Source organism: Hydra vulgaris, chromosome 13 (genome assembly GCF_038396675.1).
Source record: "Hydra vulgaris chromosome 13, alternate assembly HydraT2T_AEP".
Lineage (NCBI taxonomy): Eukaryota > Metazoa > Cnidaria > Hydrozoa > Anthoathecata > Hydridae > Hydra > Hydra vulgaris.
This window is the reverse complement of record NC_088932.1, coordinates 44,443,516-44,512,500: the sequence shown is the minus strand read 5'-3', so window position 1 is coordinate 44,512,500 and position 68,985 is coordinate 44,443,516. Positions and strand designations below refer to the sequence as shown.

General features: G+C 26.7%; 4 protein-coding genes and 2 long non-coding RNA genes across 6 annotated transcripts; 3 read left to right on the top strand and 3 right to left on the bottom strand.

The window, feature by feature from the left end:
- Positions 1–1,184: 1,184 nt before the first annotated feature.
- LOC136090275 (uncharacterized) lies at positions 1,185–2,207 on the top strand. Its single transcript, XR_010643305.1, has 3 exons — positions 1,185–1,544; positions 1,817–1,914; positions 2,163–2,207. It is a non-coding gene; the product is annotated as an uncharacterized LOC136090275 (long non-coding RNA).
- Positions 2,208–5,327: 3,120 nt separating this feature from the next.
- On the bottom strand, positions 5,328–12,240 carry LOC136090260 (uncharacterized). The gene is made up of 3 exons (XR_010643297.1): positions 11,979–12,240; positions 11,612–11,708; positions 5,328–5,521 (listed from the first exon to the last, which is right to left on the bottom strand). It is a non-coding gene; the product is annotated as an uncharacterized LOC136090260 (long non-coding RNA).
- A 26,860-nt stretch (positions 12,241–39,100) lies between these two features.
- On the top strand, positions 39,101–39,839 carry LOC136089922 (uncharacterized). The gene is made up of 2 exons (XM_065816022.1): positions 39,101–39,449; positions 39,550–39,839. Exons 1-2 carry the CDS (start codon positions 39,101–39,103, stop codon positions 39,837–39,839), a joined length of 639 nt encoding a protein of 212 aa, XP_065672094.1.
- Positions 39,840–39,923: 84 nt separating this feature from the next.
- On the bottom strand, positions 39,924–40,532 carry LOC136089921 (uncharacterized). Its single transcript, XM_065816020.1, has one exon. The coding sequence runs from the start codon at positions 40,530–40,532 to the stop codon at positions 39,924–39,926; it is 609 nt and encodes a 202-aa protein (XP_065672092.1).
- Positions 40,533–53,943: 13,411 nt separating this feature from the next.
- LOC136089920 (putative nuclease HARBI1) lies at positions 53,944–54,588 on the top strand. Its single transcript, XM_065816019.1, has one exon. The coding sequence runs from the start codon at positions 53,944–53,946 to the stop codon at positions 54,586–54,588; it is 645 nt and encodes a 214-aa protein (XP_065672091.1).
- Positions 54,589–55,051: 463 nt separating this feature from the next.
- Positions 55,052–56,463, bottom strand: LOC136089919 (uncharacterized). Its single transcript, XM_065816018.1, has 2 exons — positions 56,146–56,463; positions 55,052–55,829 (listed from the first exon to the last, which is right to left on the bottom strand). Exons 1-2 carry the CDS (start codon positions 56,283–56,285, stop codon positions 55,052–55,054), a joined length of 918 nt encoding a protein of 305 aa, XP_065672090.1. The 5' UTR covers positions 56,286–56,463.
- Between the last annotated feature and the right edge of the window lie 12,522 nt (positions 56,464–68,985).

Below are 68,985 nucleotides of genomic sequence, written 5' to 3'. Positions count from 1 at the left end.
TTAATTTTTTTAGATAATATATCAAGTTGTTAATGTGTTTTTATTGTTATTAATGATTTAATAACTCATAACCCGTATTACGGGTTGCTTACTGCTAGTCATTATCATTTTGTTATGAATTCATATAAGTTAATAAAATTGTGTTGAATATTCTCTGGTTATCGTGTTTTATACGTGTTTAAATGCGAGTTTGATACTCAGTTGGCGTCGTATTGTATACATGTCTTTATACGCATCTGATGTCTATTTTTAATGCGCGTTTGACACGATAAAATGGCTAACAAATATTCGTAAATAATGCGTATTCTGGAAAGTTTTAAATGCGCATGTAATACCAGGAAAATATCGTATTGAATATTCTCTGGTTATCGTGTTTTATACGTGTTTACAAGAGTTTCAAATGCGAGTTTGATACTCACTAGGCGTCGTATTGTATACGTGCCTTTATACGCATCCAATGCGTATTTTTAATGCGTATTCGACACGATAAAATGGCTAACATACATACCACATCGATACGTATTTAAACGAGTTTCTAATGCGCATTTACAACTAAATTTGCCGACTGGGATCGTACTGATAAAGCAGTATCGCATATCTCCAATACAGTTACATTACTTTTTTGTACTAAAACTTTATCATAAAAATATTTATTACTACTTTTAAATTTATTTAGTTTTATCAAGTCCTAAATTAATATAATTCAAATATATTATAAATCCTATCATTTCATACCTTGCTTATTTTATTATGTTGATTATTATTTTATTAACATTTCTGTTATGATATTACCTTTTTTTTGTACTGTTTTATAAAATTTAGAAAAATAAATTAAAATTTCGAGTTAACACTGACATTTTATTGTTGCTAAACATTAAATTTTGTTATTAAGATTGCAGTTCTTCTATCTGTTTTTTGCTCTTTATTCAATAAGTATTTGATTTAAATTAAATATGATTATAATTTGATATTTTATTACGAGATATATGTTTTTATATATGAATATATATATGAATCTTTTTAGATTTTTTTATGTTATTTTTAAATTTTTTGTTCGCGTAATTCAAGTTATATATGTTTATAGTTTGCATATATGTTTATATTATGTTCAAAGTTAAAAAGCTTTTTGATAAATATATGTATGTGGTAATATGTGTTATGTAATTGTTTTATAAATGTGTCATTAAAATAGTATAAAATGTATTTATTGTGTATATAAATATTATATGAGGTGTTTATATATGTTATATAAAGTTAAATAAATGTATTGTGTTTTATAGTTATTATATATGTTTATATAATGTTGTTTCCATGTTTTCAAAGTGTGTGACTTGGCAAACATGTTGAGCAAGATTTTGCATAAAGTTTTTATTTGTTACAAATGTTGTTACATTTGGCTTACCTTTATGTTGGTGTCTATTGTTATATCAGATATATTGATTTTCGATTCATATTTGATGTTTTTCTTTGTATTTACTTATCCATTACACTTTTTCATTTCAGATTTATCATATGATAGATTTATGCAATATAAAAGAACAAATGTATGTAAATTTTTATGAATTTTTTCTAGGCTTTTCTAAATGTGTTTCTTATTCACATTTTATTTTACAAGCAAAGTCTGCAAGCAAATTTGAGCTGAAATATTTTTTTAGCTTTTAATGAGAATTGGCGTTATTCTTTGTTTAATTTAATTTGTTAAAATATAGTAGTTCTAACAAATAAATGTTTGTTTGTTCTTGGTTTTTTACTTATCTGTTTTCAGATTCTTATAAACTAGGCAACTCAGCTAAGCAAGTTTTGTTTTATTTTTTAGTGCTATTGGAAAGAGCTGAAAGTTATTTTTTAGAGTGATTGAAAAGAACTGAAATGTTTTTTTAGTTACTTCACACGGTGTAACTGATACTGGTTTGAGTAAGTTTACTATTTTGTTTTATTTTATATTGGATTTATTTTATATTTGATATATATTATATTAAATATATATTTTGTGTATTTAACATGGAAAACTGACTGTAATTTGTTGACACGAAAGTTTATAAACTTAAATCTGCCTATATTTCAGTATATATATATATATATATATATATATATATATATATATATATATATATATATATATATATATATATTATATATATATATATATACAATTACTTTAGAGTAAAATATACTGACTGATATTGCTTCAATTTTTTATACAAGATGGTGCATTTATTATTTTTGTTCATTAAGGTAAGAATAATTTTGTGCATTGTAGATTCTTTGTTAAATTAAAAATTATTGATGTAAATAAATATTGTTTAATATTTTTGATAAACAACTTATGTATATAAACATATAAAAAGATAATGGATTTTAATAAATCTTAAGTTTAAATAAAGTCTTTGATTAGAAAAGGTCACAATTTGTAAGATTCTTTTACGATCATTTATTCAATTGTAACAATAGTAAGATTACTGGTAATATGTTTAATGATAACAGTGAAATTGAAATAGATAGTATTAGGCTCAACAAAGTTATTAATGTAAAATGCTAATAGGCAAGTTGAAAATAGTTGTCAAATGAAAAAAATAGATCTAGGCAGGATGAGATTAATCGTTGTTGAAATGTAAGAAATGCAACTCGGCGTGCAGAAAACTTACTTGACAGAATTCAGTGTCAAGAAGTGTTCATGTCTGTTAATTTGATTTTACTTTAGACACTTCAGAACAAAGCAAAGTATAAGTTTAACTATTTATAGTAACAATTAACACTTTTAAATCTAAATAATTTGATTTTTTTTTTATAATTTCTATCATAATTACAAATTCTACAAAATTCTTTTTTTCATTTTTTTTTTTCTTAGTTTGTCTTCCCTTTGTCATCTTTTGATTAGTTAGCTAACTGTTGAAACATGGTTTTAATATTGTAAATTTAGTATGATGTGAAATTTACTCTATTAATCATTAGTCAACAGTTAGAGAGAAGCTGGAGCTTAATTAAGAAATGCTGGAAATTAGCTTTTAATCAAGGTAAAAATAATTTTGTTTACTGGTAACATAATAAAATCAGTTACTACTATTTATTCCGTGCTTTTTTACATTTGTTAACATGCTGCTTTGGAAACACTTTCTTTTTCTCTCTCTCTCTCTCTCTCTCTCTCTCTTAGATGAGAGGGAGATTTAATAAAACTTATGTAATTACTGAGCTCTTATGTATTTCTTAATACCGAAAATGATAATGAGCATTTATAGGAAATATTTTACGAGTTGCTTACTATTTTATGATATTGTTGCTCAAATTGTTAAACTATAATTATCCCTTGATTGTTCAAATATTGTAATAAATAAAATCTTTTTAGTCGAAGTATTTAAGTTAATAAAATATCTTATTAAGTTCACACTAAAAAATAAAGGTAGAAATTTTTAGTTAAGGTAGAATATGTGATATACCCTTAGTAAGGTATAATTTTCTACCTTATAAGGTAGAAAATTATACCTTTAAGTTAGAAAATTGTATGACAAATAATTGTTTTCAATATAATTTTCTACCTTAAAAGGTAGAAAATTATGCCTTACTAAGGGTATATCACATATCCTACCCTAAGGTAGAAATTTCTACCTTTTTTTTTTAGTGTGTTGTGGTGTTATTTTCCAGGGTTACTATAGTAACAATGTATACATTGTGTTGTCTAGCCTTTTTATAATCTTTTTTAATTACTCTGTAGACAGAATATATGAACTTGTCATTTCGAAAAGGACATAAGTCCAAAACTTTTAGCAGTTAGTTTATAAGTTTGAATTAAAAATTTCTGTATGATTTATGTTTTTTTTAAAAAAAATAAAAAATACATAAGTTATATGCGTTCTTTATTTATCTACTTCTATGTTTAATTTCTTTAGCAACCTAGACATTATTTTAATAAAAATCATATTTTTGTTGATTTTGAAAAGTTTTAGTAAATGGACTTGTGCCCTTTTCGAAATGACAGGTTCATATATTTTCTGTTATTATTATCCTAATTCTACTAACAATAAATTGCAAATCGTACTTTTGTAATTAAAAATTTTAATTTTTTTTTTAATTTCATTTTTTAGGTATTTGCAGGCTTTACTTGACTTTCCTTTTCTTGTACTTGTGTTGTGACAGATTTTAAAAAGAACTCAACTGATGTTATTGCGGTCTTTATGTCGTTACCTATAAGCAATGACGTTGCTGATACGGAGTCAAAGTTAAAATATTTATAGATAAATTTGTATTTAATATTTTAGATAATATATCAAGTTATTAATGTGTTTTTATTGTTATTAATGATTTATTATATTCTCTGGCTATCGTGTTTTATACGTGTTTAAATGCAAGTTTGATACTCAGTAGGCGTCGTATTGTATCTTTATACGCATCTGATGTCTATTTTTAATGCGCGTTTGATACGATAAAATGGCTAACATATATTCGTAAATAATGCGTATTCTGGAAAGTTTTAAATGCGCATGTAATACCAGGAAAATATTGTATAGAATATTCTCTGGTTATCGTGTTTTATACGTGTTTACAAGAGTTTTAAATGCGAGTCTGATAATCAGTAGGCGTCGTATTGTATACCTGTCTTTATACGCATTTAATGCGTATTGCTAATGCGTGTTCGATACGATAAAATGGCTAACATACATACCACATCGATACCTATTTAAACGAGTTTCTAATGCGCATTTACAACTAAATTTGCCGACTGGGCAGTATGTTTATTATTAGAATTGTATGTTTTTAATGATTTTTTTAATTATTATTTACAAAGCTATATATATATATATATATATATATATATATATATATATATATATATATATATATATATATATATATATATATATATATATATATATATATATATATATACCCAGTCGGCAAATTTAGTTGTAAATGCGCATTAGAAACTCGTTTAAATACGTATCGATGTGGTATGTATGTTAGCCATTTTATCGTGTCGAACACGCATTAGAAATACGCATTAGATGCGTATAAAGACAGGTATACAATACGACGCCTACTGAGTATCAGACTCGCATTTGAAACTCTTGTAAACACGTATAAAACACGATAACCAGAGAATATTCAATACGATATTTTCCTGGTATTACATGCGCATTTAAAACTTTCCAGAATACGCATTATTTACGAATATATGTTAGCCATTTTATCGTGTCAAACGCGCATTAAAAATAGACATCAGATGCGTATAAAGATACCATACGACGCCTACTGAGTATCAAACTCGCATTTAAACACGTATAAAACACGATAATCAGAGAATATAATAAATCATTAATAACAATAAAAACACATTAATAACTTGATATATTATCTAAAATATTAAATACAAATTTATCTATAAATATTTTAACTTTGACTCCGTATCAGCAACGTCATTGCTTATAAGTAACGACATAAAGACCGCATTAACATCAGTTGAATTCTTTTTAAAATCTGTCACAACACAAGTACCAGAAAAGGAAAGTCAAGTAAAGCCTGCAAATACCTAAAATAAGACATGAAAAAAAAATTACAATTTTTAATTTCAAAAGTACTATTTGCATTTTATTGTTAGTAGAATTAGGATAATAATAACAGAAAATATATGAACCTGTCATTTCGAAAAGGGCACAAGTCCATTTACTAAAACTTTTCAAAATCAACAAAAATATGATTTTTATTAAAATAATGTCTAGGTTGCTAAAGAAATTAAACATAGAAGTAGATAAATAAAGAACGTATATAACTTATGTATTTTTTATTTTTTATAAAAAAAACATAAATCATTCAAACTTATAAACTAACTGCTAAAAGTTTTGGACTTATGTCCTTTTCGAAATGACAGGTTCATATATTCTGTCTACAGAATAATTAAAAATGATTATAAAAAGGCTAGACAACACAATGTATACATTGTTACTATAGTAACGCTGGCAAATAACACCACAACTTAATAAGATATTTTATTAACTTAAATACTTGGACTAAAAAGATTTTATTTATTACAATATTTGAACAACCAAGGGACAATTATAGTTAAACAATTTGAGCAACTATATCATAAAATAGTAAGCAACTCGTAAAATATTTCCTATAAATGCTCATTATCATTTGTGGTATTAAGAAATACGTAAGAGCTCAGTAATTACATAAGTTTTATTAAATCTCCTTCTCATCTAAGAGAGAGAGAGAGAGAGAGAGAGAGAGAGAGAGAGAGAGAGAGAGAGAGAGAGAGAGAGAAAGAAAGTGTTTCCAAAGCAGCATGTTAACAAATGTAAAAAAGCACGGAATAAATAGTAGTAACTGGTTTTATTATGTTACCAGTAAACAAAATTTTTTTTACCTTGAATAAAAGCTAGTTTCCAGCATTTCTTAATTAAGCTCCAGCTTAATTAAGCTCCAGCTTAATTAAGCTCCAGCTTAATTAAGCTCCAGCTTAATTAAGCTCCAGCTTAATTAAGCTCCAGCTTAATTAAGCTCCAGCTTAATTAAGCTCCAGCTTAATTAAGCTCCAGCTTAATTAAGCTCCAGCTTAATTAAGCTCCAGCTTAATTAAGCTCCAGCTTAATTAAGCTCCAGCTTAATTAAGCTCCAGCTTAATTAAGCTCCAGCTTAATTAAGCTCCAGCTTAATTAAGCTCCAGCTTACTTAAGCTCCAGCTTAATTAAGCTCTAGCTTAATTAAGCTCCAGCTTAATTAAGCTCCAGCTTAATTAAGCTTCAGCTTAATTAAGCTCCAGCTTAATTAAGCTCCAGCTTAATTAAGCTCCAGCTTAATTAAGCTCCAGCTTAATTAAGCTCCAGCTAAATTAAGCTTCAGCTTAATTAAGCTCCAGCTTAATTAAGCTCCAGCTTAATTAAGCTCCAGCTTAATTAAGCTCCAGCTTAATTAAGCTCCAGCTTAATTAAGCTCCAGCTTAATTAAGCTCCAGCTTAATTAAGCTCCAGCCTAATTAAGCTCCAGCTTAATTAAGCTCCAGCTTAATTAAGCTCCAGCTTAATTAAGCTCCAGCTTAGAGATGGTGTCTCGATAAAAATACTCATCTTGGGCAGATGTTAAATGCACCCAGCTACTGTCTTGTATAAGGCCTCCTAGGCAAAGACTTAAGGGGTAAACAGATTCTATCTGTTGACCAGCCTCGCACCCCTTCTTCATCTATTAGGCTGGCGCAGATGTATTTTTAATACATTGTTTCCAGTTTAGGATGTTGAATGCTGGATCTTCTTGACTCAATGCATGGGTTTGCTTGTGTCACTGTTTTTATGACTAGGCAACTCATTCTATTATCTCCTTATGAGGGTACAGCTCTAAAACTCAGTTTTATGGTTCTGAGGCCGGCTGGTAGTCAGGTTTCCCGAACTCTGTGGTAGCTCTCAGAGAGGCTAATTCCATCAACAGCTGAAAAATATCAAAGTATTAACAGTGCCATGTTGCGCATGGATGGTGTCCCTGTTTGTTCTTTTGGTGTGCATTGCGGAGGCCACATTTGGAGCCCTTTGTTACGGCTTAGGGTTTATTAGTAGTAATGAGGCAATTGCTTGGGCTATTAAACGGTGTTTTGAGTACTATCTATGCTTTGAGTCAAGTTCTTCAATCTAATTTAAAAATGAATAAAGTACCAAAAACTATAAAACACAAAAAACCATCATCATCACCAAGTTCTCTAAACCTATCATTCACTAATATTCGTGGTCTTCGAAGTAACTTTTCTTCTGTTGAGTCTTATCTCTTGCAAAGTTCACCAGACCTACTTGCTCTTTGTGAGACTAATTTGAGTTCGGCTGTCTCATCTTGTGATCTTAGTGTTGATGGTTATCTTCCTCTGATTCGTAAAGACTCCAATAGTCACATGCTTGGCCTGGGCATTTACATTCGTAAGAATTCACCTGTTTGTCGTGAAACTAGGTTTGAATCCACAGACTATTCTTTCATGTGCTTTCGTTTAGCACCACTTCACTTTATTACCTTTCTCTTTGTTCTATATTGATCTCCTTCATCTCAAGACTGTACACTTTTTGATGTTATTTCTGATCATATTGACCAAGCCCTCTCTCTTTATCCATCAGCTAATATAGTTGTTGTCGGTGACTTTAATGCTCACCACTCTGAATGGCTTGGCTCTAGTGTCAGTGACTCTGCAGGCATTAAAGCCCACAACTTTTGCCTTTCTTAATCCCTAACTCAAATAGTCAACTTTCCAACTCGCTTTCCTGACAACCCGAATCATTTACCTTCTCTACTGGACTTATGTCTTGTTTCTGATCCTAGTCAGTGCTCAGTTTCTCCACATTCACCCTTAGGTGCTTCTGATCACAGTTTGATCTCCTTAAAACTAATATCTCATTCTTCTTCATCACCTGAATACCCCTACTGTCGAACCTCTTACAACTACAGTAAAGCTGACTGGGATTCTTTCCGTGATTTTCTTCGTGATGGCCCTTGGGTAGAAATCTTTCAACTTCCTGTCGACAAATGTGCTTCTTATATAACTTCGTGGATTCAGGCTGGCATGAAATCTTTTATTCCCTCTCGACAATTCCAGGTCAAGCCTCACTCTCCTCCATGGTTTTCCTCACACTGTGCTGCTGCGATTGCCAATCGAAACCGTTACTTCCATATTTATCAGCAAAACAATTCTCCAGAAAACAGACGTCTGTTCATTACTGCTAGAAACAACTGTAAAAAGGTTTTGTCTAACGCAAAAACCCGCTATTCTCAGGTCATGAAATCTCGTATCTCATCTCAAAAATTAGGCTCTCGTGACTTCTGGGGAATCTTTAATAATATCAATAATAAGGGCAAATCTATAATTCCACCTCTCTTGTATGGTTCAGACTTTGTCACCTCACCTAAAGACAAAGCCGAACTGTTTGCTAAAAACTTTTCATCAATATCATCTCTTGATTCCACTAATTGCGTTCTACCTGATATTGCCAACAAACAGGTTGATTCATTGCTTGACATTCATATCACTTCAGCATCTGTATCTAAAGTGATTTCCTGTCTAGACTCTTCTACAGCTTGTGGCCCAGACAACATACCTGTTATTGTCTTGCAGAAGTGTTCTCCAGAGCTGTCATCTATACTCTCAAAACTATTCAACAAGTGCTTATCAGAGTCTTGTTTTCCAGCCTGCTGGAAAGCCGCATCTGTTATCCCTATCTTCAAAAATTCTGGGGAGCGATCTGATTTGTCTAACTACCGTCCCATAAGTCTTCTTCCTATCATAAGCAAGGTTTTTGAATCTTTAATTAACAAACACTTAATTTCTCATCTTGAATCTAATAACTTACTTTCTGACCATCAATATGGATTTCGATCTTCTCGTTCTACAGCTGATTTGCTAACAGTAATAACTGACGGGTTTTATCGTGCGTTAGATGAAGGTGGAGAGGTTAAGGCCATCGCTCTTGACATTTCAAAAGCGTTTGATAAAGTTTGGCATGCTGGTCTTCTCCATAAGCTTTCTTCTTATGGTGTATCCGGCAACATCTTTAAGATCATTGAATCCTTCCTTTCCAATCGTAGCATAAAAGTTGTCCTCGATGGACAACACTCTTCTTCTTATTCTGTAACTTCAGGGGTTCCTCAAGGTTCTATCCTTGGCCCTATACTCTTTTTAATTTACATTAACGATCTTCCAGATATTCTCACATCTAAGGTGGCATTGTTTGCTGATGATACTACCATTTATTCTTGTCGTGATAAGAAACCAACACCCTCTGATTGCCTGGAGGGGGCATTTGAGCTTGAAAAGGATCTCACTTATGCTACAGCATGGGGCTCACAGTGGCTGGTGAACTTTAATTCAGATAAAACCCAATTTTTTTCAGCCAATCGTTATCGCAATGGTTTAGATCTTCCTATATTTATGAACGGTGATGTACTCGATGAGTCACCTACTCTTCATCTTCTAGGATTAACTCTTACTTCCAATCTTTCTTGGAAACCATATATCAAATCGGTTGCAAAATTAGCATCTGCTAAGGTTGCATCTCTTTATCGAGCTCGCCACTTTCTTACTCTGGATTCTATTCTCTACCTCTATAAATCTCAAATCCGGCCTTGTATGGAATACTGTTGCCATATCTGGGGCGGATCTTCTAATGATGCCCTTTCTCTTTTAGACAAGGTGCAAAAACGCATTGTAAACATAGTTGGACCTGCTCTTGCAGCCAACCTTCAACCATTATCACATCGTCGTAATGTTGCTTCTCTTTCTCTTTTCTACAAATACTATAATGGGCACTGCTCAAAAGAGCTAGCGTCTCTTGTGCCATCTACTAAAATTCATTCTCGTGTTACTCGTCATTCAATTAAGTGTCATCCTTTTTCTGTGACTGTTCCTAAGTGCTCCAAAAACGCTTATTCGTCTAGTTTTTTTCCTCGAACATCAGCTCTTTGGAATTCGCTTCCTTCATCTTGCTTTCCTGATTCATATAATTTGCAATCTTTTAAATCGTCCGTCAATCGTTATCTTGCTCTACAATCTTCATCTTTTCTCTTACAGTAACTTCCAACTTTAATTAGTGGCTGCTTGCAGCCTTGTTGGAAGCGAAGATGTTTAAAAAAAAAAAAAAAAAAAAAAAAAAAGCTTCTCTCTAACTGTTGACTAATGATTAATAGAGTAAATTTCACATCATACTAAACTTACAAAATTAAAACCATGTTTCAACAGTTAGCTAACTAATCAAAAGATGACAAAGAGAAGAGAAACCAAAAAAAAAAAAAAATGAAAAAAAAAAACATAATTATGATAGAAATTATAAAAAAAAATCAAATTATTTAGATTTAAAAGTGTTAATTGTTACTATAAATAGTTAAACTCATACTTTGCTTTGTTCTAAAGTGTCTAAAGTAAAATCAAATTAACAGACATTAACACTGCTTGACACTGAATTCTGTCAAGCAGTGTTAATGTCTGTTAATTTGATTAATTTCATCCTGCCTAGATCTATTTTTTTCATTTGACAACTATTTTCAAGTTGCCTATTAGCATTTTACATTAATAACTTTGTTGAGCCTAATACTATCTATTTCAATTTCGCTGTTTTCATTAAACATATTACCAGTAATCTTACTATTTTTACAATTGAATAAATGAACGTAAAAGAATCTTACAAATTGTGATCTAATCAAAGACTTTATTTAAACTTAAGATTTATTAAAATCCATATCTTTTTATATGTTTATATACATAAGTTGTTTATCAAAAATATTAAACAATATTTATTTACATCAATTATTTTTAATTTAACAAAGAATCTACAATGCACAAAGTTATTCTTACCTTAATGAACAAAAATAATAAATGCACAATCTTGTATAAAAATTTGAAGCAATGTCAGTCATATATATATATATATATATATATATATATATATATATATATATATATATATATATATATATATATATATATATATATATATATATATATATATACTGAAATATAGGCAGATTTAAGTTTATAAACTTTCGTGTCAACAAATTACAGTCAGTTTTCCATGTTAAATACACAAAATATATATTTAATATAATATATATCAAATATAAAATAAATCCAATATAAAATAAAACAAAATAGTAAACTTACTCAAATCAGTATCAGTTACACCGTGTGAAGTAACTAAAAAACACTTCAGTTTTTTTCAATCACTCTAAAAAATAACTTTCACCTCTTTCCAATAGCACTAAAAAATAAAACAAAACTTGCTTAGCTGAGTTGCCTAGTTTATAAGAATCTGAAAACAGATAAGTAAAAAACCAAGAACAAACAAACATTTATTTGTTAGAACTACTATATTTTAACAAATTAAATTAAACAAAGAATAACGCCAATTCTCCTTAAAAGCTAAAAAAAATTTTCAGCTCAAACTTGCTTGCAGACCTTGCTTGTAAAATAAAATGTGAATAAGAAACATTTAGAAAAGCCTAGAATAAATTCATAAAAATTTACATACATTTGTTCTTTTATATCGCATAAATCCATCATATGATAAATCTGAAATGAAAAAGTATAATGGATAAGTAAATACAAAGAAAAACATCAAATATGAATTAAAATTCAATATATCTGATATAACAATAGACACCAACATAAAGGTAAGCCAAATGTAACAACATTTGTAACATAAATAAAAACTTTACGCAAAATCTTGCTCAACACGTTTGCCAAGTCACACACTTTGAAAACATGGAAATAACATAATATAAACATATATAATAACTATAAAACACAATACATTTATTTAACTTTATATAACATAAATAAACACCTCATATAATATTTATATATATGAGGTGTTTATATATGCGCGAACAAAAAATTTAAAAATAACATAAAAAAATCTAAAAAGATTCATATCTATATTCATATATAAAAACAAATATCTCGTAACAAAATATCAAATTATAATCATATTTAATTTAAATCAAATACTTATTGAATAAAGAGCAAAAAACAGATAGAAGAACTGCAATCCTTATAACAAAATTTAATGTTTAGCAACAATAAAAAATCAGTGTTGGCTCGAAATTTTAATTTATTTTTCTAAATTTTTTTAAACAGTACAAAAAAAAAGGTAATAGCATAACAGAAATGTTAATAAAATAATAATCAACATAATAAAATAAGCAAGGTATGAAATGATAGGATTTATAATATATTGGAATTATATTAATTTAGGACTTCATAAAACTAAATAAATTTAAAAGTAGTAATAAATATTTTGATGATAAAGTTTTAGTAACTTTTTTAGTACAAAAAAGTACTGTAACTGTATTGGAGATATGTGATACTGCTTTAGCAGAACGATATCTCTTCATACAACTTTTCATGTATTCCTGACTATTCCTTTTCATTCCAGACAAACTTTTTGCTAAATTTCTCAAGAGAAAACTTTTTAATTTAAATTTTGCTTTCACAATTTCAGTTTAAGCATGCGCTTTAAAGCAAAGATTTTCATTTTTCCGTTATATGTTGATATTTGATCAAAATCGGGAACGATATCGTGTCCCATTTTGATCAAATATTAAATAATACGTATTTTTGATTAATAAGTGGTATTGAACTCGAATTCGAAACTTAAAACTAAATGCGTATTTTTCTGGTATCAATTGCGGTATGTTATACGTGATCAATACTCCGAGTATTTACTATACTAGATATGCCGACTGGGTATATATATATATATATACATATATTTATATATATATATATATATATATATATATTTATAAATATATATATATATATATATATATATTTATACATATTTATATATATATATATATATATATATATATATATATATATACATATATTTATATATATATATATATATATTTATAAATATATATATATATATATATATATATTTATACATATTTATATATATATATATATATATATATATATATATATATATATATATATATATATATATATATATATATATATATATTTATATATATATATATATATATACATTTTAAATTGTCTATTACCTTTATTAAACTTGTTTTTAAGCATATTTCTTTTTGTTTTTATATCGAATTAATAGAATGTCCCAAATTGTTGAGGATGAAGGTTTGCATTTATTTAGATGTGAATTATGATACTGATTTGTATCATGTTACGTAGTTAGTTCTTAAATATATGTTTATTTTTAGTCGCTGTATTACTAAGTAAGTTCCATTTTTTTATAATTAAATGTTATAAATTGCAGTTCGTATAGGTTTTTTTAGGTTGATTTAAATTAACTTTACAATAACAAAATGTTTTTGACGAAAGTTTTTGTAAATTAATTTAATTCAGAAAGATAAAATATTTGTTTTAATATTGAAGTAATTAATGAGGTTTAAAATTAATCGGCTTCAATATGTGTTCGCTTTTCTGTTTTAACAACAGTTTTATTGGAGAAAGTAGGTTAAAAAGCATTTTTACTTTTTAAAAAGGAAAAGATTTACTTATTAATGTTTTTGTCTTTTTTTGTAGTAGGTTTAAAATTTTAGGTTTTCAAAATCTTAAATATTATAATCTTAAATATTTTGAATTACTTAAAAAATATATCTTAATATATGTTACTTAATGTATAACTAATATATGTTACTATGTATACTAAATAATACTATGTATATAACTATGTATACTTAATATATGTTAACATACACCACGTTGTAGAAAATAGTTACAGCTTAATAATGAAGTTGTAAACTGTAAGAGCAGAATAAATAGATCAAAGATCTATTTAATCTATTTAATAACCTACTATTAAAGTGAAAATTTACTATCAGTTGTTGTTTGTTTTTCTGTTTAGTTGATAACAACGAAGAGAGAGGTAGTAAGTTTAAAACGATTTTTATTTTTTACAAAGTAACTAAAATGTTTTTAAAACTTTTTTGTTGACTTTAAAGTAAAACAGTAGGTTTTTATATGTTTATACAATAAGCCCAAGAACTTAGGTCCTACTTAAAACAATATCGTCAATAACAAAGAGAAGAAATTTAAAATTCCCATAAAGACAGCTTTTTAATATTTTGAATCAAGTTAGTTTACTTAATATTTAGTTTCTTTAGTTGATCAAGAGAGAGCTAGTATTAGTTACATTAGTTAAGTAAATTTATTTTTAAAAAGTTAAGTAGATATTTTACTGTCTTTACATTTAAGTGCAGAATAGAAGACTGAAATAAGTCAGTCTTTTTGCTATTAGATATTTGTTAATAGAAATTTGTTTATTTGTACTGTAACTTGAATTTTAAAACTTCAAGTATTTAAGATTTACTTAATTTTTTCTGTTAGGAGATTTACTTTATAAATTATATTATGTATAATTTATAAAATAATTCTCCTAAAAAAAACTAAGTATAAATTATATATCATATAATTTATACTTGGTTTTTTTTCCAAAAAACTAAGTATAAATTATATGATTAGTATAGTTAAATAAATAAAGCATTTATATCTGTACCTCAAAAGTCCAAGTCAGTTGTCACATTTTAGAAATTGTCCAGGAGAGAGTAAATAGTAAAATAATTAGTATTCATGGCTTATTCTTGTTGTTTAAATTTATGTTGTTTTTTTCGTGTTTTATTTAATTTGTCTTGAGGCACATGAAATATAAATTTGACAAAAGTAAAAAATTAAATAAAAAAAGTGAAAAGTCATTTCTGAACAACAGACGTTTTTCCATTGAACATTGTGGGGACACCAGACCCTTTATATTGACCAAACTTTGTTTCAAATTGTTGTAGAAAAACAGTCTTTATACCTATTTAGATTCAGAAAAAACTTAAAAGGTCTCATACATAACTCATTTTCAAAAAAAACTGGAAAACCGACCTTTGTCATCTGAGGTATAGATATTAAAATTTAAAGTTTATTTTAGTTTATAATTTTGGTTTAGTTTATAGTTAATTTTAGTTTAGGTTTTGTTAGTTTTAGCTTCAGTTATCTTTTTTCTTACTTTAGACAACTTTATGGAAGAAATGAGGAAAATAGGTAAAAAAAAATATAGTTATATATTTATTTATATGTAAATATTATTCTATCAATTATTCTGAGGTATATTTTTCGTCTTTAGTGTCAGGTAGAAGCATAACTGTTAGGGCTGTGTTTTAAATTTTATATATTTTTTATGGATAAATATGTGCAATAGGTGAAAGAATTATTTAATATAAATATGATATTTTTAAACTGTTTGGATTTTACTCATATTTTTATTAAAATTACATTTTTCACACGTTTAACCCCTTTAAATTTACTGTTTCTTTTATTATTATTATTTTTTGCATCCTACATCCTGTGAAAATGATGAGGTTATGCTTTATATTTTGATTAAAAAATATTTTTTTGATATTTTTAATTTTTATTATATTCTTCTACAATACCAAAAATATCGCTCCCAACACCCAGGGCCTCTCTCTTTTTTTTTAATTTGAAATTTTTTTATAATATAATATTGTATATTTGATTTGCTTTTGTCTTTTTTATTTGAAATTTTATTTGTTTTTCACCAATTAAACTTAAATATAGGTAAATTGATTCATTATCCAATCATCATAATATGATGCTACATTCTATTGTTAAAAATAATTAATTGGTAGTTTAATTTATTGAACTCACTGCTTTTAAAATTTAATATAAGCCAAGACTATTTAGCTATATAAATGCAATTTATTTATATCTTTATTAGATTTTTTTATCTTTAATGTTTTTAGTTTGGCTCCTTGAAGCATTTCTTTTTTTGCTTTTTAATTAAAATATTTTAAATCTATTGTAATGTCTTTTAAATTTAACTAAAGTTAACTAAAAGCTAACGTGAATTAACGTCATAAAACAACACCGACGAGCAGCATCGTGACACCAGTTTAAGTATGACAACAGGTTACCGAAAAGCAGATAAATTGTTTTCCAGTTTTTTTTTTTTTTTTTTTTTTGTTCTTTTATGTCTACTTATCTGTTACTATTTTTTGGTTTTTGGTTTGTCATATGACGCATTAATGCATTATAAAAGATCAAAGTTTACATGTTTTTTTGCAATTTGTTATACACATGTTTGATTGTAAATTATTTTTTTTTTGTTTGAAACGTATTTGTACTCAATTGTTTAGTTATTTATAATAAATTTATTTAGTTGATTGCATTTAACGTTTTAAAGACAATTTGCTTTTTTAAAGAAACATATATCAAGGGGATACCAACAAAATTAATTACTCATGAATAACTTACGTTCACTTCATGTTAATCTTATTAATTAAAATTCATGTTATAAAAAATATAACAAGAATTTAGCTTTAATTTTTCGTCAATTTAAACCATGATGAAGTGTTATTATTTTGTTTCAGTTACTAAAAACGTATTGTGTTGAACTTAGTAATGTCTAAGACAATGGTTCTGCCATACACTGATATGACCTATGTCAATTGTAAATTACTCAAATAACGTAAATTAATTGGTAAATTAATTTATTTTGATTTTACATATGGTTTAATTTTTAATTTGAAAGCGTTTTTTTTATCGGGTATTAGTTAAGGTTTCGCAACTTAAATAGTGGAAAACAGCTACTATAAATTAAGTAACAGACCGACCGTAACCCGTACTACGGGTTGCTTTCTGCTAGTATTTATAATTCTTGAAAAAAGAAAAAATAAGTATGAGTATATAAACTAGAAATTTTAGTTTATTTTTTAGATTGTGTTTTATCGTATATAGAAATATATATATTTATATTATATGTATTGAGTGTATATCTTATTAAATGTATTTTGTGTATATCTTAGATACGGAAGACATAAGGGCAGAAGAGGTAGATTCGAAATCTCTTCTCTCTAAGAATTTACTAAAAAATTTTGTATCTATCAAAGTCAACAATTGATTTATTTTTTCTTCTTTTATCACTGTATTTTTTTTGAAGTTTAAGCTAATACAAATTAAATTTTTGAACTAATTTTTCATACATTTCGTTTATTTAGAAAGTAGTAAAAGTAATTAAAGTTTAATTTTATTTATTTTAGTAAGCAAAATTTCATTTCATCACTTTTGCGTATTTTAAAAATTAATAATGAGGTTGACTTTACTCACCATTTTTAATTTTTTATTTTGAAATAACATAATCAAAATTTTTTGTTTTTACTTTTTTTTTTTTGTTTAAAAAGAGTTGGATTTATTTTGTAACTTTTTACATATTTTTTTAATCTATTTAGGAAAATTAGAAAAATAGCAACAATCAATAAGTTAGCAAAATTTCTTTTGTGCTTATTACATACCCCTATTATTTATGTATATTTAAAACTAAATGCATTGTTTTTAATTGATGATTAGTCATTGATTTTGTACCTTATGGCTTTTTTTTAAATATGATTTCACACTACATTAGTAAGTAAATATATTTTTTTCTCTTTGTGATAAAAGTTGTAATAAGTAAAATAAATAAGTGTTGACATATGGTATAATTTAGAGATTCCAATGAGTACGTTTGGTTGGTATAGATGTACTCACCTATAATAAACAATAATACCTTGATTGACCATTTTATTATAACTTTTTTTTATACAGTGCCGAATCCAGCTTGTTCATTAACCTGAAAGTTGTTTTACTTATTATAATTAACTTGTTACATTAATTGGTTGGTTTTGTTATTTTTTTTAATTTTTTCTCAATAGCTCCAATTGCTGCCACTTCAAATACAATAAGTAAGTTGTTGTACTAGGCCATATTTAATTTATATTACATTGATTGATTGCTTTTAATCTGTTTTATAGTCAAGTATAACTGAGTATAATAAATAAGTTGTTGTACTCACTTATACCTGATTTATTACATTAATTAACTGCATTTACTAATTTTCTATTGTATTAAATTTTTTGTTAGTATCTTCCCAGTATATAATTGAATAATTACATATATATATATATATATATACATATATATATATATATATATATATATATATATATATATATATATATATATATATATATATATATATATATATATATATATATATATATATATATATTTATATATATACATATATATATATAAATATATATACATATATATATATAAATATATATACATATATATATATAAATATATATACATATATATATATAAATATATAAACATATATATATTTAAATAAATATATATATATATATATAAATATACATATATATATATATATATATATATATATAAATATATATTTATATATTTATATATATATATATATATTAATATATATATATATATACATATATATATATATATAAATATATATATATATATATATATATATATATATATATATATATATATATATATGTATATATATATGTATATATATATATATATATATATATATATATAGAGAGAGAGAGAGAGAGAGAGAGAGAGAGAGAGAGAGAGAGAGAGAGAGAGAGAGAGAGAGAGAGAGAGAGGAAGAGAGAGAGAGTTTTTTTATTGTATTTATTTATCTTTTTCTGTTTTTTTTTATTGTAATTATTCAAACTATTATTTATCAAAAGTCTCAAAAAGGTTTTTTTTTTTTTCATACAATCAAATTCTTTGTAGTATGTTTTAGAACCAAGATATTTAATGTTTTTTTTGATAAATTTGATAAACATGCAATACAACATATCTCATTGATTAAATATTACAAAATTTGTAATGTATTTATTATAAACGTAATATTTGTTATTGTTTTTAATAAGTATAGTTATGTATCATGAAGTGGTGATGTACTCTATTTACTCTATGTTAATGTTAATACGTGTTAAATAAAGTTATGGATTTATATTTTTTAAATATTTATGTATGTGTTTCTGTGTGTGTGGTGTTAGTAGCTAAATTATGTACACTAAACTCAGGCAAACTCATTAACCCTCAACAACTTTAACTAATTTTAAAATACTAATTGAGCTTTTCTTTATGGATAATATCTCAATAACTCTAATATACTTGAACAAGTTAGTATCTTAGCCCTTTGGAAGTGTGAGTAATTGAGAGTTTACTGTAACATGTTATTCTATTTATTAATTTTGTAACGTTATTATTGTGATATTTTGTACTAATAGACTTGGCTCACCTTCGCGTTGGTGTCTTTCGTTAGTAATGATTATTACATCGTTTGATAACTCTAACTGACTACATATAATTGTTGACGAAATGCAAATAATTCAGTTTTTAAATATAAAAAGGTTTATTTTATTTTACTACTATTTTTTTGTGTTGCCTTTTTAAAAAAAGAGTAAATTTACATGCATAAATAAATCTTGAAACTTTCTTGAAAGAAAAACAACATTGCTCAAAGTAATTTTATTACTTCTTATTTACTTATTTATATTTTTGTGTTTTCAAATAAATAGAAAGTTCAAATTTGCAACAAAAATCTTGGAACTTCTCCGAAAAAAACAACAAAAACATCTCTTAAAGTTATCTTCTTATTTGTAATCTAGTTAGTTAAATTTTTAAGTTTTGAATTAAAAAATAGATTACAAAACACGTTAACTTTTGTTTAATGTGTAATAAACGTTTTCAATAATTTTTTTCTATTTTTAGACCAAACTCTTCTTTTTATGACCGATTCTTGAACGTTTTCCTACATAGAGTAATTTCAGAAGTCTTCTGTATGTTAATCTTTTCCAAAAGCTTAAACAAAGTTATGTTTATTTTCATAGCATTTACTAATAATGAAGCAATGTTGTTCTTCAAATTGGTTTTATACGTTTATTTGATACTTTTTCCTGTTAAATACATATTTTTATGTAATTAAAAAAAAATTATTTTATCTCGAAAAAAGAAGTTCTTTGTTTCTCATATAAATTGTTTTAGTTTTTCTCTTTAAAATACTTCCAGTGTAGATGTCTTAGACATTTTTGCGTTGTTTTTATTTTTTCCGTAATTTTCATATGTGATTTGAAAATATTTATACTTTTATCACTTTGGTAATTACAGATCTAGATATTTTCATCCCAATTATGTATATTTTTGTACTGAGATCGGTACAAATAATAGTTATATTAATTTAATAATTTGCAAAAAACCGGTATTGATAGACTATGTTTTGAGTTCCAGAAAAGTTTGCTTAAAAAAAATCAATAAAATAGAACGAACTTACAGGACATGACTAGTATCCGTAAACCATTTCTGTGTCCTCCTTTGCTTTTTAAAAAAAATTAATAAGAGGAATTAATAATAATAATCAATAAAAACTTTTATCACAGCCATTAGTCTTAAAAATTTATATCACAGCCTACAAAAACACAAGAAAAAATGTTACGCAACTGTTATCTCTGTTGAAAATACTTTCGTTATGTAAAAAATGTTAAAAAAAAATAGTAAATTATTATAGTTAACTGTTAATGAAAAGCAAAGAATTTATTATAGTAAGGAGATTAAATCAAGTATGGATATAGTCAGTGGTGGAACGCAGTTACCATCTACGTAGTTACCAGTTTTGACACCTCTTTGTCGAGTAAATAAATTTTCTATAATTTTAATTTTGAAAAAGTGCGTTAGTATTTTTATATTTCTATTATATTTTTATATATGAGCAGATACCACTTACACCTTTGTTGATTACGATTTGGTTGATTTCTACTTGCATTAATCAATTTTCGTTGCAAATAACAGTTATAATAATTACTTGACTGCCAAAATTGGTATTAAAAACAGCCAAATTGCAATTTTTGTTAAGGGTTAGTTATGTTAAATTTAATATAAAAATAAAAACAAAGAAAACTAACTTATAAATAGGTTTCATTACCCGTTTCTGTGTGCACTTTTGCTCTATAAACAAATACTATCTTAGTGAGAATTTTACATTTTATAAAAGCCTTAAGCTTTTAAAAACGCCATGGAAAATGTTAAGTACCGTCGCCTGTGTTCAAAATTTAAGAAAATTTATAGGTATAGAAAAGCTTGCTGTCAAATAGACTAACCAAGACCCGAAATTTACGGGACCAGATAGTAGTACAAATATTTTTTCTATAACTTTATGATTCACTTTTTTTTTATGTGTATATATATATATATATATATAAATATACATGTATACATATATACATAAATATACATGTATATCGCTCTATTTGAAGTATCTTTTTAATATTGAGCACTCTTTTACGACTATGAGCTTTGTTTTATTATTATAATACAAAACAGCCTTAAATATCAATATATAAATATATATATATATATTATATATATATATATATATATATATATATATATATATATATATATATATAATATATATATATATATATATATATATATATATATATATATAAATATATATATATATATATATATATATATATATATATATATATATATATATATAATATATATATATATATATATATGTAAATATTTAGAAATTGTTTACTTCTTCCCATTATAACAAAAGTGCGTGTATTAAAATTAACTGACGAATTAAATATATATATATATATATATACATATTTATATGATTATTATAAATATTATTTTTTTATTTAGTTTATTACGTCTTTTACTATTAATACAGATTTCATATAAATACATATAAATAAAAAAATAATTATATATATATATATATAAATATATATATATATATATATATATATATATATATATATATATATATATATATATGTAAATATTTAGAAATTGTTTACTTCTTCCCATTATAACAAAAGTGCGTGTATTAAAATTAACTGACGAATTAAATATATATATATATATATATATATATATATATATATATATATATATATATATATATATATATATATATATATATATATATATATATATATATACATATTTATATGATTATTATAAATATTATTTTTTTATTTAGTTTATTACGTCTTTTACTATTAATACAGATTTCATATAAATACATATAAATAAAAAAATAATTATATATATATATATATATAAATATATATATATATATATATATATATATATATATATATATATATATATATATATATGTAAATATTTAGAAATTGTTTACTTCTTCCCATTATAACAAAAGTTGCGTGTATTAAAATTAACTGACGAATTAAATATATATATATATATATATATATATATATATATATATATATATATATATATATATATATATATATATATATATATATATATATATATATATATATATATATATATATACATATTTATATGATTATTATAAATATTATTTTTTTATTTAGTTTATTACGTCTTTTACTATTAATACAGATTTCATATAAATACAAATAAATAAAAAAATAGCTGGAGCAAAAAGAAAACATGTTGTCACCGAGCACCATTTTTATAAAATCGTAATACACTGATATTTTATTGTAAAAAAGTATGCATATAAGCTAGAAGCAACCACAATTGTGTTGGGAGTTACTAAAAAACGAAAAATTAAATAAAAAGCAAGGAAACTATTGACAAAAAACTGGAAGAAAACAACGGTGAATAAATTTGGAAAAATTGAAGATGGGAGAATGTGCCAAAGGGTTTAGGCGCGTGGAAAAATATTAGACCAATAAAACTCTTTAGTTTGTGCAGATAAATTTATAGTGTAAAAGTGTGACTTTGGCAAAAAAAAAATATATATATATATATGTATATATATGTATATATATATATATATATATATATATGTATAAAAATTTATATATATATATATATACATATATATATATATATATATATATTTATATATAAATATATATATATATATATATATATATATATATATATATATATACATATATATATATATATATATATATATATATATATATATATACTTTGTTGGCGGGATAATTTTGAGATATTTATAATTGATTATATTTTTTTGTAGATTAGAGGTATTAATACACACGACAGGTCATTTAAAAGTTTGAACCCTTCTTCATTCATATACAAGATGTCAGAACAGATGGATGACTGGAACCCACCTGAATCATGGAAGAGAATAACTTGCATCATGATTATTTCTCTACTATGAAGCTTGCACTCAATGCAGACCTTCGCTACTACTCATACAAGCATCAAGAGGATGCAACATTCATTTCATGTGACAAAGCCCGAATTGCAATGCCAGGGTTATTCAACATCTGTTCCTGCAGACTTGCGAGGAATTCTACTGTACGAACGCAATCAGATCGTCTGCTAGGGAACTTTCTTCTTACTCTATCCTCGTAGTCACCATTGCAAGTCTCTAGTTCATACCTGATTGTTTTTACTGTGTTCAGGGAGCATTGGGCAGCAGTCATAATATCCTTATTTTGATGGCCGGCACGAATCATCATGATGCAAGTTATTCTCTTCCATGATTCAGGTGGGTTCCAGTCATCTATCCTTTCTGACATCTTGTATATTAATAAAGAAGGGTTCAAACTTTTAAATGACCTGTAGTGTGTAACAATACCTCTAATCTACAAAAAAATATAATCATTAATAAATGTGTCAAATTTATCCCGAACACCCTGTATATATACATATAAATATATATATATATATATATATATATATATATATATATATATATATATATATATATATATATATATATATATATATATATATGTTTATATATATATATATATATATATATATATATATATATATATATATGTTTATATATATATATATATATATATATATATATATATATATATATATATATATATATATATATATTTGTTTATATTTATATGTATATATATATATATATATACATATATGTTTATATATATATATGTATATATATATAGATATATATATATAGATATATAGATATATATATATATATATATATATATATATATACATATAATTATATACATTTACATATATATATATATATATATATATATATATGTGCTCAAAATTGCTTGGAAGGTAAAGTTTTTGTTGTGTTCATGTAGTTTTTTATTTCTATTTTTTTAAATAAATATAAAAAAGTTAACTAAATATCATTAAAAGTAATAAAAATTAAAACGGCTTGTAATATTTTATTTTATTTAGTTTTATGAATTAATAAGTATACCATTCGATATCTTTTCTTCGACTAAGTCGTTTAGATTTCAAGGAACTAAGGGCGGAATGCAAGAAGCGAACTTGAGTGAAGTCTTAAACTTTTGCTTCTATTTTCTTAACTGATAAGTTCAAACTTTGTATTTATTTTTAGAAAACTTGGTAATTTAAATAAAAACACTGGATCTAAATAAAAATGCTCGTGTTACCTTCTATTTAGTCCGAGGTTTTAACTACAACGTAATAGCGACTTAACATTCAAATTTCGTATATCAAATAAGCCATTTCACAGTGGGCCAGAATGCACTTTTACTGGACAAAATTCATAACTAATTTAATATTAGAGCTATATTCACTAAAATTAGTATGAGTACTAATATGATGTCTGCGCTTTTTATGAAGGTAATATTTTTTTATTTCGTTGCTATGGATACCTTTATTTTGCTTAGCAACAACCTACTTTTGTTATCTGCAGATATTTTATAAGTGCTATATTCACTAAATTTGGCATGAGTACCAATATGAGATCACACTTCTTACAAAAGTGATAATTTTTTAAATTTAGTTGTTATGGACACTTATATTGCTTAGTTACCGAATACTTTCCTTAGTAACAAAGTGGTAAATTGATATTTGAATATCTTATCGTATTTTTGACCCACCTATATTGAATAAAAATTGAGTATTTAGGTAAATAATGTATTAGGAAGAATAAAAGCAAAAAATAGTGCAAGAAAACGTTATCAATTTTAAATTACATCAAAAAATTATAAAACAATAATATCGTTTGAAGATTGTTTAAGTAATTGTAAAACATCTGAAGGAAATGCTTTATGATTTGTTTGGTGTGATGTTGATTTACGCAATGATGAAATAACAGGATCACTGGAAACTAGGAGTCTATTGATAAGATCAGTATTTGTTGCTTTTCTGGATATTTTTTGGCTGAAATTTTTGCGATAAGATTTAAAGTCTTTATTTCTAGCCTCTTGAGCTTCCTGTGACATAAGTCTGATGGGTAATGTAAGGCTTTTAATTATGTCATGTCCATGTATCAATACTTTGTGAACTGATTGAGCCATGTAATACCATGGATAAAGGGACACATATAGTCTAAAAGTGTCAAAACAATAATCCTTGAACTTTAAGCACTCTATTTCATATCCTGAAGAGAGCGTTACCAAGATAATGTAAAATCTGAGTATAAGGTTTTGGTCAATACCCAGAATTTCAGCTGTTTGTTCATATGCTGCACAAGCACGCCTTGAGGTATTGCCATCATTACTTGTTTCAGAACCACCACTTTTAGGGAAATCAACAACAAGTCCCATTTTGTTCATAAAATCAGTCTGAATCTTTTGTTTAGCTACAGATGCCTTTTCTTTGTGTTCTTTAGATCTTGCTTGCCACTTTCTTGTTTCTTTTTTATATGCAATGTGCAATAACATCTCAAAAAATCGAATCCATGCATGAAAACTGGAAAGACCATATTTGAACTCTCTGTTAGTATAATCTATATTAAGGATATCAAGACTATTCATATTTTTTGGAGAGACACCACACACTGAACAGCATTGGTATGAGTTATTTTTTTCAGATAATATTGTTTGAACCTTCCCATCAATGATTTGTAAGTTCAATAATAAAATTCACTTCAATAGAAGATCCGCAAACCTCTAATAAAATCATACCCAAGCTTTCTATCTCACTTTTAATGTACTGATCTTCTTCAATCACAGATTCCTTGGATTCCATTTTGTATGCAAATCTTATAAGTCTACAATAGGCTGTGGAGGACGACTTTTGATTTCTCCAAATAGACACCTTTTCGTTGCTGTTGTTAAATCCAGTCAAATCCAATGGGACAAGACAAGTAATAAATAATGATTCTTCACGCTTTAAATCTCTGTTAATGTCGGGTTCTGATAAAACTTGTTTATAAATGCTTTGGCCAGTAGCACCATCAAAACCAGCCTTACACGTTAGTGTCATTGTTTTTATTGCTTTGTCGTTCAATATCAAGTGCCTTAGCACAGGTTCCTGAACTGCACAGATTCTTTGCAAAGTATGAGTCATTAAATCTTTTAAAGGAACTGAAGCTGAATAGTCCTCCACTGTTATGTTTACAGGATAACATTTCAATTTTGCATCTCTGACATCATTGTAAGCGGGGTAGATGTTATATTCTTTCTCCAAGGCTCCGCTTCTTTTCAATTGATAGGAAGCTTTTGTCAGACTTGCATCAATTATTAAAGCCAGTGCTTCGTCTGCTGAATATTTAGTTGCTTTATCTGTATTTGATATATTTAAAACATTCTTGGCAGCAATAACAACAGATTCATCTCTAAATTTTTTATTAGCAGCAAAAAATAATTTATTGGATGAATGAGATTCAATTAAACAAGATACACGCCGTTTTTTAGTTTTATAAGAACTATTATCAAATGCAACTGGTTTTCGACCACATCTACTTGCAGTTGGTTCATTGTTTTTTTTTCTGACAAATTAATATTCATTAAGCCAGTTCACAAACTTCTTTTCAAAATTTTTCACAGTATAGTTTGCAGATTTCCATTTTTTTTTATACAGTAAACAAATCGTTGAACATCATGTCTAATATCAACGTCTTTAAAATCAGCAAACTTTGGCTGAATAAATTTTAATATATCTTTAGTAATATTTCGTTTTGAAATACGAAGATTGTTTTTTTGGAGAAAATTATGAATGTCTAAGTTTAACAAAACCATATCTAAATAATTATTGTAACAAGTATTTTGTATTTAAAAGTAAAATGTTACAATATATATGGCGCCTGGACTACTAATACTTGTTAGTAATTAAGTTACTACAAGTGTTAGTAATTAAAATTAAAAGTAATTAAATTACTGTCAGTGTTAGTAATTAAATTACTAACAACTACCGAAAATATGTTGTTGCTATGTTATGCAAAGTAAGGTATCCATAGTAACCGAAAAAAGTTAACCTCATAAGAATTCTGAATCTCATTTTAATACATACCCCCAATATTGTGTATTTAGCGCAAGTAAAATACTGTTAAAACAATGTTAATGTGAAAATGAGTTGTTGCTATGCAAAATTTAGTACCATAGCAACCAAGTTAAAACATACATAAAATCTGAACGGGGATTTAAGGGGACGAGCAATCAATTAAAACTCGATTGAAGCATCATATAGCTCAAATAAATATAAGACAACACATGGAAAATTGTGGTAATTATTAGTTATTGTGCGGCAAAAAATAAGTTTCTTAAGAAATTTATTTTTTAATCTGTGATTTTCAAAGTATAACTGAGATAACATGCTATGACAAATTTATTTCATACATTGGTTTTTCTTATCTCTAAATACTCTAGAATAACATGTACTAATTTTTTGTTTCAAAAACGTAGATGTAATTGCAATATAACACAACGTTGATGTCACCGTTAATTACTTATGTATAATTTTTTTATTTTTTTATTTTATCTCAATATTCAAATGCTTAGAGTCCTGGTAACTAAGGGATTTAATATAAATTATCAATAGATTTCTCTTAATATAAGTAGATACTAAAATTAAATAGGTTTTCAAGATTAGACAACTAAAATTTTTCCCATTTTGTCCACCTACTGGCCCACTGTGCAACGCCTTGTCACTAGATTTTAAAATTCTAAAAAGAAAGACTAGCTTTCTTAAGATGTGCTCTCATTTAAATTAGTAACTTTAATAACACTGTTTCCAATTTTCCTTCAACTACAGACGCTTACATTTTTATTAAATGTGATCAGGCTGTCCAATGTGGAATGTATATGAACAAAATTTACGTTCCTGGAATTGTTGCATTTTTTAATTTATTAGACTATACTAGTTCTACTCAAATCACTACCAATAATCATTTTATAAAAAATCGTAACACTTCCATTCAAGGACATTTAACCACCTTTGATATCAACGATGTGGACGATTGGAAACAAACAAGATGGTCGTTTCTTAATTCAAAATCTGAACCGCTCACTTTTAATAATCTTAGTTCTACTGTTTTTTTGAATCGTACGTTAAAGATTCATATGGTTCCGTTTTACATATAACTAGTTTGATTAGTATAAAATAATGTCTTTTATTTTTTATTAGGATTAAGAGAATATAAAAAAAAAAGAAGTTGTTATAATTTTTCTCTCTCTCTATTTTACAAAAAGTGAGTCTCTTTTGTGCCAAAAGAAGATATCACAAAAATTTAGTTAACTTAGAAGAAAAAATGATGCAAGAATCAAAAATAAATCCTAAAGATCAATTTATTCAATTTAAAAATCATATGCAACAATTACAAAATCAACTATCTCAATATGCTACTAAATCTGATTTACAAAACATGAAATCCGAATTGAACGAAATCAAAAAAAGAAAAAAGAAAAAAGAAGAAGTACAAGATGAAAAACCTCCCAAGAAAATAAAAAAAAATGTACAAATCAAACCTAAACCTAAAAAACGAAAATATTCAGAATCTGAAACCGAAAGTTTAGAAGAAGAAGAAATTGTTGAAAAAAAACCTAAAACGAAATCAACTCCTTTACACATCTGTTCACAATGCTTTCAAGAAGTCAATGCAGTCGACAAAATAAACAGATTATGTGGAAACTGTATTATTCAACAAAGAGCCATTTTATCAAATCCACTCATGCAGAGTAACGAAAAAAAGAAAAATGAATAAAAAAAGTTTAATTGAACTTAGTTACACTCGTGCTTTAAAAGACGTTAAAAATAAAAAAATATCATTTAAAAAAAGCACTTCAGAATCAGAAGATGAATAAATAAAAAAAAATAATTTTTCCTTTTTAAAAAAAAAATGGGTTCATTAGCTAAATATATGAGAGATGGTGACGACAATCGTTATACACCCAATGCAAATGGTCATGTTACTATTGAAGATGTTTTGGCACAAGCCGACCACGAAAATCGTTTATTGCAAGAAGCAACAAGTGGTAATATTAGCGCAGAATATAAAGCTATTTTAAATGAAAAATATCCTGGTTTTCAAACAGCTCAAGCTCAAGATAAAGTCATTGCTGTTAATAATCAAAAATTTTATTATGATCTTACTTCGGACACGAGTAATTTAATTTCTTTTACCACTATACTTAGCGAATGGACATATCCACAAGATTGGTATTTGGATTTTGATTTATTTCTATATAAAAATTTGAGCACACAAACAAGATTTACACTTACAACAGACGATGAATTAGTAAAAAAGTGTGCCTTTGCAACAACTTTATTCAAGCTTTATTTAAAACTATTAAATTTTATCCCAATTATCAAAAAAATAATACTACTTGTGCAAACAATGCTATCATTAATTGTTCTTATGATCAATTTAAATCAATGCTGATTAAAAATAGTTAAATGAAACCTTTTAGAGAATTGATGATTAATCCTAATGTAGGTTTAACAGAAGACACTGAAAATGGCACAAACCCTATTAGTTATGCTGAAACCAAAGCGCTTGTGCAAGCTGCAGATCCTAATGGACTCATTAGACCACTCACCGCAGTAGGAAGCGGAGTTGCTCCTGCTCCTGCCTCTTATCAAACAGCGCTAAGAGATAGATATAATGCTTTCATAACTGGAGAAAAAGGTTGTAAATTTAGAGTACCTTTGAATTTGTTATGCGAAGTTTATCAAATGAAAGAACATTTTGGAAAAAATAAACAAATTAGATCAGAACTATATATTAAAAATGATATGAATCAACTATTAGAATGGATAAGACCTATTACAGACGCCGACATAACAGCGCTTGCCAATGTGGGAGTAGCTATTAAAAACGCAATGGTTTATTGCATTTCGTATAGACTCAAACCTAGTTGACCCTAAAATGTTTTAATCTCAACAGTAAAAAAGACAAAATGTATACTTAACTACGTATCGCTCACTACGAATAAGTTGTAACCAATGTAGAAAATGTTAAAGAAGTCACTGTCAATTTGGGAAGTATAAAAACAGCCAATATTGTACCCCACAGCATTATATTTTTCGTTAATTCTAAAAAAGAAAGTGATCATTTCAGCAAAGGCTGTTTTACGCCAGTTGAAATTGCTTGCAGCATTATTAAAAAAGTCGCACTTTATAATTACATAAGAACATTTGTTAATTCAGCAGGTGATAGTACTGAATACGATTTGACAAAGCAAGACGATCAATGGTCAATTTGGAAAAGTTATGCTTCCTGGTGTAAAGGAAATACACCCTCTACTTTTAATATTAACAATGTAGCCGATTTTTATATTAATGACGATGAGAGTTTTTTGAGACATCCTAAATTGTACTTTAGTACTACTAACACTAGTGAACCTTTAGTCATTGACACCACGAGCGATTTTAATTTTGTCATCAATAAACCTCCTGCTGTTATTGCTGGAAATAATTCGTTCCAAATCAGTATACAATTTACAGATCAATTTAAAGGTGTACTTATTATGTATTTGCAATATCCAGCTGAACTTGTAGAAAGCGGGATAGGAGACGATTATGAAGTTAACTATATTCCTACCAAATTTAAATCGTCTTAATTTGTTATAAAAAACATTTTTACTTTTATTAAACGAACCCTATTTGTATTAATTATTTTATAAGCAAACGACTATTTATTTCTAAAAACATCTTAAAAATCATAAATCTTGTTTTTTTTAATTTCTTGTGTTAATGGCTCGCGGGCGTACAAGAAGAATTGGTTACTGTCGCCGTCGTCATCACAGAGGTAGTGCACGTCATCATAGAGGAAAAGGAAAATTTTTCACCAAAGTTAAAAATTTTGCAAAACGTCTACTAAAATCAAACGTAGGAGGCTACGCTTTGGATTATCTTCAAAAGCAACGCAATGCGTAAAAAATTTTGTTGCACCGCTTGTAAAATAAAAAAAAGTTCGTGTAAATAAAGAGGGAGGGGAAGAGTTTATTTACCTCCTTTAAAAGGCGCAGGTAGAAAGCGCTTAAGAAGACGAAGAAAATTACGAGGAGGAGATTTAGCAAACACTTAAAAAAAATTTAAAGTTTACCCTTGGTATGTAGCTTAAAAGAAACAAATGCAAAAAACTAAATTTGATCATTTTAAAAAAACACAACTTTACAAAATAAATTTACTTTAACCGACCTCAAACATGTCGTAATGCATAGAAAAAGAGGAAGAGGAAGAGTTTTGTTTACCTCTGTTAAAAGGCGCAGGTAGAAAACGTTTAAGAAGACATTTAAGAAAACGCATGCGTGGTAAATTTCTTCCATTGTTAGCTGCAGTTTTAGCACCGACTTTATTATCATCTCTTATACCGCGATAAAAAAATGTATAAAAGAAGACACGAAAAAAGACATTATAAAAGACATTATAAAAAACATAAATCAAGAATTATGCGTGGAAAACTTTTATGACTTCTTTTAGGAATGGTATCTAAAGTCGTTTTACCTTCCTTTACAAGCGCTCTTCTACCTACCATTAGTAAAGCTGTTTTGGGTGAAGCTATCTCTGGTGGAATTTCTTACGGAATTAATAGAATTGGAAAATAATATTTATAATATATAATATACAATATAAAAATTTACAATTCGTTTTTAATAATTTTATTACAAACATATAATCCCAACATCGTTCCAAGTAATATAAAAACTCCCAATAACGCTCCAAATAAATATCCTCCCACTACAATAACAATAAACAATCTCAAAAGTGCTAATATCGACACTATTTTTCCTTTATTAACGCACTTTAAAATATCGAATACAATTCCCATGCGAGTCGTGCGTACCACCATTATCTATTGGAGGATCAGGTTTATAAGGTTGAACTACTGCCACTGTCGCTGGAGTTTGAGATTGTTGTAACGGTTTATTTTTCGATTCCATTGATTATGAACCTATTTTATTTTTTTCACTCTTTATATACTGTTCGTCACGCTTCATTAAACAAATTAAAATTCCTGACCATTTTTGTGTGCTTATTCTCTCCTCACTATTTCCCGTCACTTGACGACGGACCCCCCCTCAACTATTAACACTTGACGTGTCAAGAAATGGTCTCTTACTCGTACCACACTTTTCCAACATTCATATATATATATATATATATATATATATATATATATATATATATATATATATATATATATATATATATATATATATATATATATATATATATATATATATATATATATATATATATATATATATATATATATATATATATATATATATATATGTATGTATATATATATATATGTATGTATATATATATATATATATATATATATATATATATATATATATATATATATATATGTATGTATATATATATATATATATATATATATATATATATATATATATATATATATATATATATATATATCGTAGCAACAGGTTACAAAAAGTTAACGATTAAGATTTTATTTTAACCCTGCAAAAAAAATCGAATCCTCATATAAGCAAAAAGTGCAAAAAAGATAAAAGTTACATCTTGCTGAATAAATAAAAGTTTTTTTTCTACGCTCAAATTTTTTTTAAGAATAGTTTAATAATTATAAACAAAAACAGTAAAATTAGCTTTAGCTGAAAGTAGATTTTATTCTCATTCAGTTATCTTTTATTTTTTTTGAAACATTTCTCAGTACAATTGCAAGTTATTTTCATAATATTTCATTTAAAAGTTAATTTCAGTTTCAGTTAATTCAGTTAATTAAGTTAAGTTTTAGTTAATTTCATAACATTTCATTTAAAAAAATTGTTATTATTATTATTATTATTAAAACTATTGTAAAAACGATTTACGGAAAATAAATAGCTTGTTTTTTTGTGTTGTTGTTGTAGTCAAGGTTTGTTACCACATTAAAAAAAAATTAAAAATTAAGCTCCTGGAATTTATCGGCTGTGTCAACATTATGGATGTGAATAACATTGCAAAAAAAAATATTTTTCTTTTGAAAAAGTATAGTTTTTTAAGCAATGCGATAAATTCATACTCATAAAATCTCCTTAAGGGGCAACGACCCTCAAATTTCAAAACTACACATAAAAAGTAACTTTTTCTTTAGACACATAGGAGATATTATACTGACATTAAAAATACCACAAAACACATAAAAGGTAGCTCGTTGCTATGGTAACCAAAAAAAATAGCTGAAAATACCACAAAAACTGTCTTTACGCCGTAAAAAAACAAAGACTTGTGAGTAAAGGAGTGTCAATGAAGTTTTGCAGAACTGTTCTAAATATCTAAATTTGTGATATGAACGAAGCAGATTTTTGAATAAATATTTTTTTCCAAAAAAAGCTACAGACAAATTACGTTTTTTAAAAAAAGGTCAAAATGCAAAGAAAAAAACTTATTAACTCAAAATCTTAAGTCATATTAGAAATTCTACTCCGATCATATCATGAATATTGGCAAAATGAACAATTCCTGAAAAATTCATAATGATAGCATGTATACTTTTCAAGATTTATTTACCGGCGTGTTTAAAAAGCAAACTATCAGAAAACGCAAAACAAAATATAAAATCATAAATTATTGTTCATTTCATAAATATTTCTTTAAAAAAATTACTTTTTAAAAGAATATTTTTAAAACTACCAGATTCTTAATATTTCTTGGCCTTTTCTATTGACTTTTGGTGATCATTCTTTGACAATATTTGACGTCGTAACAACTTTCGTTTAATCTTAAAACTTTCACTCGATTTAAATGATGATAGATTAATTCGTTTTTTGTTTATGAGTCTGTAACCAGCTAAAGTAAAATGTCCTGGTTTCATATTTAGTTTTTCATAAATTAAAATAACAGACTTCATACCAATGTTATAATTTGCAACAGCATCGTTCACTCCGAACTCTAAACTGGAGAAACCAACATAATTACGTTAATTTTCCCCATATTCAATTATTAAAACTTTCATTAAAATTCTGGGTTTTGCCATGCAGACACTTTACTAATTAAGAATCTTTACTTAAATCAGCATATATTAAATCAGCATATATTGGCTTGATTTTGTGAATAACATCAACAGGAATTCCTGGTCCAGTTTTTGTTGCTATTTTTGTATAATTTTTGGGTGTCATGGGTTAAGGTATATTCATAAGCTGAGTAAATTTTTCAATTCCAGTATGACCATGTCCTAATACTCTCATTGCATATATTGTCCTGTTTTAATATCAAACTCTTTAACACAATTATCTGATGTATAAAATTCATATTTATAATTACAAGATAGTGTAGTACACTTCAAATATAGCAACGATGCTTGTCCTTTCTTTTTTTCATGGTAATAACCTAGGTACAGTGCACAGTTTTTACATTGAAGACAAATCAACAATGAAAGAACTTTAGATAAAATTTAAGTATTTACAATACTGTAAGCACTAATTTTTTTAATGTTTTTACTTGGTTCATTTGTAATGAATTTATTTTTCTTAGCAGATGCGCCTAAAATATTACTGCCATTTAACTCACATCCACTTACTTTACATGCATTTTTATGTTTCTGCACATTAAATACTCTTCTTTTTTGTGGTACTTTGTTCTCTGCTTTACTCTATCATTCATTTTTGTGTTCTTAATAACATCCAAATCATCCAAAAAATCTAAAGGATTTTATCATATTTTTTTGTTTCTGCTGTTATATAAATTAGCTTTAATAACTTGATAAAATCGCAATTGTAAATGGCCTATGTTTGAGCATAATAAGGAACAGAATATTATTTAGCAAAGAAGATATAAATCAAAACATATATTTGAAACAGTACTCCAGAATAAGTTCACCAACAAAATATTCACTCCCATAGCAACGCATTGCTATGCAAATAGGGTAGTTGCCCCTTAAAAACGCAGAAACTAAATGGGAAGAATACAGATATATGATTAGATTATTGTATTGTGGTATTTGATAGCAACATCAAAGTTATATAAAAATATTAGTATCAAGTTAAAAAACATACTACTTGTCGTAATATCAACGAGCCTCTCATCACAAATACAAAGATATTCCATCAGTACAAAAAGATTTATGTTCAATTTAAATTCTGACCATCAAAACCAAGACATTCTTTGATGAAGTCTGAATTCTATTAATGAATTGTTATTTGTAAATTTAAGATAGCGTTGAAAAGATTTTTATCCCCCTCTCTGGTGTCTAGTGGTAAAAAAGTTTCCAATCTCTAAATATATCTCTAATATATTTACACTTCATTACGTTATAATTCTGTTACTTAATATAATGCTATGTATAATATACAAAATGTAACATTATATAACGTAGTTTAACAAGTTTAACAAAGTATAACGTAATTTAACAAATAATGCTTCTTATCAAAAAAACTCAACATTGCTTTTTAAAGTAAAATAAAACAACTGTTTCTTTATATATAAACATGTTATTATCAAGGAAACTCTTAGAACGCTATGAAATTTTATCGATTAATGGTACATTATAGTTTCAGTGATAAATCAAGTTTTATATAATATATCTTTGTTTTAGTGATATCAGTGGCGGATCCAGGTCCTTGTCCTGGGGGGGGTAATTTAACCAACAACAAAAAAAATCCGCTTTTTTTTCTTTCAGATTTTTTATTTGATTATTTAGAATAATTTAAGAAAAGTTTGCTTATAAGTATTTTAAATGTTTCTGTATATAAATATCTTGAAAAAATCAAAAAAATGAAAGTAATTATTTAGTCTGTTATAAGGGACGGATTCATATCCTCGATTGCCCTAGAAAGAAAAATTTCTGGGGCCCTAAACACTTCTAAATACCACAATTTTTTTTCAAAGATATCCCATTTAAAAATTGAGCCCGCTAAAATCATGGTACACAGGCTGCAGTCCTGTCTGCCTATAGGTAAATCTGGCCCTATCTGTAATGTGCAACAAAATAATATCTTTAGTATATTCTTTTTATTAATAAAGACTTTTATAAATTTAACAAACAACAATATAAAGTTGAGCTTTCTAGTTTTTGAAAATGCAAAACTATCAATAATCTTTTCGACATTTATGATACAATCTCTATGGATATGCATCATTGCTTATCCATTTAATCGTTCTTATCCTATATTGGATCTCAACTAAGTTTTAAGTCTTTTTAAAACCGAGAAACTCCGTACTCCCGAAGAAACGCTAAGAGGAAGGGTGCAAAACAGCTGCAAAATAATTTATTTAAGAGGAAGACATTACCATCATATTGCTTGTATGCTTCCAGTGCAAATTTAGGTAGGTCTTGTTGCTTTTTGATTGCGCCTTTCCATTTTAGCTCCCAAAATTCAAATTCTAAAAAAACTTTCATTAGTTAGACATTCTCATCAACAGTGTTTATGTTGGGCAGCCCTTTCATAAAACTCAGTATATTAGTTATGGATGCTGTTAACTCTGTCTTTGTTTTATATAATAAATTTCTTGGTATTGCTACATTTAATTCAAAAGAGTTTAAGGTTTCATCAGAAAATCTGAAATGTAAATTTAGAAGTATGCTATCAAGGAACGGTAAATAAACATTGACTCTATCGTAAGTTAGAGGATCATTGGTATTGAGGTTTGCGCGATTTGTTTGTTTTCCTGTATTTCGCGGTCATAAATATAGCATTTAAGTTTTTTTCTGACGTCTTTTACTTAATATCTTTGTAGTATGTTTAAGAATAGTTTTAGCATATTCATCACCTATATAAATTATACGACAAATTAAAATTAAATTAATATAAACAAAATTTACTATTAAAACCAAACCTATATAATATTTTTCGTAAGTTTTTCAAAACTGTTTTAGAAAATTTTCAAAATAGAACGATAGTAATTTACAGTTTTTTACTGTTATCTAATTTTATAATAGAATGAATGAATGACGATAACATTAAAATGTTTTGAAACTTTCATCGTTTTTCTTCGATATAGTAAAAATGTTAAAAGTGCAACAATTTTTTTGTAATGCTATGAAATAGTTTTAGTTTTACTTTAGTCTTAGTTTTTGTTTTAGTTTAAAAAAAGTAAATAGTTAGCTGTATAATAATTTTTTGTATTTTGTTTTTTCTTTTAAAAATTTTTCAATAATATTCTGATGTTTGATATTTCTTATTGGGGTTAGTTACCCCACCACCATACTCTTTGTATCCCCCACCACCTTACTCTTTGTATCCGCCACTGAGTGATATATCATAGTTTTAAATGATAAATCAAGTTTTATCGATATATGATATATCATAGGGTACCACTTTAAATAAGGCTGTTAACGGGTACCCGGTTATTGCCCGGGCACCATTATCAAATAAGGTTATTGTCCGGGCACCATTATCAAATAACGGGTAACCTTTGTTAATGCAAAAAAGCAAAAAGTTTCAATTTACAAGTTATTAATTCTATTTTTTTTTAAGCTTTTAACCATTAACAGACACATCCCGAATTTCAATGATGTTATGTTACGGCTATCTGAAATCGAGGCGAACCATGACAAAATAAAAATTTTCAAAATAAAACATTTTAACATTTTTTGTTTTTTATTTGCTACAAAAATGTTTTTTTGCTTAGGAACATGATGTTTTTATCTTTTTTTATTTATTGTTGTTAATCTTAATAGTATCTTTTTTTCTTTATTTAAAAAAAGAATTTAAAAAATATGGATATAAGTCTTGGAGTTGCAGAAGAGGAGGTATATATTGGTTCAACTAAAACTTGTCCTAAACAGCTGGAAAGTGGTGATAGGGGTCAATATTGCTGTGTACCAATGTGTAAAAATGCTAGGTATGACAAACATAAAAATAAGACAAACATAGGTTTATTTACTTTTCCTAAAAACAACCCTCATTTGTTAAAAAAGTGGATTAGTGTATTTAATAACATTCGACGACAAGGAGGAGTAGACAATTTTAATGTTGAAAAGAAGTATACCTTAGTATGTGAGTTTCATTTTAACATAAGTGATATAATCTTAAAACCTTGTTCTGGCAGAAAAACACTTCATCAAGATGCTATCCCGTCTATTTTTGTATTTAAAGAAAACATTATTAAAAAAGAAAAAAAAACTTTAAAAAAACGACTTAGTTACAATATATCAACAGAAGCTTTAAAGTGAACCTTGCTATGGTATAGAAAATGATATAAATTTTCATATCGATTGGCCCAAAGAAGTTGTTGTTTGTGAAAATTGTCAAACTCTAAAAGAGCAATTAGAGCAACTTAAAAAAGAAAACAATTTCCTTAAAAATGAAAACGATTTTCTTAAAAATGAAAACTTAAAATTAACTAAAGTAAACTCCGATATAAATGATGAAATTAAAATAAAAAATAAAAACGAGTTTAATTATGAAAATATTTCCACTGAACCAAATTTGTTCAAATCTTTAACTGGTTTAGAAGTAGACAGGTTCAATGATATATTTTTTTTAGTGGACCCAGGTGAAAACTGTAAGTTTTTAAAATTTTATGATTCTCAGTCAAGTGTTGAAAAAAAAACAACAACAACAACATAGAATCAATGCAAAAAAAAGGTCCGAAACCAAAATTAAGTGCACTTGATCACTTTTTATGATTCTTGTTTATTTTAAAAATGGATTTGCACTTTCTCATATTGGATGGTTGTTTAAGTTACCAAAAACAACAATATCAAGACATATAATATCCTGGATTAATTATTTGTACTTTACACTTGGTAGGATACCTATTTGGCCTTCTAGAGAACAAATTGATTTGACAATGCCTGAATGTTTTAAAAGATCTTACCCAAAACCAAGATGCATCATTGATTGCACTGAGTTGTTTTGTCAAATACCATCATCTTTAAATATTCAGAGTTCTATGTATTCAAGTTACAAAAGTCATGTTACTTACAAGGGATTATTAGGAATATCTCCTTCCGGTGCTATAGTCTTTGTAAGTCAGTTGTATCCAGGATCAGTATCAGATAAGGAAATAGTAAGAAGAAGCGGATTTTTAAAATAAAACTTTATGGGATAAAGATGATTCTGTAATTGCAGATAGAGGGTTTACAATTGAAGAGGAATTAGCAAATATAAATGTAAGTCCAAAAATCTCTTTATTTTTAGAAGGTCGAAACCAATTTACATTAGCTGAGGTTAAAGAAAGCCAAACTATTGCATCTGTACGAATACATATAGAGCGTGCTATTCAAAGAATAAAGCGATATAAAATAATTCGTAATGAAATATCTTTATCTTTGCATGGTTCAGTAAATCAAATTTGGACTATTATTTGTCTCCTTGCAAACTTTCAATCACTATTAATAAAAGATACAGAAAAAACATAATATTTTTTTAAACTAAAAGAATTTATTTTTCTAATGTAATAAAAAAACTGCTTTTAAATAATAATGTTTTATTCGCCATATAATTTATTGTTCAATTTCATTAATCTCAAGTTCAATGATAGCTGGTAAAAGATTTTTGATATAAAATAAGTTTAGTTTATTTACAACATCTTTAAAGTACGTTATATCAAAAGGAATTCGAATAATAATACATCCTTTGAATGTATAAACAATGAAATCACAAAATGTTACTTGTGATATGCCAAGAGCCATTTGTATTTGAGTGTAATATCCATTTTCGTGTTTTTTTCGCAAGACTGGTTTGTCATTTTTTATTTTCACATAAAAAGAATCGTCGAGTACTAATTCTTTGGGTGTATAGTTTCTCTTTGACCAAGGACATTTTATTTCTATTAATCCAAATTTATTATTCAACTCTCCATTATTTAACATACCATCAGGTGACGCTGCAAGCCATGGTAACTTAGGTTGTATAACAATCCTTGTTTCTCTGCATTTTATAGAATGATTAAGTTTGTGTTTCATAATGTCTTTATAAATATCTCTAGCAATAGGTTCAAACTCTTTACCATGTTGTATAGCTTTTTCAAAAAGTTTAGAATCAGATAAATTATATTTTTGTGTAAAGACAGGTATTAGACTGTCAAAGTTTAATATATACTTTATGAGCATTGCTAGAAGTAATTTTGTTTTGTCCAATTGCAAGCCATTTATCTGACAAATTTTGTAAAACTGTTTTTTTTTTTAATATCTTTTGCCTCTATATATGTAACTTTTATTCTTTCTAAATAGTTTTTCTTTTCAAAAGAAAATGTACAATTTGGAATGATGTCATTATAGTCATCATTTATTTCTTTTAAGGGTAAATACTCAAATTCAATTTCTGGTTCTTGAATAGCAGATTCATCTTTAGCTAATTTTTGTATATTTGATATTATTTCAAAATGTGGTTCCACAACTTGCAAATGCATACTTAGAGGTGAGCCTGTTGGAAATTGACCGAACCTTGTATTTATGTATTTGTAAGTGTGAATGGGTGGCACAACATGGGCAAAACCAATTTTGTAGTCGACATCAATAAGTTTTTTTTGCAACTCTAACACTTTTAAGTTCATATGAGGTTCATTAAAAAAAAGTCAAGGGTCATACAATGTAGAGTATATACCGCGCTTATTTTTTTCTCTCTTAATAGTTGAACTCATAGGAGCTTTACTTATATTTTTTTCACCAGGTATGCCCCATTGTCGTTGTTTACTTATACAAGAAATTTCAGTTGGGACTTTTTTAAGAAATTTCATAGAGTAATCAGCTAATTCTAACATCAAAGCCATTACATGGTTACAATATCCACTCAATCCTGCTGGACAAGAACAGTAAGCATACACAACATGGGACGAAATTTTTGATAGGTGTACAATAACTTCTCTTTTTACTTTTTTCATACTCGCTTTACACAATCCTTTAACTTGAAATACATTTTTTACAGAATATGTAAATATTGTGTCTGATGAAACATAACGCTCCTCTTGGAACTTTCTACCACTCAAAAGTGTTTTTTTAATTGATAATCCTTTTGATTTTCCACTTAATTTACGATAATTTTGAATTTCCTTCAAGGTAAATAAGGGCATTTCTTTCATGCTTTTACCCCATTTGTTATGTAACAGATACTTTTGATTTAACTTTGTAACTTTATATGGTATAAAAACATTACTTTCTTCTAAATAATCACTTTCAGATAAGTCTTCTGACAAAACAAGAGGAATAGCTTCTTCAGTATTTAAAATATCAATTAAAGTAACAGTTGACATCTTTTTTAAATTTTGATTTTTTTAACATCTAAAATTTTTGTCATGGTTCGCCTCAGGTAGCCGTATCATTACATCATTGGAATTCGGGATCTGTCTATTGAAATAAAACAATTTAACAATATAAAATTGATATGTAAAATAAGATCTTGAAGAAAAAGTTCTGATTTCTTTATCATCGTTAGCATTTCTGAAAAATTTAATAAAAACGTTCGGAAAGTTGTTTGATTTTCTGATTCGGAAACCCACTTTTTATTCTTAACTTTATGTGAAATGTTTTCTTCTAAGTAAATGAGAACTCCTCCAACTTGTTTCTTAGCATGTCTCTAAGAAAAAATTTTATGAAAATATAGAGGATGGAGAGTAGAATTCTCTCGAAGATCTTTCAAAGAATTCCAAGTTTTAGTTAAGCAAATTATATATAAAATTTTTTCAGTTTCTTATTAAAAAGGTATGCAGTTTTTTCGAAAAAAAATATGTAAAAAGAAGTTTAAGTGCGCGTAGTAAGTTTATTGTAAATAAATAAAATGTTAAACAAAAAATTTGTAACCAATTAAAGTTTTGTAAAAGCTACTTGTTGTTTTTTCTTCTTCATGCTTACTTTTAAAAACATTAATTATGTTTTAAAATCATTTTAAAACACTAATTTTATAGAAAAAAAATGGGTAAAGTATCAAAAGTGTGGTCTTATGCAGACCGAATCGATAAAAACAGGGTGAAGTGCCAGCAATGTGAGGCGATTTTGACAGCGAAAAGTGGCAACACAAGCACTATCCGACACCATCTTACTAGAACACATCATTTGGATATTAATGGCATAGGCAGTTTGGGCACACCAAACATTTTGTCTTTCATTACAGCTTTGCGGACTAAAATGACGAAAGAAAGAGAACTAGATTTGGATCAGAAAATAGCAGACTTCATTGCTTGTGATGCACACCCTATAAGTTTAGTTGAAGGTGATGGATTTCTTAGTTTGTTGATCCAGACTATGTTGTTAAAACTCGTTCTACTACCATAAAGCTGAAAAAAAAAAGATACAACGAGACGGTCAAGTCACGGAAACTGAAATTAGGGAAGGCACAGTTTGTCGCTTTTACAACGGACATGTCAAAACATTGCATATATGTGTGTATTTGCGCATTGGGTTAACACTGAATGGGAGCTGGAATTTGCAATCTTGCTGACACGAGAATGTCCTGAACGGCACATTGGAGAAAACATCAGTATTTGTTTGCAGGATGCTGCTGACGAGTGGCAAATTCCTGTTCAGAAAATCGCTGCTACAGTCCATGATAACGGCTCAAATATAAACCGAGCCATTTACTTTCTTGATGAATGGCTAGATCAGCGCTGTTTTGCTCACACGCCACAGTTAGCCATTGGAGCTGGTCTGAAACTTTCAGCAATTGCGAATATGATTCGGGCTGCAAGGCAATTGGCTGCACACTTCAAGCGAAGTAATTTAGCAATGCAGGAATTGCGTAACAAACAAGTTGCACTGAGATCTAAGGATGATAAAAAAACATTCAAAGTCATCATAGACTGCTCTAATTAATAGAATCCCAGGTTGGACATGTTAGAACGATTAGTGAAGCTACGTTGGGTGATTGGAGTCGTGCTGTCTGCCCGAAATTTTACAACAAAAAGAAAGGCATCGACTCTACAAATGACGGATGAAAACTGATTGCTTACGCAAGCCATTTTACCCATTCTGAAACCATTAAAGCAGGTAACAGCTATGTCATCTGATCAGAAATATCCTTCGTAGTCATTAGTTTATCCACTACTGTCTATTGTTCTAAAAAATGTTCGAGCAGCAAAACCAGACGAATGCACTGCTGCTAATAATTGCAGAAATGTCATTGCTACTAAAATAACAAAGCGATATTATCTAGAAGGATTCAGTGTACTACCTGTACCAAGAGCGTCTGTATTAAATCCACGTTATAAGCTTTTAAAATTTTTTGAAGTCCCCATACGAAATGAAACATACTCCGCCATTAGAGCTGAAATGGAAGCTATTGCTATGCCAGTATTAGAAGAAAATTTAGAAGTAGTAGCGGAAGAACCGATGCCAAAGCGAGCACGGGATCATTTAGAACCGGACTTACCAAAGGATAATGTTTTTGATGAACTAGCATTGCTGTGCACAGCCAACGAAGAGTTTGGACAAATGGATGAATTGGCGTCTTACCTTTCGGACACGCCATTGACTGTCAGCGGAAATATCTTAGAATTTTGGCAAAATAACACCAAACGTTACTCAAAGCTTTCTATTTTGGCTCGCAAGTACATGTGCGTACCTGCGACTTCGGTGCAGAATGCGCTTTTTCAACTGCTGGACATGTAGTCAATTGACGGCGTGCGTCATTGGCACCCAAAACAGTAGACATTTTATTTTTTCTTAACCGTAATTGGAAGTTGAGTAATCTGGACACTTAATGTAAAATAAATTTTAGATTTAAGTGAAATTTTAAATAAGTGACATCATTGATTGAGACGTTTTATTGTTTTTTATTATTTATAAGTACAACTTTTGTAAAAAAACATTGTTTTTTAACGGGTACCCGGGTACTCGCCCGATCGTTCAACGGGTACCCGGGCAAGCATTTTTGCAATTTTTGACAGGCTTAACTTTAAATAGTAAAATTAAATCTTATTTATAAACATATATAGTCAAAAGTGCTTAAACAATATAAAGTCACATAATTTTTTCAGTATAAATTATATTTATAAGTTTAAAAGATCGCGACGCTAGAATTATCTTATTCTATTTCCACATTTTTGACTTTTGAAATAAAACGATTAAAAGGAAGGACTTCAGGAGACGGTATATAATTTTTTTCCGCAACTTTTTTACTTATAACTTAAGTTTTAATACAATGGAAAAACATTATTCTGAGGTAGGCTACACTTTCAATAACTCAAATTTTTCAAAAAGTGGAGATAGAACAAGATAGTTATAACAATGCGACATGTCGATATAATTGTCGATATGATTGTTGATAAGTACGATTATAGACGTCCAATCATTGTTTGTCGGATGTCTTGAGATGTCCAATACCCATTAATCTAGATGCAAAATTATAAAGTTTTAAAAGGGACATATTCAAAATTTCTATACTATATCAATGTTTAATGTTTACAGCCATTTCCAAAAACAGAATGCTTTGGAGGTATCAATACACATATATGTTTAAATTCATACCTCCAATATTTTTAAGGTTTTAAGTTTAGAAAAATTATCTAAACGCTTTTTATAAAACCGTTTTTAAATTGTGGTCTATTTATAGTCATTTTCAACAACAAGGAATAAATCTAAACTACAAAGTTTTAGCAAACCAGGTGTTTATTAAGTCGGTTTATTAAGTTTATTTTTATTTATTATTAATTTTTTTTTATTATTATTTTTTATTTATTATTATTTATTTATTTATTTATTATTATTATTATTATTATTATTATTATTATTATTATTATTATTATTATTATTATTATTATTATTATTATTTATTAAGCTGCGGAAAACCTTATTTAGGTAAAACAGCTTTAAATTTTATCAAGAATACTTTATCACGTAAAATAAGTTAAGATTGAAAATGTGGTTCCTCTAAAATATTTATTCATAAAAAATTCTACCAAGGAACAATAAAATGGGATACAACATAATTAATATTTGTCTTTCAACAAACTAAAACGCTAGAGAGGTCTCAGAAATATTGAATATGTTTTAAAAAACTTAAGAAATTTAAGAAACCATTGATGCGTTTTTAAGCAATCTTAAAAACGATACTAATGCAGTGTTTTTTCTATTTAATGCTTTTTGTAAAAATGCCTTTATAATTTGTAAAAAACTTTATAATTTACATTTTATCACACTTTTAAAAAAATTAAAAACCCTATAATTTAAAAACTTGACGTGATAAAGAAAAATTAAAATCATTTTTTAACTTAGCACCTATAAATTAATCAATAACTTATTTCAGATTCTATTCAAAAAAACTTTGGGTTCTCCAGTGTTTATTACTATTATTATTACTATTATTATTATTGTTAATATTATTATTTTTTCCAAATATTACCGTACAAACGAAAATAAACAATTGGGGTAGACTGCAATGTTTATGTAACACAAATAATATTTTTACAAATAATACGGCTACTGAATACATCAATTTTAAAAATAGTTAAGGTAAAAATGTACGTTTATAGCTCTTTCCGGAATGTTCAGATTGAGGACTATGGCGTTTTATGCTCCAAAAAAAGTCGGCTATCATATGTACATCCCATCTACCTTGATAACATTCTTCTATAACCTTCAAGTCTTGATGAAATTGTTCTCATCTCTGACAGCACTAAAATTTTCACGAAATTGGCGAGATGGCAATGCAGAAAATGCAGAAAATTACAAAGAAATTGTTTAGCAACTTTATAATTTTAACAATGTACTTAAAATAGTCGTCATTAGTTACCAGTGCTATCACAAGTTGCTTCATGAGACCTAGTTTTATGATCAAAGGTGGAAATTTTCTTTTCTTTCTGTCAACAAGTGTTTCATGTAAAATGTTTGGATCTCCAGGCTTAAGATCAGACCTTGGAGGCCCGTTTGTTTTAACTCAATGCTTACCTCGAGCTCTTCTATGTAATATATAAAGAAAGCAAGGATACGTTGAGTAAAAACATTGCTAACCAAGAAGGAAACAAACCATTTTAGGGTCAACACGTTTTATCCAATGATGCTTCTTATATTGTAATAACTCAATATCTCTCTTTAAATCACAATATTCATCACGAAGACAGACAGAATGCACAGTATACACTGCACTAAATAAATCGCTATATTGTAGCAGGACGCACTTGAAGCTCTTCTTTGAATAATCAATGAACATTCGCCATTCAATTTAGTTATAGTCTGAAATTCCCAATTCCTTAAGTAAAACAGAAATGTTATGGAAAAACACAAAACCACTTCAATTTGAAACTACTGCAGAAATTTATTTTCTCTAGTATGAAAGTAAAGTACTTTTACTCCTTTTTCAAATATATTTTTCTCATTTAGTCTTGACGCTAGAATTTCCGGAGCCCAAATCCTTTGCCAAATCATTCAACTCTAGCTGATCAAATCTCTTAAGCTGAATTGTGGTGTTCAAAATCATTCCTGTCACTGTCTTCTTCAACATCACTAATTTCTTCTTGAGAAGATTGTTGTTTGAATACTTGCACTGGAATTTTATTTGAATGACACGTTGATCTTTAAGCTGATGGTAAATTAGGATAAACTATTTTCCTTTCAAATTTTTTGGTTAAAGCCTTTCATTAGACAAAAGTAACAGCCTGTTGAATGATCTTTTTCCTCACACCAAACCTTAGGAATACCGAATGCTAACTTGGCTCATGACTTGTCTTGATCCCCAAATTTCATCAGGAACATTTAAACGTAAAACTCACATGTTTTGAAAACAAAAAAAATTTTTAGCAAAAATAAAAATTCATACAAAAAACAGCTTGTAGCCCAGACAAATTATTTTTGTAAATTCTAGGGCAGACGAACCAATCGTAATCAGGGGGTAACTCTTTAACGGTGAAATTTGTTTAACTAAAGCGCAAGGGGTGGAGAAAAAGTTGATTTCTTACAAAAAAAAAAATTTTAAGCTTTGGAATCAGCTTGTCAATTTTAATCAAAATAGGCGCCGATTCAAATTCAACAAAAAGTTTTATTCAAATTGTTTCTCAAAGAAATTTATTGAAATATTAAAACTCAAAGTATCACAAATTTACATATAGATTCACATGTATTTGGCTTTACCATCTAAAAAAAAAAACTGTGTTTTATCAAAACAATACATTATATAAATTATCAAAGTTCATATTTTTTTTAACTGAATAAGAAATGGTAGTAAAACTAAAAAATGAATATTAGATAAATTTTATTCAAAAAAACTTAACCAAAAATTGCTAACTTGAAAAAAGCAAAGAAATAATAAAATTTTAAACTACAAAGAAATTAAAATTTGAATATTATGTTTTCTCAACGGATGTCAGAAATACTCAGTTCATTCTATATATACAATATTTTCCTTTACATATATCCAAGGCCGATGGTTTTTGAAATAGGAGGGCACAATTGTCAGTCTCTAAAGAAATAGCTTATATATCTAGAAACTAAAAAAAAAATAATAAAAAAAGTTGTCTTGGAAAAAAGTCGAGGGCACGCACCCCTGGCTTTGTCGGCCCTGAAATCAGAATCAAAGTTTTTTTTATAGATATAACTTGCTTGTAAGCAAATTTTATTGAAATTGTTTCCAGTTTCTTCTACAAAATGTCGAAATTTTTTAAAAACTCTTACTTAGACTTTAAATATTTAGTTACGGGCTAAATATTTAGTGGGGTGAGAGAATGTTGATACAAAATATATGCCATACTCCTATTTCCCCCACCTCCATGTTTTCATCACTTTGATTATTATTGTGAAGGAATTTTATTTGTACCATTTAAAATATTTTCGTTGAGATATTGATAAAAACAATGATCTAAAATCATTTACAAAGTTAACATATCGTGAAAGTCGGGATCTTTTGTTGAATTTTTTCAGTTTGATAAAATTAAATTAAAGTAATTTTTTATCTCAACTCTCTATGTATATATGGGCGTATAGGTTATTTAAATGTATCGTATATATGCGCATTTTAGGTTTCTTTAAATGAATGCATACTATACATGCATTTAATTAACCTATCTGTGCATACCTTCGCCGTAAACTTATGCAATGAACTCTGTATATGTGGAACTGGATTATATATATACAAAGACTTTAAGAATAGACAAGACAATAAACAAGACAATAGAACAGCAAAAGAAGTTGTGAGAGAAGGTTTCAAAAAAGACTTCGAAGCGAAGATAAATGCACAGTTACGAAATATAAAAAAAAAAATTTTTGTCAAGATTTTAATAAGTACTTTATAGCTTTATAATTTAAAAAGCCAACTAACCAGTAATTAGCTTGATAGCAGTTTCAATTACATTAAAACGCAGTGTTTCAAAATGCGTTTTAATGTCTTCTAAACTGCTAATAAAAATTTTAAAGTCAATTTTTTCTTTTTTGTTTTGTTTTATATTTGTGCTATACTTGATAACAAGGGTTTCTATATTTCCGTAAAATTTTTTCGCTTTATCAGTTTTACTTCTTAAATATATTTTTTCTGATTCTGATTTTTTTAACTTTTATTGTTCCTACTAACTTTTTTTTATTAAATGTGTTACTGCAGTTTACTCCGTTATTTCTTTGTCTTAATATTTTTTTATTTTATATGTTTATAAAATAAAAAAATATCAAGACAAAGAAATAACGGAATTATTCTGATTAGTTTGGAGTTATATTAGTTCTAGTCCATTGACAAGTTTTTAACAATATGATTAACATCGAACTTAATTTTATAAAGTATAATTAGGTTTTTAATTTTTAATTTTATGGTTAAATAAATAGAAATGAATAATATTTTACTAAAAGACTTTTCAAACATATAAGCGCATAATTTTTCAAATAAACGCATATTTTAAGGCATAAACGCATAAAAAACGCAAAAACGCATAAAAAAAGCGCATAATTTTTCAAATAAATAACCTTGACTAGCAATAATATGAAACAGATTCGTTTAAAACTGAACTTGAAACTTTAAAAAAGAGTTTCACTGCAATACACATAAATATTAGAAGTATAAATAAATTCTTTGACAAACTAAAACAGTTTGTAATACAATGCAATTACTTATTTAAATGATTTTCCTAAAATAAACATGGCGCTCCGATAAATTGCCTCAACCTAGGTTCAAATTCAAGATTATACACCAATAACTTCTGAAAGAAAAAAAACAACAATTGCAGGAGGAATATCCGAAATGATCAAGCGAATAAACTAGGAAAAGTTCTATGTTGACAACAAATTCTTTACAATTGAGATAATCAAAAAATCAAAAAATCTTTTAGTCTTTATTTTAGTCAATAAAAATTTTGAAAATATTTTAGATTTCACCTGTTTAAGACTGTTATGTTGTATTTAAGGAAAATAAATATTTTATTTTTATCGGGTATTCATGAACTATTTTTTTAAAACATTTCTGGAGAATTCTTATTTTTGTTTTATACGATACTTATCTTTGTTTTAAACAAAAACATAAAAACTTGGTGTAAATTGATTATTAGTAAATTGATTATTAACCTTTATTAGTTTTTCCCCCTTGAAAAGGCGCATTACCAAACAACCAGGCTAAATAAACTTTTCCAGTTTTCAATAAAACAGACTTTTTTTTTTGCATTACAATGACTTCACTTATTTTATTAATTCTCTTTTGAGCATACTCTATTGAAACCGTTTGGGACTAAATAAGCTACAGAAATAGTTGAACCATTTGGAAATAAAATACATTAAAGAATCCAATGCATTTAAAATAAAAGTTGTTTACACTATCTAAAAAACTCCCTATTAATATGAAATATGAAATAATGGCATTGTATTTTATTCATATTTTATTTAAAATTTATGAAGTGTTAAGAACATAAATAATATAAATAGAAACATTGGTATAATTTACTTTTGCAAGTAAATGTTTTTGAGCATATTATGTAAATTTAATAGTTGTGTAACTTAAGTGGTTGTTTTGATTTAGTTTATAGGAAAAATTACTGTGATGTACTTTATCCATATAAGTACATTCTTAAGAAACTATTATATTATAAAATAACTCAAATTATAATAAAATATTGTTATATTAAAATATACATTTTTAAATTATGTAAAGAGATATTTAAATACACAATCTTAATGCCTCGTTTTGTTAAAAAAAAGAAAACTTTAAAACTTTATTTTATTAAATCTGGCTAATAAATACATGAAATCTAAAAAAATCAATTCAAAAAACAAAAGCATTTACCAATGTAGTAACTACAACAGCATTTTAATATAAAGAATGATAACAGCAAATTGGTATTATTAGTGTCACAAAGAGCGATATATTTGAACCCAACTTAAAAATACAATGAACTCCAATAGTTAGTTTATGCAACTGGTCTATTTCTAATTACATATTATTTATATAATATTACTTTAACATCTAGTAAAGAAATATGTTTTTTATATAAACTTTAAAAACCGTTCTAAATGAGAAGCAATTTTTTTTTATAATATCTGTTTTTACAACTTAAATCCGATAATAAAACTTCAATCTAATTCACTTTGGGGTTAAGGAAAAATTATTATTATATGCAATATTAAAATATTATATTAATTTTATTTATTTTTAAATTCAATTTTATTCTTGGGTACTTCTACAGACGTACCCTAGAATTATATTCAGAATCTACTATTGCAGTAGCCTCAAATTTGCTGCTGCTACAGATATCTTCATTTAATAAAGCTGAGCAATCAGTATCAATGTCACTACAAAGAAGCTCATTAATCAATACATTATTCCGTCTCCATCGCTTTAACCGGGTCGCCATTTTCCTAAACAACAGAAAGCACTTTCATAGTAAATATATATATATATATATATATATATATATATATATATATATATATATATATATATATATATATATATATATATATATATATATATATATATATATAAATATGTATATATATATATATATATATATATATATAAAAATACATATATATATATATATATATATATATATATATATATATATATATACACAAATGGAAGTATTTAGAATAAAAAAGCTAAATTAAAAACATAAAACACACTATTTTGTTATATAGTGCGTGATTCTTCACCCTTTAGTAAACTTGGCATTGATGTTCATTTTCACCCCGTTGTTCATAGTCACCTCTTTTCACGGTTTATATTATATATGTATATTTATTTATATATTTATATATTTTTTTATTTTATATTACTACAAATGCTATAGGGCAGTGTAGGTACTCATTCTCATGTATTTCTCATGTGTATTGTATAAAAAGCTGACATATTATAATTATTAGCCTTTAGGCCGCTATGTTTTGTATGGTTAAATATGAAACTGTCTGAGGTGGGAGAAGTTTTTTCAAGGTATGGTGAAATCAATGTCATTTCTGTGTTTTATAGGCAAAAGTTCATCATTTTGAACTCCAGGCTAATTGATTTAAAATTTATCATAACCTAATATATATATATATATATATATATATATATATATATATATATATATATATATATATATATATATATATATATATATATAAATATATATATATATATATATATATATATATATATATATATATATATATATATATATATATATATATATATATATATATATAAATATATATATAACATTGTAAATATATATTTTTTATTTATATCAAATAAAATTAGTATTGTCAAATATACTCACATACATAGTAAAACAATTTAAACAAACTCTAAAACAAATGCAAGTAAGTTCTTTATGCAATTCATACTGATGAAATAAAAAAAAGATCTATTTAATAATTATCACTAATGCATCGCAAACTAAGCAATGTGGTATCGTTAAATTGACAAACTCAAAACCTTATGAAATTACAACAGATGGCCTAATCAATGACTAGTAAAGTCACGCATGCGTATTTGAATTCTCAAAATGCAAAAGGAACGGTGGAACTCGTAATATAGACGTTGAATTAACGTTGATTTAACGTCGCTTTAAGTTGATTGTTGTCAACGAATTTTCAACGTTGATAAAATGTTGATTTTGGTTGAGTGAAGTCGCGACTAAAATTCAACCGTAAATCAACGTTGAGATAACGTCGTGTGTCCACTGGCTTACAAGTTAAACATACAAAAATCAATAAAGTAATTGTTACGCGATTTATTAGGAGCTCTCTTTAAACGATCGCCTACCAACTTATCGACCAAAACGAATTTTGCAGTGTGCGACAATAATATTCCTAAAAAGAAAAAAATTGATAGAAATCTTTCATGCATTTCACTAGCATGTAAAAAAATTAATCAAAATGTAACTAATAATAATAGGAAGAAACAAGTAATGTAAAATTTCACACAGTATATAGAAAGAACAATATAAACGACATACACACCACATGTATCAAAAATTTTCCTACAATTACTCAATAAAATAATGTGTTTTTAAATGACATTTTTCCATAAGTTCCAGCATTCTTAAAAAATGCTACAACACATTTTGACATGTCACCCAAAACATTGTTAGCAGAAGCTGAAAAAAAACCTAAAAAATCATAGAATATATTTAGTTTTATCCCATTTTACTTTATTTAGGAAGATTTTAGACATAAATGTAAACAAGAATATAACAACAAATAAAACAATAATTTTAGAATTTAAAGTTATTTCCCTGTCATCAAACCTTGTAATATCATTTATTTTATCATATAAAAATAATGAATCTTCAAACTCAATCTTTTACTCCGAGATATTTCTGCAGAAAAAGAATTTGTGATTTTGAAAGAAATTATGAATGGTATAACTGGTATTATGGTTTCCGCAATTACTGCATATTAAAAAACTACTATAAAAAAGAAAAAATCAAAACATAGTAAAAACTTAATGAAAAACTGCTGTAGAAAATTAAATTAAGTAACATAGCGTTTTTTGAAAAACAAAAAAAGGCAACATTTATTAACATACCTGTTGAACTTATAGGCTTAAAACTTGATCGCAGTCCATTGTAACAATAAAGTGCAGCAATACTTCTCTGGAAGCATTGCTGCACTTTTTGTGTTTATGTATATAAATATATAAATATATATATATATATATATATATATATATATATATATATATATATATATATATATATATATATATATATATACATATATATACATATATATATATATATTTATATATATATAAATATATTTATATATATATGTATATATTATTCAATTTGACATTAATGATTTTTACCCCTCAATAACTGCAGATATTTTAGATAATACCCAGTTCACACTAAATTCTGTTTTAAATAAACATGTTTTAATGTAAACATAGTTTTATAATAAACATGTTTTCAGTTTTGTTGCGTTCAGATTGAACGTTCTTTAGTATTTATATTAACGTTCGAAAATGGCGCTCTCAAAGAAAAACTTGATCTCGAAGTTACGAGTATTATTGTACATATCAAGGAAAAAAAGAAGACTGCAATTGCAGCACATACTGATAAACTGTATTACTGCTTATAATTTTGCGGTTTACAGAAAAATTTGGACTAAACCTCGCAGTCAAAGCTTTTGGTACGAAACAATGGTAAACTGTTGGAACGAAGATGATTGGATAAAAAACATAAGAATGTCTAAAGCAGCCTTTAATTATCTGTGCAAGGAAGTTTCACCTTTTATGCCTATACAAGGCACTAACTTTCGTAAATCTTTGCCTTTAGAAATGAAGTTAGCTGTGACACTTTACTTTTTAAGTGGATCTGCAGATTACCGAACAATAGCCAATTTATTTGGCTTAGGAAAATCAACTGTTTGTACAATAGTTCACAGAATTTGTAAACATTTTGTTGATAACTTAATGAAGAAATACATTTCCTTACCCTCAAGGGAAGAAACAATGGAGATTATAGTAAGTTTTGAAAAATTATATGGTTTTCCACAAGTAGTTGGAGCAGTTGATGGATGTCACATAAGAATAAAGGCTCCTCATAAAAATTCAGAGGACTATATAAACAGAAAAGAATATCACTCCATTATTTTACAGGGATTGGTAGACAGCAAGTATTTATTTAGAGATATTTTTGTAGGGTGGACTGGCAAATCACACGATTCAAGGGTTTTTAAAAATTTTCCCTTATATAAAGAGTGTCTGGCTAGAACCTTTTTACCTACAAACTTATCTAAAATAATTGATAATATTGAAATTGGTCCTCTTATCCTTGGTGATTGAGCATATCCCCTTAAAAATTGGCTTATGAAACCTTACTCAGATCGTGGAAATCTTAGTATAGAAGAAGCAAAGTTTAACGTTTCTCTTAGTAAATGTCGTGTGGTGGTGGAGAATGGATTTGGAAGATTAAAAGGCCGATTTCAATGTCTTTTAAAGAGATTAGATACAACAGTTGAACACACAGTCAATATTGTTACAACATGTTGTATACTACATAACTTCTGTACTTTGACAAAGCAAAAGTATTTAAATGAATGGATTGAACAAACAGAAATTGACTTAGTAAACCCTATATTAAACCACAGTTGCATTGAACTTGACAATAAAGCTGAGTTTATTAGAAATTCCATAAAAAAACATTGTTTTACAACTGTTTAGTTGTAAATGATTTTTTTCAAACAATGTTGTAAAAGGCATGGTTTATTTTATTTTGAGAAAAAAATAACAAAACAAAGAAATTGCTTCACATTTTTTTAATCATAATTAAAAACTCTATCTCAGTCCCACTTTTAAGACGTTTAACATCCTTATTATTTCGGATAAGTACATTTGGTAACTTGGTAATCGATAAAGATGCATTATCTTGAACTGAAAATTCCTCTTTTATTGTGCAAGTAAGTTTTTCTAGTGTCAAATCTGCCAATGAAAGTTCTATTTCAATAAAATATAAATCTTCAACTTGACGAACTTTTAATATAAAACATGATTCTTCTTGTTTGTGGTTTTCTAAAATACTTTCTAAAATTTTATGATCAATATCAGCCTGAGAGGTCATAAATTTATTAACAGTGGCATTTAATTGTTCAAACATTACCTCACTTCTTGATTTTTTCTTTTTGGATTTTTTAAAGTAAAAACTATTATCTTTTTTTACCAACTCTTCAGATTTAGAACTTGACGGAGTAGTTTCAATGTCTATATGTTCACAGTTTACTAACTCATTAACACAGTTATTAAAATTATTCACTTCTGCAGTTTTTTCAATAATAACATTCATGCCTGAGGAACTTTTCAAAAAAGTTGGTAATGTGGTTGGTTTGTCACTACGAACCTTATCAATTTCATCAAAGCAGGATGGTTTTTTGGAAGGACCAGTCCCACTTGTATTTCGTTTATTATCAATATAATTGCGATATGCACTTGTCAATGTGTGAATTCTTGTTTTACACATCTCTTTATCTCTGTCTTCATATCCAGAAGCTTGCAAGAATAGCAAAATTTCCTCCCAAATTTTTCCTTTTCTAAAATCCAAAAAATATGAAGTTATATATATATATATATATATATATATATATATATATATATATATATATATATATATATATATATATATATATATATATATATTGTGCTAACTATCAAAGAGAAATAAATATCTTGTTGTAAAAAGTACAATTTATAAACATTCATTTCCTTGTTTATTCAATATTAATGTAATTCGTAATCACTTCTTGTCTATTTGTGATTTATTTAAACTATTTAGTAACGAGTGGTTTGATTTTATTTAACAAGTTATTTCAATTTGATCCAACTTAACTGAAAAAAACAAAACAAAACCTTGTGCATGACTTCAACTTTTCTTGGATATTATCTTCTGACCATTTACTAATTAGTATTTTTGTTTCCTCATCATCCCAATGTCTAGCTCTCTTTCTAGATTTAACTTTTTCTTCAGCAACAGCTTTTTCCTCCGCCATTTAAAAACAGTTCAGGGTAATAAAACGCAATTAAAACAACCTCGCGACGTTGTTTTATTAAAACAACTTTTAACGTTGCGTGTTTTAATTAAAACCAATTTTAAATTTGATGAGAATAGTAAAATGTAAAACGCGTTTAAAATACGACAATTAAAACGTGTTTTATCGTCAGTATGAACGGGGTATAAGACTATTGAATTTGCAAAAAGCCACACAGTTAATCCTGATGACACAATCCGTATAATAAAACAGAAAAATAGAAAAACCTTATTTTATTTTAATAAGGAAACTTGGAAAAAGAAAAACATACATGACTGCTTTGATGTAACAATGGACAGTTATGACCGAGCAGAAATTTGTGAATTTGTTGGACTATATATTTTAGATTTGTTAAGTAAAATAATCGATATAAAAGATTTAGGCCTTTATCGCGACTATGGTTTAATAGTAATGCGTAAAAAATATGGTCCACAGCTCGACAAAATTAGAAAAAATATAATAAAAATTTTTAAAAAATTGGCTTTCAAGTCGAGTTAAACATAAATTTAAAAATTGTGAATTTTCTTGATGTCACGTTTAACCTCTCTGAAAATTCATATAAGCCTTTTAAATAACCAAACGATGAACTATTATATATTAACATTAACTCTAACCATCTACCCCAAGTTCAAAAAAAAGTGGTTTTGAAAAGTTTGAACTAAAATTTGACCCTGAAAAAAAGAATACAAAAAAACGAAATAGAACTAGAAATGTAATTTAGTTCAACCTGCCATATAGCAAAATGTTTCTACTAACATAGGAAAAGTGTTTTTAAAATAGGTCGATAAGCATTTCCCGCGATCTAATAAATTGCATAAAATTTTTAATCGAAATACAATTAAAGTTAGCTACAGTTGCACAAAAAATATGGAAAGAATTGTAAAAGGTCACAATAAGGCTTTGTTAAACAAAAAAGAAATCCTGAATGAAAAAACTACAGAAAATTGTAATTGTAAACAAAAAATCAACTGTCCAATGAGAGGAAGTTGTTTATCAAAAAATGTGGTAAATAAATGTGTTGTTTCCTCTAAGAATGTACCTGATAAACAATATATTGGCATAACAGAGGGTGAATGGAAAAAACGTTTTGCCAATCAAAAGCAATCTTTCAAGAATAAAAGGTATTTAAAAGACACCATGCTGTCAAAATATATATGGGAAATAAAAGAAAAAAATATTGATGACTTTATACTAAATTGGTCTATCCTTAAAACAGCGCCTGCATATAACAATATTTCCAAAAAATGCATACTATGCCTACAAGAAAAATTTAAAATAATTACACATGCAAATCAAAAATGCTTATTAAACAAAAGATCGGAATTAATTTCTAAATGTAAGCACGAAAATAAGTTTCTATTAAAAAACTATAAAAATAAATGAGTTCAAATAATATTTACCTTAACAACCTTTTTAAAAAAACATTTAAAAAAATAGCATAAGTAATCATTTCTAAAGAATTCTTTTTATAATAGTGTCAGCAAATTCCACAAATGTGTAAAAATTTACAGTAGTTTAAGACATTTGCAACTTGCTGTATTTTATTTTTTGGTATAAATTGAAGTTTTATTAATTTGATCATCCATTTCTGATGAATCTTTGTTGATGAAACACAGTGTTAAATGGAAAAAAATTTTGTTAAGTGATATTCTACTAATATATATATATATATATATATATATATATATATATATATATATATATATATATATATATATATATATATATATATATATATATATATATATATATATAAATATATATATAAAAATTTACTATTATATCATATCCAAAACCTGAAGAACTGTTAAATAAGAGAACCGAAATTATATTAAAGTGCCGCCACGAAAATAAATTCTTAATCAAAAATTTTAAAGCTCGCTACAAACCTGACTAACAACTATAAATAAAAAGAACTATACTAATCTGCTCCATATATCTCTAGGCTAACTAATAAATTACTTACATACACAGCTTTTGTAATATATTTCATAATATTATGTATATTTTTATATCAATTTTAATTTTTATTTTATTATTTTTTAATACACAAATAATACACATTAACACATAAAAATTATTTTAAACAATATTAAACATATAACTATTTCACAATTATTAGCCAACTAAAAACAAATTAATAATATTATTAACCTAACTTCTAATCAATTTCCCTCCCGTAACGATCGAAAATACAAATATTAAAAAATAAAATGCAAAATTTAACTTTAACTACTTGCCTGTTGATTGTGAAAACTCAGAGTTGCAATAATAAATTATATTATAAACATTAGCATTTATCTAACTCCTGGTAATCCGGGTAACAGTAAGATATATATATTATATATATATATATATATATATATATATATATATATATATATATATATATATATATATATATATATATAAATATAAATATATATATATATATATATATATATATATATATATATAAATATATATATATATATATATATAAATATATATATATATAAATATATATATATATATATATATATATATATATATATATATATATATATATATATATATATATATTGTTGTTTTCATAAAAAAGTTTATCAATTCACTTTCTAGATAAAATATATAAACTTACTAAATGACACACATCAGCTATTCATTGTGACGTAATAACAATTGTTATCCTATTTTTTCTCTTAAATTTATCTAATTATGTTAAGGTATGTTTTCTAAAAATGCCGAATTTTCATTTTGCAGAATTTAGTGGCAAGGTTTTGATTTTGGGTATTGTTTTGTGGCCAGTTAACGTAGTGAACGCTTTTTAATTTTGAACAACATTACTAAATCTGAATATTTCTGAAACGTTTACTTTTATACTACTTGCGAAACTATTTCCTTTTTACTACTTGCAACACATTCCTTTTTTTTGCTTTATTAGGCATTTATTTTTTATTGTACTTGACAGAATTACTGCAAACTGTTTTAGATTATTCGAGATGGGACACAGGTAGGTATTGTAGTAAATAGATTCAAATGGAAACTCACTGTTGGCATGCGAAATCATGTGAACAGTAAATTCAACAGGAATTGCTATAATGTAATAACACTTCTTTTAATTTTAGATTTATAGCGTCAATAAAGCTTCTTTTTAGGTTTGTATTCAATACAGAGTAAATTCATCACTTCATTGATTTTATGGCAGATTACATGTTCATTTGGCATACTAAAGAATCAAGTGATAAGTAAAATTCAGTATGTTGTGTCCTCCTTGTGGCTGTCACAACATACTAAAATTTTTACATTTTTCTGTTGCAAAATCCACTGCTCTATTCTGCAGACTTGAATATTTTGACAAATTTAAGTTTTTGATGCCTTTATAACCTAATATTGTTTCACCGCCGTACTCAAATAAAAGCATTTCCAGCATTTACCGTGATCAAATGATAGCATTGCAACAATGAACAACATTAAAAAAACAAATCAAGTATTACTAAGGACTTTTAATTCGTTGAAACCAACAAAAGACTCTAAGTAGATAAAACAAGCAGCAACATTGTAATAAAATTTACACAATATATAACAATACCATTAGATTTTTGTTTTTAATATTTTCTTAGAACACAAAATGTCACTGGAAAATCTATATGTCTTTATTCTTCCTTGTTTCTGTAAAATACTAATAAGAATAATGCACACTACACCATATTTTTTCCAGAAATTAAAAATATTCTTTCCAAATAACAACTTACGTTGAAGCTCATTTTACTGATCATGGTATCAGTGCAAAACAACAATTTGAAAAAATGCATACTATTAAAATCCAAAATGAGCAAGTTATTAAAATAAATGATCAAATTTAATTTTAGTAATGCTAAGAGTTATCAAATTAATTACATATACAAAAAAAATTATTAATTTTTGAAAATTAACTACTTTTTTTATAAAAAAATAGCGAAATTTTAAAATTGTCTAACTTCGGTCACACATGGATAAACAACGAAGGAGACAATTTGCAGTAATATTGTGAAATGTTATTAAGTGTAGTTAAAAATATAAAATTTACCAGTAACGGAAAAACAACGAATGAGACAATTAGCAGTAATATTGTGAAATGTTATTAAGTGTAGTTAAAAATGTCAAATTTACCAGTAAACTTAGCTGTAAATTTACCAGTAACTTTACCTGTTAATTTACCAGTAAATTTTGACGTCTTTAAAATGGATACGCACAATGATATTTTATTTAAATAAAAATTTATTCATAATTTCAAAATTAACTGACGGTTCTTTGAGTTTTAAAAAATGTCAAGCTTGTGATATATTGTTTGGTGATAAAATTACAGCTCAACGACAATTATGGATGCCTTGCGAGTCCTGTGACGATGGTTGTGTGGATATTGCTGTTCTACTACGGTCAACGATATGCGCAAGAATTGCCAATAAACATACAAAGGTCATTTAAAGCAAACTTGTGTTAAATAATTGAAATAATAATTAATCATAAAAACCTTTTGTAAATTAATTGAAAAATATTTTTTAATTTTATTGACCAGTGGCGTAGCAAATGTAACAATGACCAAAGTAATAAAATAATTGAATAATTACCGTAAAAGTTAAAAAAACTACTACTTATATTTAAAAAGATCTTTTCTTAGTGCTCCTTCTTTTTTTCTTTGGTGCCCCAAAACTCTTTTTTTTCCAGCCAGGGGCAACGCCCTCCATAGTTACTGGTATTACCCGAATTTATCTCATAATTTTACAGTAAAACAACATTTTAAAATTAGTTTCCATTACTTGTGACGTTAAGTTTGTAATACATTATTAGTATTTATATAGTGATTGAACTTATAAGGTGGTAGTGAAAGTTCGGTCAAAGCAGATGTTTTCATTTTAAACAAAATATTGAGTACAAGTTTTTATTTTTAATTTTTTTTATTTTTACAATATCAATTATAAAAATAATTTTTTGTAAGTTTTAGGAAAAAAACTGAAATTTTTTTTATATATGCATGGTAAATAAATCTTCAAAGCTTAAGTGACCGAATTAAGGCGATTTTACGGTATTTAAAAATAATAAGTTCCGAAATAAACTTCGTAATTTAGTATTTTCTTTTGTTTTTTGATTTTCATATATGATGTTAAATGACCCACATATGCGTTTCTTTACTTAATCATGTAAATATATAAATACTTAAATTTCTTGTGCAATTGCTGCAAATTGTTTGAGCACCATTTTTACAAGCCTCAGAATATATATCATTAAGTTTCGTTTTATATCTTTTCGATGTAAAGGCGGATTTCCACTTACAAAAAGTTCTCTGCTTAACGGAAAAGGAAATTATCCTTACCATTATAAAATAAAAAACGCCCCGCTCAATTTTTTTTTTGTTACGTGGTTGGATATTTTCTTTTCTGTTTTGTTCTTCTGGCAAAAGTCTTCAATATATTTTTTCAGACCGAAATTTTTAATATCGTGTAATAAAAATACAGCTGCTTATCAGTTCTAAAAAAAACTCTTTTAGCACTATTAACACTTCGACCGCAAGCCTAATCAAACTGCACTTGTTATGCATTTATTATTTAATAATTTATATTATGTTAAACTAATCAAATCATGTTATACTAATCAAATCATGTTATACTAATCAAATCGTATAATACTAATATACTATGAACAACTAAAACAAATCTGGACACACTGTTGTTGTAAAGCATTTTGTTTAATAACATAATTTTATAACACCCAACTATTTACATGCATAATTAAATTTAAATATTTCAATTTTTTAGAGATGTTCCTCACAAATATGGAAATGATCATAACTTCTAAGAACAATAGCAATGCCTAAGGAATATGAAGTATCTTTTGAACTATATTCAAATTCAATTTTAACTAAAAATGCAAACCTAAATCACATTACTAATGGAATTAGTTATTGTAGTTACAGAAACAGAATTGCCATTATATCTTTTAGTAATACCTTAATGGCGGAAATTGATGTCCCAGTAAACGGCAATGGTAATTATTACTTTTTTTCAAAACCATTAACACTTCAAAAATGGACAAAAATTACAATTAAAAAGTATCTGAGTGATGCCAACTACTATTATACTGTTAAAATTGCTGGAGAGACTTCCCACAACCGGGATACATAAGAATTTTATTTATTCAATGTTAAAGTATGAAATTTTCATTTGATTTATTATATTTTCTATATATTTTTTTCAAATACATAAAGTTCCATACTAATTTAAACTAATTCTAATAATGACTTCAATTCAAATTTCAAGTCAAAGTAAATTAGAAGTCGAACCTTTTTTATTATATGTTGTTGCAGTTCCTATTTTGAAGTTGGCATGAACTTTTTGTTTTTTGTATTTGCTTGTAAGTGTTAACTACTTATTTTTGCGTTACAAAGCCTTGCATTTAATTTTAAATGTTTATTTGTTTTTTAATGAATATTAAAATGAACCTTTCTTCTGTATAAAACATAACAGTACTCAAAAAGCACCGTCATCTTGGGTGACTATGAACGTATTTTTTACACTCTTTTAAACAAGTTTAAATACATTTCAACAATTACAAAACTAACTTATATTAAAGCCGAATATTACCCTACAGTATCCTAAATGTAACTACAACAGAATACACATGTTGCATATGAAGTTGATGTTTCATTTGTCAAGCTCGTAATATTCATCTTGGTCATATGTTAGGCAACATCACTCGCGGTGATATAGTTTGCTGCATTTGTTGCATTGAATCCACAGTTTTGGAAATGAAAAAAAAAAGTTGTAACTACTTTTACCAGTTCATCTTAAAAAAATCGCTCATTTGATTTATGACGCTATAACCTTACAAGCAAGATGCAAATTTAGTCTAGCAAGCGCTGCTGGCAGCGTTCCCTTTGGATTCTTACGGTGCATATGAGCTTTTCTCAAAGCAGAAACTATATGACGCAGATTGAGCTTATTTGATTTTGACTGATTTAAAAAAGTTGACTTATATATAATGGTTGTGACTAAAAAGAAATAAAGATAACAAAGTCTGACCTGTATTAGAATAGAGGGAAGTTAACAACTTTATTTATATAGAAGAGATGTAGGTATGTGAGTTCATATATAAAAAAAGTTGGAGAAGCATAGTAAACAAACAAATATTATTGTAATTACACAAGGCCTACCTCGAGTTCAAAACTGAGAAATACATTTAGCTTTTGCAACAAAATGCTCGAGAACAATTTATTTCTAAAATTTATCTAGATTACTGTTTGTGTTATCCTTACTGGTCAAGGAGGAATGTGATTTCTTTAGGTAAAATGTTGGAAAATTCTATGATTTTAAACTTATGATATAAGTGGAATTTAGTTCTATAATTATTGGTAATATGTTTGTACGTTTAAAGTTTAACTATTAATGTATTTATACGGGTTACTGTGCAAACTTTAAAATGTTTATGCGGACTTGACAGTACTCTTCCTATCATCACAATTTAACCCATTTTTAGACATCTAAAACATACTGCTTTCGGTTGCAAAAGCGGATTTAAAAATGGCAGACGTGTTTAAAAAGTTTTAATCATTGATATAATAATATTTGAAGTCATAAAGAATTTTTATAGTTTGGAAGCTTAAAATCCATTCATTCAAAAGCCGGATTTCATTTTCATCAAAACTTGAAGTTCATAACTTCAAAACTTGAAATTCGGAACTTTAAAACTTGGAATTCAATCATTTAAAAGTTGGAAAGTAGAGAAGATTACTTGGGTGATAAATTTTATTAATTGAATAAAAAGATCTAATCAGATAAGCAGAAAAGAAGCATGAACTAGTAGAAAAACTAACGTATCAAGAAAATATCAAGATTATTCTTTTTTTTCTTTCTTGCTATCTCTGAGTATTTGTTATTTGAGACCATTTGTTTTTTGGAAGTGTTAGCATGTTTATTGATTTTTTATTTTATTTCAAATTTTATTTATTTTTAACTTTTTAACTACTTAAGTATTTATTGTTCTGGATTATTATAAGTGTATTTATATTTAGTTTACTACCTTTATATTCATTTATCATACTACTTCCATGATATCTTGCTATGTATATTGGCATGATATTGTTGCTTATATGCTAAAATTACTCGTTTTTCTTTTTTAAAGTACTGTATATTGCTATTTTTTATTATAGTTATTGCTATATACTTTTTGGTACTTTTTATTATAATTGTTGTTGTATTTAGTACTTTTTGTTGTATTTGTTGTATTACTTGTATTACTTACTTTGTTGTATTATTGTATTACTATTTTGCTGTATTTGTACGTAGTTGCTAATGTTTTATGTTGTGTATTATTATCTCTTATCTCCTTGAGTTTATTATTATTCATTACTGTTCAAAACTGAGAAATACATTTAGCTTTTGCAACAAAATGCTCGAGAACAATTTATTTCTAAAATTTATCTAGATTACTGTTTGTGTTATCCTTACTGGTCAAGGAGGAATGTGATTTCTTTAGCTAAAATGTTGGAAAATTCTATGATTTTAAACTTATGATATAAGTGGAATTTAGTTCTATAATTATTGGTAATATGTTTGTACGTTTAAAGTTTAACTATTAATGTATTTATACGGGTTACTGTGCAAACTTTAAAATGTTTATGCGGACTTGACAGTACTCTTCCTATCATCACAATTTAACCCATTTTTAGACATCTAAAACATACTGCTTTCGGTTGCAAAAGCGGATTTAAAAATGGCAGACGTGTTTAAAAAGTTTTAATCATTGATATAATAATATTTGAAGTCATAAAGAATTTTTATAGTTTGGAAGCTTAAAATCCATTCATTCAAAAGCCGGATTTCATTTTCATCAAAACTTGAAGTTCATAACTTCAAAACTTGAAATTCGGAACTTTAAAACTTGGAATTCAATCATTTAAAAGTTGGAAAGTAGAGAAGATTACTTGGGTGATAAATTTTATTAATTGAATAAAAAGATCTAATCAGATAAGCAGAAAAGAAGCATGAACTAGTAGAAAAACTAACGTATCAAGAAAATATCAAGATTATTCTTTTTTTTCTTTCTTGCTATCTCTGAGTATTTGTTATTTGAGACCATTTGTTTTTTGGAAGTGTTAGCATGTTTATTGATTTTTTATTTTATTTCAAATTTTATTTATTTTTAACTTTTTAACTACTTAAGTATTTATTGTTCTGGATTATTATAAGTGTATTTATATTTAGTTTACTACCTTTATATTCATTTATCATACTACTTCCATGATATCTTGCTATGTATATTGGCATGATATTGTTGCTTATATGCTAAAATTACTCGTTTTTCTTTTTTAAAGTACTGTATATTGCTATTTTTTATTATAGTTATTGCTATATACTTTTTGGTACTTTTTATTATAATTGTTGTTGTATTTAGTACTTTTTGTTGTATTTGTTGTATTACTTGTATTACTTACTTTGTTGTATTATTGTATTACTATTTTGCTGTATTTGTACGTAGTTGCTAATGTTTTATGTTGTGTATTATTATCTCTTATCTCCTTGAGTTTATTATTATTCATTACTGTTTACAAGCTATATTTCATCTAACAAACTCCATTTTTTTCTAAGATCATAAATTACTAAATATAACCAAATTGCTTTAAAATCATAATACCTCGCTATGCCATCTAAGACTATTCAATTTGGCTCTCGTTCTGACCTTAAGGTTGACCAAACATTTTCACACAAGAATACTACTTTACATTATTCTCTTGACACTACATCAAGTCTACGAAATTCAACTTCAGATATAAATAATCCTCAAGATTCAATTAATTGTAAATACTATGACATCATAGATTTCAATAAAAAAGTTAATCCTAATTCAGATCTTTATATTCATCTCAACATTGCTTCTTTACCATATCACATTGATGATCTGTGCATCTTTATTAGCACTCTTAATACATTACCTTTGGCAATAGGTATTACTCAGTCAAATTTATATGTAAATGATTCAAATATAACAAGCATATCTATTAATGGTTTTAACATTGAACATTGTCCCACTGAGGCTAAAAAAGGGGTGCTCTTCTATATCTAAACTCTAATTTAAACTACTTAGTTCGCAACGATCTAAAGATCTACTCTTTCAAATATCTTGAATCCATTTTTGTTGAAATTATAAAGCCTCACTTAAAAAATATAATAGTTGGCTGCATATATCGACATCCGTCTATGAATCAAGACGATTTCACTAACAATTGCTAAGCTCCACTATTAGATAAGCTAAATATTGAAAAAAAAAGTATTTTACTTATGGGGGATTTTAATATGGATTTACTAAAATATAATGAATTTAATCCTATATCTAGCTACCTTGACTCGCTTATTTCTTTTTCACTACATCCTGTTATTATTCTACCGACACGCATAACAGCTAAATCACAAACACTTATTGATAACATCTTTATAAACTTCAATTCACCTGACCAAGTCTCTGGCAATCTTATTATTTCAATATCTGATCATATGGCTCAATTTATCTGCATTCTAAGAACAAAACTAATCACCCTAAAAAAAGAATATCCTACAGGCGATGCTTCAAGAACTTTAACAAAAATATATTTGTTGAAGATGTTTCCAACAATATATTAAAAAAGATGAAGATGCAAATCAATCTATCAGTTTTCTTTTAAAGACATTTGAAAAAATATTAGACCAACATGCTCCATACAAAAAGTTAACTAAGCAGCAAATTAAACTTAAATCAAAACCATGGATCACCAATGGCATACTTAAATCTATTTCTATTAAAAACAAACTATATAAAAAACACACTAAATGTAAAGATATTAGTACTATAAATGAGCTGTTTTCTAAATTTAGGTTTTATAGAAACAGAATCAGCAATCTACTAAAAAGTAGTAAAAAATTTTATTACACAACCTATTTTAGTAAAAACTTACAATTAATACAATTAACAATATTAAGAATACTTGGAAAGGGATAAAAGAAATCATTAATATAAAACCTTTTTACTATAGTTCAACTCTCAAACTTAAATTGAAAGAAAATATTATAACAGATCCAACTACTGTATCGAATACGTTAAACAACTTTTTTGTTACTATCCAAAACAAACTTCAAAAAAAAAACATACCCTCAACATCCAAATTTACTGACTATTTTAACTCTCCAAATTCTAATACGTTCTTCATTGATCCTGTCTAAGAGAATGAAATCTCTGGTCCTATTAAAACCACTCTTAAAACTGGAAAAACCTTTGGTCCTAATAGCCTTCCTACATTCCTTATTAAACTTATTCTAGACATAATTTCTAAACCTCTCAGTATTATTATAAATAACTCTATTCAAAACGGTTTATTCCCAGAAGCTTTCAAAGTTGCTAAAGTCATTCCAATATTTAAGAGGTTTAAGGTTCTATAATGATATGTCTAACTACCGACCAATTTCTTTTCTTTCAAACCTAAGCAAACTCTTCGAAAAAGCTATGCATAAGGGGCTCTATGCATTTTTGAATAAATTTAAATGCCTTTACAAACACCAGTATGGGTTTCGTGCTAATCATTCCACGACTCACTCACTTATTAAAATTAATGAGTCAATTAGAAAAGCTCTTGATAATAAAAACTTTGCATGCGGTGTCTTTGTAGATCTACAAAAAGCTTTTAATACAGTAGATCATTCTATCCTACTCAAGAAATTAGAACATTATGGAATCAGAGAAATACCTCTTAAATGGTTTACCTCCTACCTTCACAACAGATCTCAGTTTGTCTCAGTCCGTGACTCAAAATCTACTCAAATAAAATGTTCCAACGGTGTTCCTCAAGGCTCAGTATTAGGACCACTACTTTTTCTTCTCTATATTAATGACCTCAATAACTCAATTAAGTATGCAACTCCTTACCACTTTGCTGATGATACTAACTTGCTCATTATCAACAAATCTTTAAAAAAAATTAACAAATACATTAATCATGATCTTGCCAATTTAATTCTGTGGCTTCGCTCAATTAAGCTTACCCTCAACTGTAACAAAACTGAACTGGTCATATTCAAGTCTAAAAAAACAAAAATCAATAAAAATTTAAACTTTAGATTAAGTGGCCAGAAAATCATTCCTGCAAACTCAATTAAATATCTTGGAAATATAATTGATTCCAACCTATCGTTTGTATCCCACCTCAAAGACTTAGCCTTAAAATTGAGCAGATCAAATGGAATGCTGGCTAAAGTTCGCCATTATGTCAATCTAAAAGCATTATTAAACATATATCATGCCATTTTTGGCTCGCATATACGATATGCTTATCAAATATGGGGACAAACTCAACAGCAAGAAGTTTTAAGGATATCTCATCTTCAAAACAAAGCTTTAAAAAATAATACATTTTCAGAATTACAAATCCAACCCTAATGTGCTTTTTCTTACTTCTAGGATCCTTAAACTATGTGACCTTGTTCATTTTTTGAATTGTCAGTTTGTCTGGAACCACCAACACAAAAACCTACCTCTTATCTTCAACAATTTCTTCCCAAAAAATACAAATAACCGATACTATCTTCGATCAACTGATAATCTGAATCTTGCAGTCTTAAATCATCGTTCTGTTACTTATGGATAAAAGTCCATATAAAACCAAAGTATAAAATCTTGGAAT

What these genes read in the sequence shown, in the direction of transcription:
- LOC136089920 (XM_065816019.1), top strand. Translation starts at nt 53,944, where the DNA reads ATGGTAAACTGTTGGAACGAAGATGATTGGATAAAAAACATAAGAATG.
- LOC136089922 (XM_065816022.1), top strand. Translation starts at nt 39,101, where the DNA reads ATGATTCTTGTTTATTTTAAAAATGGATTTGCACTTTCTCATATTGGA. An exon ending in CGGTGCTATAGTCTTTGTAA is followed by an intron (nt 39,450 to 39,549) that starts GTCAGTTGTATC and finishes CTGTAATTGCAG; the next exon opens with ATAGAGGGTTTACAATTGAA.
- LOC136089921 (XM_065816020.1), bottom strand. Translation starts at nt 40,532, where the DNA reads ATGCTCATAAAGTATATATTAAACTTTGACAGTCTAATACCTGTCTTT.
- LOC136089919 (XM_065816018.1), bottom strand. Translation starts at nt 56,285, where the DNA reads ATGGCGGAGGAAAAAGCTGTTGCTGAAGAAAAAGTTAAATCTAGAAAG. An exon ending in AAGTTGAAGTCATGCACAAG is followed by an intron (nt 55,830 to 56,145) that starts GTTTTGTTTTGT and finishes TTTGGATTTTAG; the next exon opens with AAAAGGAAAAATTTGGGAGG.